General features: G+C 40.0%; 2 protein-coding genes and 1 long non-coding RNA gene across 4 annotated transcripts in view; 1 reads left to right on the forward strand and 2 right to left on the reverse strand.

The window, feature by feature from the left end:
* Positions 1–18,897: 18,897 nt before the first annotated feature.
* PSMC1 (proteasome 26S subunit, ATPase 1) lies at positions 18,898–27,100 on the forward strand. The gene is made up of 10 exons (XM_057413419.1): positions 18,898–19,047; positions 19,879–19,975; positions 20,391–20,515; positions 21,024–21,209; positions 21,394–21,522; positions 22,443–22,539; positions 22,725–22,914; positions 24,234–24,385; positions 25,849–26,003; positions 26,777–27,100. The coding sequence occupies exons 3-10, from the start codon at positions 20,456–20,458 to the stop codon at positions 26,909–26,911; spliced, it is 1,104 nt and encodes a 367-aa protein (XP_057269402.1). The 5' UTR covers positions 18,898–19,047; positions 19,879–19,975; positions 20,391–20,455; the 3' UTR covers positions 26,912–27,100.
* A 3,350-nt stretch (positions 27,101–30,450) lies between these two features.
* NRDE2 (NRDE-2, necessary for RNA interference, domain containing) lies at positions 30,451–58,746 on the reverse strand. Of its 2 annotated transcripts, none has more exons than XM_057413406.1 (14): positions 58,613–58,746; positions 51,700–51,811; positions 49,483–49,710; positions 48,448–48,597; positions 46,519–46,981; positions 45,911–46,313; positions 42,144–42,277; positions 40,001–40,121; positions 39,583–39,761; positions 38,504–38,890; positions 35,848–36,776; positions 33,486–33,624; positions 31,633–31,704; positions 30,451–30,693 (listed from the first exon to the last, which is right to left on the reverse strand). In XM_057413406.1, exons 1-14 carry the CDS (start codon positions 58,689–58,691, stop codon positions 30,568–30,570), a joined length of 3,522 nt encoding a protein of 1,173 aa, XP_057269389.1. In that variant the 5' UTR covers positions 58,692–58,746; the 3' UTR covers positions 30,451–30,567. The 2 variants fall into 2 exon arrangements, with proteins under 2 accessions (XP_057269389.1, XP_057269388.1); XM_057413405.1 differs by having other exon boundaries at positions 51,700–51,817.
* Positions 58,747–68,237: 9,491 nt separating this feature from the next.
* The window catches only part of LOC130601382 (uncharacterized), a 10,909-nt gene continuing 7,057 nt past the window's right edge, over positions 68,238–72,089 (reverse strand). The window contains exon 3 of the long non-coding RNA XR_008972655.1: positions 68,238–68,473. This is a non-coding gene — a long non-coding RNA (uncharacterized LOC130601382). The remainder of the gene's footprint in view (positions 68,474–72,089) is intronic.

Here is a 72,089-nt window from a genome sequence, read left to right on the forward strand (position 1 = left end):
TTTGTGAGGCAGTTCAGTCCTTCCTAGATGTTTTAAATCCAAATGCTGTCTTCAGCTGGCATCACAAGCAGTAGCACATAAACCTGCTTGGATGTACTTGTGCTAACTTCTCAGAGTGATTTCTGGAGGTATGAAAAGGAAATAAGGTGGTTCACTGCACTTAACCCCAAAGCACTCTCACATCTCCCACAGACAGGCAGATGCATCAACATGTTGTGCCACAAAATTCTGGGGGCTGCTCCCCTGGGTCAGCTCCTTCCTTTGTGCCTCACTCCACACTGAAGGCTTGGAGGTTGCTGCCACAGGAACGAGTTATTCTTTCAGCTTTCATCTCTGGCTCTCAGTTTGTACCTTGGTACTAGGAGAGTAGCAGCAGCTGCTGCAAAGGCAGGGGTCAACAGAATATAAAAGCCCTTTTATTACTACAGTTGCACTCTCCATCCTAATGAGAAGACAATCAGCTGCTTCAGGTGGCTGCACTAATGCCAGCTGTGGAGAAAAGTGTGTTCCCTGGGAAGCTCTGGTTGGTCTCTGTAGGGCTAACATACAAAGCAGAAAGGCAACTGAAAGGTTGGGTGTGTTGGCAGTGCCCTTGTACTTCATCACTGTCATACAGTTTCCTCTGGGTGGGCACTTGTGCTTGTGGCAGGGTCTCTGCCCTCCGCAGATGTGCCTCCTAGCACAGCCTCTGTTAAAACACCAGTGTTAGCTGCCTGGGTGATAGGTATCCCTGCTGTTGGCTTGCAGTGCTCGGGAACATAGGAGCTGATGCCCATCTGCCCATCATTTTGTCTTTCCACAGAGGAGCTGCCTCCTGACATACTTCAGATTCAGTCTGTGCTGTGGCTTAGACATGCTTCATGCACTCTAAATGAATCAATAGTAATAATGTGAAGTGCTACAAAGGGCCTCTGAGCATCTTTGACATTCACTTTAATTTTCCTTTTTTTGAAAAAGAAGCACTATAGCTTTCATTTGGTCTTTTGGGCAAATTTAGAGCAGTGTATACCATGTGACCACTTGTGCCAGGAGCTTAGGCTTGGTAAAACATGATAAACTGGCAGGGTGCTAATTAGCAACACAGCCCTGTTCTCACATTTGTGGACATGATTTCTTGCTGGAGCTTTGTGTGAGCAACCAAATCAAGCGCAAGTAAGCAGTCCGGAATCCCCAGAAATGCTTGGGTAAGAAGCTGTTTGACAGCTTCTAACCAGAGGCATGAAGGTGGCAACAGGCACAGTAACAAAACCATCCATGCAATCTACAGGGAGAAAACAGAAACTAAATTTCCTTGTCCCCAAGTGACAAAAGGAAGAAGCTATAGATTAAAAGCCAAACTGAAGGGTAGATGAGCTGCCATCGGTTTCTAGATCAGACTGGCATGTTCACCCAATAAAGCCCCACTGTTGCAGGGACCTCAGGCTGTGGTGACTCCTTATCTTCAGTGCCTTTTTGCCATGACAAAGAATTTTTAGTAGTGTGTACAGAAAATGTTATACTTATCACATAATATGGGGAAATATTTCCAGGCCACAGTTACGGCATACGGAGGAGCTCTGGAGAACGCAGTGGATTCAGCGCCTATTGTGTGGATGCCTGCAGCCGTAGGGACTAGGTTTCATGACCCAAACAGCCCCTTCCAGCTTTTTGAACTTGTTGGAGTATGTTACATGCTCAGTAGCTCTTTGATTCTGATGCACAAGGTGAAGTTTTGCTTGACTCTAGAATTAAAATTCCCAAGGACAGAGGCAGCTGAGCCCTGGCTGTGCCTTACTCAGGTCAGATGGGTGCTGTGGCTGCCAGCTTAGGAGACAGGAATGCTGCTCTGGTCTGAGCAGGCTCTGTCGAGTTAAGGGAGCATGTGCTTCCTTTGCCAGTGCCAGTGTGGGAAAGGAGTAGATTACTTTAGCCTGTTCTCCTCCCCTCACAAGCCTGAATGATATGGGTAGGTGTTGTTTTCCCTCAATTCTCCTTTGTTGGTAAAAGTTTTTTTTGTAGAAAACCAAGCCATCAAGCACATTATGTGAATGCACTTCTTTGTCTCCTATCCCACAAGTTGCATTCTATACCTCAGAAACAGCATGGAAAACAGAGACCTCTTGATGTCATCCTTTCACTTAAGAGGTGGTACCCAAACATGGATCCCTCGTAGCCTTCCTAAAAACACTTGTTAATGGAACAAAAAGTCTCCTTTATTTCATAGTGCTATGATTCCTCTGGCTAGGAATTAGCTTTTATTTCTCATGAAACACAAAAGAATAGATGAGAGTGTCTTTGTGACAGCCGTATACACTCATTGCAACATTTTCCTGAATGCAAACCAGCCTGTGTATTGCAATTGTGTATTACTAAAAGCTAAGAAAAACCATTGCAAGGAAGATGCCCTACTGAAGCTATGCTGGGTCAAGTCAAAGGTATAGTCCTGCTTCCAAGAGCAGTCAGTAAGGGAAGTCCAGGGGACTTCACGCATCAATATCTCCATACAGCCTTTTAGCCTCCAGGGATTTTTCTACTTGATGGTGAGGGAACAGTAACCACAAAGAGACACCCTATGTCCCTATAATTTGGAAAAGGAGCAAAACAAAGGAGTCCAGTGGTGTAAGAAGAGTATCAAATGTTATTGGCTGGCTTGCAGATAGACATCAGTCCTGCAAGTCCTGCAAATCTTCCCTTAGCTCCCAAACACTGTGTCATCCTGCAGTCAGGTGAAACATCAGTATTGATGATAAATGAATCCAGTTTCAAAGCTAACTTGGTATTTTTCTTCTCTGAAGAGGCTGGTAATGAAGGTACTTATTGTGCTGCTGCTTGCCAGGAGGCACCAGGTCGGTTGTAGTAAAAGCAGGGCTGTGTGCCAGAAAGGAGTATCCAGCACCTTATAAGATGGGGTCACCACTGTTTGCGTGCACCTGTACTCCCAGCTGGTGTGTAGTGTGTACCCCCAGAACAGTGTGTAGGCAATCCAGGCAAGTAAATTAATGAGCTTTGCTTCACAAACTGCCCCCAGTGAATTTGTGAAGTAATTTACACGTTTGGTATACAACAGTAAGGATGTAAAAGTTCAGACGAGCTCTTTAAAAGGGAGAACATAGCAGGGGATTTGTAACAAAGAAGAAATATGACTTGGTAATTAGATAGGAAATGAATAACTGAGCTAAAGGCAGAGTTCAGACAATGAACTGAAGTATGCTTTCAGGAGGATTTTTCTATTAAGGCTAATTGCAACAACAGCTGTTCAATAACATAATCCTCGAGCAGCATGAAATACTTCTGGTCCCATGCACCTAAGTTTAACTAAAAGCATTTACAGGTCTGTAACAGACTTCTACTTTTTAGTGATAAAACTTCCAGTATTTGTATTAGTGCTGCTTCTGGACTTTCAACTGAGCTCTTAGCCCTGGCTACTGCTTACTGCAGTCAGACTTTTACAGTCAGCCCTGGTGTAAACGTACTTTCAGCAAGCTGAATTAGCCTAATGACCAAAACCAGTTATGATCCTGTATGTTGCATTCATGCTCACAGTGGTGGTTTATTTTCAATCAGCTGTAGCTGTAAAGAGAAAGGACTTGAGAGCTTCTCTGCAATGCCGGAGATAACACAAAGGTGGCCAAAAAGGCAACAAACAGCTCACATGTTCCAAATGGGTATTGTGTTTAAATTCAAAAAATATGTAAATCTGACACTTCCTATGATTCTACAGCGAGTTACTACAATCATCAATTGCAATAAGACACGTGGATTGGAAGTGCCAACTCTTCTTTTTGTCAACAGTGAAAAAGTAGCTCAATGAGCTAGTGCCTTGGTGTGGCAAATGGCCCAACTGTCTATCATTGAACGGCATGCACAGGGAGTTTCCTGGCGCACCGCAGGTGATACTGTGTACGTTTCCATTCTTCCTTATTGCTTGTCTGTTCTGGAGCACTGGGAGCACAAGGGTGGTGGTCATTTTCCCTCTGAGCTGGTGACTACAAGTTTCCAGGTAGCTGCTGGGTTTGGATGCTTTCAGTAGCTGGTTGTTCCTCAGCAGCCATTCTCAGAAGTGAGATATCTATGCCCAGTTTCTCTGGGGCTAAGGCTCCTACCTCAGGGTATTTTGCAGCTGGGATGCCTGGCCACTACATAAACTGAGGGGAAAGGATGAAGAGATAATGGGTTCATGAAAACTCAACACTTGTGCAGGTTTAGAAGTATATCTCCCCCCAGGTCACACAAGTAGGGATGAAATCTAGGCTGTCATTGGCATATATAGAAATGCTCAGTCACCAGGTTGTCAGTATATTTAGCCATGATGCCTGAAGAATGGAAAGGAAAAGGAAAACAGAAGCCCCCCCTGGTCCTTCTGTTGGCCCCACTGGTCTGTCTGACCACTTGAGCACTTCTGTTTCTATATGAAACTGTTTTTCAGCTGCCAGAAGTGAGTGTAAGAGCTCCCCAGTAGCCCTGAGTCTCTGGGAAGCAGGGCTAGGCTGGCTCCAGAGGACACTGAGTATTGTCAGGATATCTCACCCCAGAACTGACACGCTCTCGGTATTATTTTCCTCCCTTGCATCTCTTTTACTGTGGGAGAAATAGCATTTTTTATAAACTCAGAACACTAATGCAATAAAAGGTTAAGGGTTCTCCCAACAATTTTTGCCTCCTCCAAGAAGCCTAACAGCACAGACACATCATATCCTGCTGGGTTTGCTTTAATTGAGGGCATGTCAGACCTCTGCCTCCCCAGCACTCCCTTTTTATTTGGGTTGTATGTAAACAGTTGCTTTCCAATGTTCCTACCTCAGCTTAATGATGAAAAAGAAACTATGATCCTTTTTTTTTTTTTTTTTTATTATTATTCACTGTTATACATCTCCTCCAGACTTTCACTTTTCTCTTCTGGAAATACTTCCTCCGGCTATAGATGACAGGGATCAGCTGAAATCTTCATACTTCAGCCAGCAGCCAGACAGCATGCCCTTATAAAGTGCTGCTCCCCTGTCTCTTCTTTCATTGCTTCAGCTATTGTTGTGTTCTGTCTAGCCATCCAGTTTTTACTGTTTTATCATTGCCCTGCAAGGTCTCCACTTTACTCATGAAGCAATCATCAGTAATTACGGTTTTCATCAGCACTGTTGATTTCATTGGTGTATTGAGGATACCAAATATTTTCCTTGGAGCTCCCAACCCCTGCATTACTGTGATCCAGGAACACCTCATGGTCACAAAGAAAAGCTTGAACACAAGTTTCTGGTGCCCTCTGTAAGGTCATAAAGCTGAGGGCAGAGAGACCATAAAAACGTGTTTCTAAAAGTCATGGAAAATCATTCTCATTTTGGTGTTCACAGTGAGGATTTGGGATTTGGGGTTGGTAGTGCTGTGTATGTTACACAAAAGCACCACAGCCAGCAGTTGTTACAATGGGGCTGATTGTCAGCAGCCTCCACAGAAAAAAAAAAATCATCAGGAGGAGACAGCAGAAAACTCTAAGAGCCTCTTATTAGGGATTTAGCATCCTTGAGGGGCAGAGTGTTTGGACTCCGCAAACTGGCAGGAGCAGAAGGTACCCAGTGCTATGAAGATGTGAAGTAAATGATGCTGGCTGCCTCTGCAGGGGCTGTGCTGCCTTCAGGCAAAACCTTTGCCTGCGTGGCAAGGACTTTGGTGACTTGTGATACTGCAATTCAAACCTGGCTGCTGCCCTGAATAGCCAGTGCACCACCCTCCCTCTGCGTGTCCAGTACCCACATGAGTTACCCTGCTCCAGATTCAGATGAGATACCTCACCCAGCAGTGATCCAGTTTTGCTATCTTCTCTGCCATGTCTGAATTGCTCATCAAACCTGGCTCCCATTCCACACCGTGTGAGTAGTCTATAGAACAAACTGATGGGAACATCAGGCAGTAAAAGAGGAAGAAAAACAGATGAAATGATAGTTTTCTTGGAATTGCTATTTTAGGATGTCTTGTGGCCTTTTCGTTCAACAAGCTTAATAGGGAATGCCTATGTCGTGCAAGGAAATCTGGTTAGTCTCCATCAGACGACTTCTCAATTGCTAATCTCATTTCTGCCAGAGACTAAAATCTAGCTACCACGATTATTGTCAGCCTGTTGATGTAATATTCGTAATCCTATCTGTAATTACATAGCAAATCACTTCTTAACTGGCAGTAGGATCTCTGAAAAATGCATCTGGTTGGGGTAGTAACTCCACTTGCTCTGGAGATTCCTGCTTCTACTTTATGGTGCTTATGATATCTAACAATTTTCAGACTTTCAATGAAGTCCACACAAGCAGTTTGCACTGCTGCCATTCACTGTACAAAGGCATCAGTTGTGTACTGTTTATTTTGATACCATATATCCTGTTTGTGATATAGCCAATAACTCAGACATGTGAAAGACAGATCAGCTGCTTCAAATACCTTGGAGAGACACAGATCGCAGTTAGTTAATAAAAAGAGAGAGAGTCTCCTTGCAAGGCAGTAAGTCAGATTATTTTAAAATTTTCTTATAAAGATAGCATATTAAGTTTGGGATCTAGCATGAGTGAAAAACACCATGACTATAAACGCTACAGATTAACAGGCACTTAATATTAAGAATTTTACCTAGGTATCGTAATTACAGTAACATGCTTGCTTCTCCTCTGCTTGGTTCATACCAGTAAAGGGCAGTTTGTGGTATAAAGGCCTTACTATAAAGGCCTTACTATAAAGGCCTTACTATAAAGGCCATAAATCTAGATCCTCAAATGAGTAAATGCCAAGCTGGGCTTCAGACACTAACCAAAATCCTCTAGAATCCCATGACAGTGAATTCTTTCTCATCACCTATTGGAAATCATGACCTTGACTTGGGTGTGTGGGTTCTCCTGGGAAAAGTATAGCAAAAGTTGGGACCTCCAGAACAAGATTCACAGGTGGTGTGCTGTGTTTAAGACATGCTGCACACTATCTGCTATAGAAGAAATACGGCAACTTTAAAGAGCAGTCCAAGATAAAAAAGGAGAATTTTTCACTCCCCTTGATCACAGCTGATTCCTGAGACTTGCTGGCTCTCTGGGAACATACCATTGCTGTTTACGTTTCAGAGGAGTACCCCACGTCTCTGTTTTGAAATTAGTTTGTAGATAATATGGTTTGCATAATATGGTTGCACAGGGATTTTTCATTTGTTGGGATGCTCAATTCCAAGGACTCCAGTGTTGCAAATGATGCTTATGTTAAGCAAAAAAGCCAAATAAAGTCTCATTATCAAGAAGATATAATAGAATCATAGAATCATAGAATAGTTTGGGTTGGAAAGGACCTTAGGATTATCTAGTTCCAACCCCCCTGCCATAGGCAGGGACACCTCACACTAAACCGTCTCACCCAAGGCTCTGTACAGCCTGGCCTTGAACATCGCCAGGGATGGAGCGTTCACAACTTCCTTGGGCAACCCATAGGCAATACTGTTGGCCAGAAAACAATGTAGTACCAACAAACGGTTTCCAAGAGCCACTTAAATGCAGAAAAGAGGGGAGAACTCTGGGACTGTGTAACATAAAATGTGCAGCATTCCCATCTGTTGGAGGCTGATCTGAATTATTTTACAGCAACAGTGCTAAATTCAGTCTCAATTAAATGTGCTCAAGAGAGCCATTTTCAAATGTTATTCATACTGTGTAACCAATTCTTCATTTACAAAAGGAGCATCCTGAGCTAAAAAGACCACAAAGTGAGTAATTCCTGTTGACATGGAAGTCCCAAAAAAAGCAGGCTTTAGCAGAAGGAAACCATGTGTCACATACTGCTGCGAAGCAGAAATCCCTACCCCTTACTCAGAGCCACTCATGGCCAGAGTGGGACATTGCCAGCACTGTGTGCTCAAACACTTCGCTCATTGTCTGTTTAAATGTCTGTATCCAAATACTCTGTTTAGAAGAATACTCCACAGACTCATCTCTGGGTAGCTTTTTCTGTGCAGTAACATTATGTTCTTTCTGTCATCCCAGTATTCCTATACATGTACTACCTCTCACTTCTGGGTGATTATATTCTTCTATTACTCTGTTCTTCCTTAGATCTTTTTTTCTTTTCTATTTATTACTGGGTTTGCAATGTTAAATATTTCCTGCTTGGCCATTTGTATTATCACATCCCATTCTGCCATTGTTTAGCCTCTCACTTTATTATGTATCTAGGATTGACCTAAAATGGCATATAAGTATCTCACTTATTTTCCTCTGCATCGGTGACCTTTCTGTGTAGGGAGATAGTTTACTTAGATTGTTTGACCACTGCATAAATGTGCACAGTAAATAAGAGCAACAGCAAACAACGAATGAGTAACAATGGGGAACAACATGGTAACCTAGAGCAAAAAATGCATCTCTTCATGATGACAGAAGCACACATGCATAGGAAGATGTATGCTGGCAAGCTCTATCTAAGAACCACTGAAAAGAGAATGAGAGTCTAAAAATGTTAAACTGTTTAATAGATTTTACTTCTAACTTCATAAAATAGAATCACAGAATCACAGAATGGTTTGGATTGGAAGAGACCTTAAAGACAATCTATTTCCAACTCCTCTGCCACAGGCAGGGACATCTTCCACTAGATCAGGTTGCTCTCGTCCAACCTGACCTTGAATACTTTCACGGATGGGGCATCCACAGCTTCTCTGGGCAACCTGTTCCAGTGTCTCATCACTCTCATAGTAAAGAATTTCTACCTAATGTCTAATTTAAATCTGCCTTCTTTCAGTTTGAAGTCATCCCCCCTTGTCCTACTTGCTCCTGTGAAAAGTACCTCTCCAGATTTCTTGTAAGCCCCCTTTAGTTAGTGGAAGGCTGTTATATCACAAGTGATGTAACAGTAAAATATCGCTTGTGCATTTGTGGAGGAATATTGTCATCTTGTCATGGCACTGTTTGTTACAGCGCATGATTTGTTCTTAATGTGTATTTTCTACCAAGTATACTACTGATGTAGTTTGAAAGATACATAGCCTGAGCACTGCTACCTTTCCTCCCCAGCTTGTCCTGACATAAGGTCAAATTCCACCCCGGACGCAGAGTTGCCCAGTTGCCTTATCCTTTGCACATGCATGCTCCTAGCACACCTAGATGAAATGAGTTATTAATTTTTCTTAAAATTGAGTATTTTGTTTCTCTGGACAAAACTGGTTTTAGTAAGCTAAAGAATGTTAAACAATGTTGCTGTCTTTCTACTTTATCTGGTGAAAGTATAAAACTAATCTTACAGGCAGACCCTGTCTTTGATACTTTGTGCTTTTTTTCTATAGCATAAACATAAAATGTATGCTGGGTCAGCTAAGGCTTGTATGACAGTCTGGGTTTGGGAGAGAAGGAAAGAAATATGCTACTTATTTTGCTTTTAGACCAAAACCGAGTTTGGAGCCAGACCTCCAGGATATTAATCAGAAACAAATCTGACACTCGACACCAGATGGGTTTTGAAATTGTAAATGCTTTTTTAAGAAATTGCTCTGAATCCTGGCAATATATGGTAAACATCATGTTATCACTGAAGATGGTCCCAGGGAAGCACAAGTGAATGGATCACATACAAAGACAGATACCGACAATAAAAGTACAATCAGTCATGAGAAGACATTAATTTCTCTAAATGAAATTATACTCTTAGATCCAGTGATAGATGCAGTCCCCTGTAAAATTAATGCCCGTGGCGCACTGTGTTTAACATACCATTATAGCTGGAATTCTTGTAGTTTTGCAAAGGACCACTGTTTCTCTGAGTGAGCATTTGCCGTTTTCATTCTCAGGCTGCAGAGGGTTTGGTTTCTCAAAGAGTTCTCCTTTTAATAGCTGACAGCAGAATATGTTGACATTGTTGTAACTACTGTTCCTGTTTCATTCTGAATTAACTGGAACACTTCCATGAGGTTCTTGAAGCCACAATTGTGCCATGATGCAATCACATTTCATGTACGAATATGTGTGGGCTGTATCACTATTTGGATGTGAGACCTGCCAGCAGAAAGTTGTCTTTAGGTGTCAAGAGTGAGGAGAGCAGGGTGATGGACTAGTGAATTTTGCAACTTGCCATTGAGTCACACATAGTCTGTGTCAGACAGGTCACTTCAGACTCAGCTTGGGGGTACTCTCATAGCTTACATGAACTTCTTTTCCAATGGAGAAACATGTTCTGCAAAAAGTAATGTCTCTTCTGCCTCTAGCTTGTAGAATTCTATATATCTTTGGTTGAATCCCTCCTTTCTCTTGTGTTAGAGGGGATAGAGACAAATCCTACCAAATCATCACAGCACAGACAGTTGCAGTCCTCACACTGATGCAGTGTACTACTTTTGACATGAAGAACTGTGCACATTAGCCTGTTGCCAAAGCATTACAACCTTTTTGTGTTGCAATTCAAGAAATCAGTCATACAACAGGTGATTTTACATGTTTCAAATGCAGTTAGGAGTAAAGAGCATAGCTTTTAAACCAGAAGATTATGAAAGAAGAGGTGACTCTGAAAATGTCATAGTATGACCCCACTGCAATTTAATATCATTGAAAAACAGTATAATCCTACAAATCAAACTCTCATGGTCTCTAAACACTTCCCACTAGAATATGAAATATATTAACCTGATAGCTGTAATATTTGAGTAATACAGTTTTCTCATGGTTTAAGCCCAGCCAGTAACTCAGAACCATGTAGCCGCTTTTTCACTCGCCCCTTCTCCCCTCCTTTCTCCCTGCTTCCAGAATGAAGGAAACTGCTGCAAATTAAAAAAGACACTGAAGTAGGGAGCTGTTTTTACAGCAGGAAATGTGGACAATTTCACTAACTATAAACCTATATCTGAAAACCTTTGCAAGGCTGACTTTATATGGGATTGGGAGAGAAAAAAGCTGTATGAGGGAGGGACAAAGTTTTTCCAACAGACATCTTTGTAGAAGATGAAATAGAGCTTCAGAGCCACAGCACCTGCACAGACTCTATGCTTTTCCAGAGGAGACTGACACCTCCCAGTACTTCTGAATTCATCACCCTACCCCATATTGGAAAAGCCCATAGGAAACAATACCCAAAGCAAACAGAAATTCATGCACTTTTCATTTGTTACTCTGCATGCCAGTACCACCCTCATTCCACTAAATTCAGGGCCTTCTCCAGCTGTTTTGGGCAGACAAGATTTCTGCACAGCCTCTATGGTAAGAACTGACATTTCCTCAATGGGGCTTTGTTTCTTATTTTTAAACTTATTTTTCAATGAGAGTATCTTGGTGTGAATGAGCAAAGTAAAACTAGAAAAATAGTCTTGGGAGCTTAAGAAATTGTCTGCAGAAACTGCTGCTTGCAAGTGAAGATAACTGATTTGACTAACTCAACAGATTCAATTTGCATTATTAGCAGTAAATATAATTACACAGGTATACCAACCATACCTCTTGATAGCGCTGCAATCACAGCCTGATTGAACAGACTGTGCTTCATGAAACTGAAGCCACAATTATTCAATAGAGGATGTGAACATGGCGAGACACTTGTGCAGGACTGGATTACCATGCTGCAGGAAATGACAGAGAGAAGTGATTACATTATAGCCAACAGATTAATGCAGAACCAGTACTTCAGTGAGGAGCAATTAAAACCAACATCTCAGTTTCAGTGGTGAACCTGGTGACTCCTGGATTACTAGGGACTTTAAGTTTTTCCTGCTTGCTTTTCTGATGTCTCAGACAATGACTTTCCATTCTTTCTCCTACACTGATGATAGCTTTCTCCCTTCTCTCTGCATTCTGCTTCTATTTAATACTCCAGCGCATTCAGTCCACTTATGCTATTGTTGTTAGATTCAGCCTTTCTTCCCATCCATTTCAGTGGGCTTTGGATCGATTCCTAGATGCTTTCCGACTTCAAGTCTCTCCTCGAAACTACTGTCTTTAAGGAACCCTTCTCTGCTGTATCTCCGCTGATGTGCCTTGCCCTCTGGCCTCCTTCCTGTACTGCACTGAGAGGAGAAGCCCCGTGGAGCAGGTGTAGCCTGTCTTGGTTTTGCAAAGCATGAGCACTGGCAGCATTAGATAAGTAATTACAACAACTCTGCCCTTTCATGAGGAAACACATACAAATCATTAGCAGATAATATTTCAATGGAACACACAGACTTGGCAAACATCTACTACTGTCTAAGGATTTCAAAGCCTAAGTAGCATTCAGAATAATATTAAGAAAGCTTTCATACCTGCCTTTAGAAATATGACTTTATCGTGGCTTTCACTGGAAGCAAGAAATAATCTGAAACTTCTTGTATTTCCAAAGCATAAGTAATTTAGGAGATTAAATTGTTAACTGGGTCCTTAGACTTCATGACAACAAATAGATTCCTCTGACTAACAAAAAAAAAAAAAAAAAGGGTTTGCTTTTAAAGTGATTTAAATCTTCTTAATGAAGAGGAATTTTTTATTAACCAGTAATCTCATCATCTAAAGGAATGAGACAGATTAAAGCCCCTATTGGGAAATTTTGGTACCACAAAGAATTTTTTTAATTATAAGTGCAAAGACTGGGGACCCATCTTGGGGCTTTCCACTGAAGTGAGGGATCAGCAGGTTGCCTTCGGTTCCCGATGTCTCTTTTCGCTTGAGTAACAGCTCAAGTACAGCTAATAGTGGTTATGTCAGGGAAAGGAAGGCAAGTCAAGAGCAATTTGTGCCTCGGGGATGCTGCAGAGTCACTGCAGATCAGAGGAGGCTCATCCACACTGGGAGCAAGGCGGTTACAGAATATCAGGAAGGCATAAGGACACCACCCTTCACCGGTTAGAAACACAACACTATGTCAAGAAAGGTCACAAAAGTTGTGACTGATGATTCAAGTAGTGAAACATCAGGTGAATCTTTTCTAAGGGAATGGTGACTTTGTGTATACAAAGTAATTCAAATCAAATGGGTTTTAGCTAAGAGTTGTTGATGTAGTTTGGGCTGATGCTAAGAGGCTTCCATTTGAACTGGTGCAAATGTACAATATGGACTTCAGGAAAAAAGATGGAGGTGAAGGTAACATTCCTGGGTTTAAAATCATCATATCTGAGTCTTGCTGATGGGAGAAGGAGGAAGTAACCATGCTGCTTCACATAAGGTGCTTATTTGAGCAGCTTAGTTAAAAAAAGCCATGTTCTTAGCTCCCTGGATAGCCAATGTAAAGTAAGACTCTTCCAGAAGGTGAAGCGCCTTGTTCTGAATTGGGAAAGAAACTTCTCTCAGTTGATTCTGTAGGGAGCACACAAGGAGTAAATACCCTGCTAATAACTACCCTTCACATAGTTACATGCTGGTTAGTAGGTGGTGGGAGTACCTTCCCCTGCTAAAATGTCTGAACACCTTGCAAGCAGCAGAGAAACTTAACAGCTAATTGGGTACTTGGACACATGCACACTTAAAACAAATGATCTTTTCTAAATGGCCCTTAATAACCTGCAGTTTTACTCATTTATTGAAGTGGTATAAGCTCATAACCCACTTAGAGAGTCCAGATTGCAACTTTTGAGTATGTAACCCACTATATGTAGCTACAATAGCAAGATTAATCTTCTTATTATCTGGATTTATGGAAACATAAAAAGCTCTAGGCATCTAAACATATAATAAGAAAGGCAAATTAACATCAACAACATGAGCAATCCTAGTAATTTCCTCTATGTGTAAAGGGAAAATAAACCTCTCTGCTATGTATTAATCCCAGTCCAAATATTCCCGCAGCCCTCAGCTGCCTTCTTCCTCCTCAAAAACTTGGGAACAGAGAAAGGGGCTTTACAATATGCCTAAAAGATCAGCAGTAAGCTGGCTTCAGAAAAAAGAAGAGCGAGTAGGAAACACTAAGAAAAACAAAGCACAACCCTCCTCATCCCTCCTGAACAATTCTTAGCATTTTTTGATATGAAAAGAAGCTTTCTGACACCCCCCAGGCTATGTTCATCTGTAGCAAACAAGGACTGTGTCTTCCTTCCTGTTACCCCAATTGCTCGCTCTCTTGTTGTGGGTTTCTTTTTTTTCTTTCCCAAGTGAGGGTAACACACAAAATCGGAGACACTTGGATCATCAAACATTTATTTTTTAAGCTTCCTAATTTGACATTATCCACACTCTGCAAACAAACCAAAAATCTGGATGTGGATAGCAAAGAGAAACAGCCAGGTCACAGAACTGTCTTTCCACAGCACTGACAGGCAGCATTACTAACCCCAACAACTGAAAGCCATTAACTAGATACCCCCAAGCTGGGAAGCTGGTTCAAAACCCACAGCATTTCCCTTTTGTGATTTGTGTTTTCTGCCACAGCTGTTTCATGGCATGTATTTAAGAAAATGAGCTAGGAGACAATCTTGACGACATCCTTTTACTGTTGCTTCCACATATAATCTCCAAATATTTGTAAAGGCTACAAAACCAGATATGCTGTCACAGATGTGTCTTGTGAGTTCACAAATGCAAAGCTGAGCTTTTAGCTTCACCTTACACCCCTACCATTCTGGTCAACTTACAAAATAATTCTCCCACTTCAAATGACTGCAGAGCTACAATACACTAAACTTTGTAAGAAACAAGTGTCAAGAAATCTGAACCAATACCAGCACTACCTATTACAAGTATAATTCTAAATAAACTTGGGTATTTCTGTATCTAAAGTGAGGCTGAAGACAGGAAAACTTGCATATATTTGAGGGAGAGGATGTCCTAGCAACTGTACATCGTAGTGGTACAAGAAATATAGATGCAATCCTGCAAGACAGTAAATTCCATTAAATGAATGTTATTAAAGAACATCTATTTAAATTTCATTCCAAGTGTCCTTAAAAGTTGCAGAACAGCTGATGCCATAAAAAGCCCATAGCTAATTCTTAAAAGAATAAAAATAGATAAACCACATTAAATCCACAGTGCAAACCAGTAACCCTTGTGAACAAATGGAACCAAACCAAAGTAAATGCTCAAAACCTCACACCTCTCTGGAGAGCCCAGACAGTCACATTAACATTTTATCAAGTTCCCTACTTCACAGTATCACAGTATGCTACAGATTGGAAGGGACCTCAAAAGATCATCTAGTCCAATCCCCCTGCCGGAGCAGGAACACCTAGATAATGTTACACAGGAATGTGTCCAGGCGGGTTTTGAATGCCTCCAGGGAAGGAGACTCCACAACCTCCCTGGGCAGCCTGTTCCAGTGTTCCGTCACCCTCACTGAGAAGAAGTTTCTTCTCAAGTTTAAGTGGAACCTCTTGTGTTCCAGTTTGTACCCATTACCCCTTGTCCTATCATTGTTTGCCACTGAGTAGAGCCTGGCTCCGTCCTCGTGACACTCCCCCTTTATATATTTATATACACTAATAAGGTCACCCCTCAGTCTCCTCTTCTCCAAACTATAGAGACCCAGCTCCCTCAGTCTTTCCTCATAAGGGAGATGCTCCACTCCCTTAATCATCTTTGTTGCCCTGCGCTGGACTCTCTCCAGCAGGTCCCTGTCCTTCTTGAACTGAGGGGCCCAGAACTGAACACAATATTCCAGATGGGGTCTCACCAGGGCAGAGTAGAGGGGAAGGAGAACCTCTCTCGACCTACTAACCACCCCCCTTCTAATACACCCCAGGATGCCATTGGCCTTCTTGGCCACAAGGGCACAGTGTTGGCTCATGGTCATCCTGTCGTCCACTAGGACCCCCAGGTCCCTCTCCCCTACACTGCTCTCTAACAGGTCTTTTCCCAGCCTATACTGGAACCTGGGGTTGTTCCTGCCCAAATGCAGGACTCTACACTTTCCCTTGTTATATTTCATCAAGTTATTCCCTGCCCAACTCTCCAGCCTGTCCAGGTCTGGCTGGATGGCAGCACAGCCTTCTGGCATGTCAGCCACTCCTCCCAGCTTAGTGTCATCAGCAAACTTGCTGACAGTACACTCAATTCCCTCATCTAAATCATGGATGAATATATTAAATAATACTGGTCCCAGTAGTGACCCTTGAGGCACTCCACTAGTTACAGGCCTCCAACTAGACTCAGCCCCATAGACTACAACTCTCTGGCTTCTCTCCTTCAGCCAGTTCACAGTCCACCTCACTACCTGATCATCCAGACAATACTTGGACATGAATTCTAGAGAAAGTGTGAAAGAAAAAACATAAAAGCAAAAGCAAGACATCCTCCACGTCCTACAGACTGCTCTAAAGTGAAGGCTCATGAATGCTCCTGATCATTACACTGAAAACAGTGACAGATGTGAATATAATCTGTGGTCCTGGTTCACAGTTTGAAAGCAGAGTAGAAGTATTTTTTAGACTACACCCTCATCTTTGTTATAAGTCTTCTGCTGCTAGTGATGCAGAAGAAGAAGACCCTGTCTTTCCACACTGACTCCCCACATAACCCCACACTATCTTGCTGCAGTTTTCAGCCCAAAAAAAGAGAAAGTACCCAAAGATCCCCCAAGTTCATTAGCTGACCACCAGTGCTCCTGCAGAGGAGGCAGGCACTGGTGTTCTGTGGCAGGCAGAAACACAGCCACTGCTGTGGGTCCCACACAACAGGGCCTCTGCTGCAGGGACACAGGGTGAAACAGGCTGGATGCAAAGCAGATGTTTGATTCTGGACTGAGCACATGCTTGTGTTTAGTCTGTGCTCTGCCTTTGGGAGTGCCCAAGGCAGACACCAAAAGTCTGCACTGTGTTTCTGCAGGAATATTACAGATTGGTGGAGCTCACTGTAGGTACAAGTGTAATGTTTATCTGGAGAGAGGGATTTCCTTAAAACTACCAGTATTCTTACAGTGCTAGCCATAAAAAAAGCAATTCTCACACACTAAAAATTATGTTTTCATATTGACTGGCCAATGCAAGAGCCAGAAGGAAGCATCAGGTCTAGGAAAAAAGCCTGTAACCTTAAATACAGGTCTTCCTCCTCTGCTTCTCCACAGCAGTAATAAATCCTAACAGAAAGGTCAGTGTCCCTTCTTTCTTGGCAGTTAAAACTCATGAAGTGTAGATGTTAATCCCTGGACATACAAACCTCCCTCGCTCTCTTTGATTTGTATTTCCATTCTTTCATTACTGAGAAGCTTTTCTGGTTACTACCCCTGCAAATAACCTAAAAACAAGGTTGTATGCTTCCATTTGTTTTGGAAACACAGATGGGGAAATATTACAGGAAAACAAACTTTTGGAAGAGCTACTGGCATTTTGTACACAAATGAATGCCTGTTTATATTGCTGGAACAGCCAAAACACATGGCAGCTCGTTCTACAGGTGGAGACCAACCAGCACCAGCAGCACTCTGAAAACATCTGCTGCAATGAACTCAGCATAGCAGTCCAGACGCGGTCTCTGGAGAAGATCACTGTGGTAAAACACTGGCTCTGGGTTTGCTCTTTTCTGTACTTCAGGCTACCCACCTGGGCTCTAAAGCTGCAGTCCTCTACAGGGCCACACGTTAAAAGCAGAGCTTGCAGCAGGTAAAAGGCTAAGCTGTGACTGCGTAAAGAGCCTCCCATGACACACGGCAGGAGCAGGGACCTCCCAAAGCCGCCGTACAAACCAGGCAAAGGCTTCAAGTGTCTCAACGTTTTCACTCGTGGCACAACACAGCCAGAGAGCGTTGGTCTTGCCAGGAAGAGCCATCTCTCGGTGGTTAAGTAGTAGTGCTTAAGGGAGGTAACCCAAACTACCAGGGTGAAGGCATACTTTGCCGGCGTACTGAGAGGTTTTAAGCATCATTTTCATAGATGTTAACATTGCCGCAGCTTGTTATTATGAGCTTCAGTGTGTATCATGAAGCTCATAATGAACTGCGCTGTAAGAACACCTGTGAAATACCTCATACGGAAGGAACTCTGCTTTTGTGTAGGTCTATCAGACTGTTTGAAACATCTCCTACTTAACCATGGTGAAAAGTGCTGGTAACCTGACGCTGTATTCAAAAGCTACCGCGACTTTTCTCATAGCTGAAATGTGACCACGCGGTGCCTGCCGACGGGACAGAAACCACCACTTCCCCAACAGACGTCTCGCTGCACTCAGGAGGACCGATTCAGAGGCGGTGTGACCAGCCCGCAGGCCGCAGTCACCCCAACGCGGGCGGCCTTCCCCGGCAGCCCAGGAGCCGCGCACCCGTACGCAGCGGAACGGTGACCTTCGGCCGCTCCGCACCAACCGCGGCACCGAGCGCCCCCTACTGACCGCAGCCTCAGGGCCCCGTGCCGTTCAGGTCACGTGACCTCGCCCAGATGGCGGGCGTCCCTCGCCGGCAGCTGCTGGTGCCGCACTTCCGGTGCGGTACTTTAGTTCCTTTGCGGCGGCTGGGCAGGATGGTGAGGCAGCGGTGTGGTGCTCGGGGCTGGCCGGGAGCGCGGCCGTGTGGAGCAGGAGCAGGAGTTGGGCTGGCGGTGCCTGAGCGGGGGGGCAGGCCTCCTCAGGCATCGCCCCGCCATTGCTCGGGGGTTTTGCGGAGTCAGCGCCGGGCCCGTAGGCCGCTCCGGCGGCAGCGGCCTGGGGAGCGCGACCGGCTGCCCTGAGGTCGAGCAGGGCTGTGAGCCGGGCGGGTGCTGTGGGAGGCTCGCCTCACTGCTCTGATAGGAAAGTGGGTTTGTAGCGGTGGGTCTGCAGCGTCCCGACAGCAGGGCCGTCGATCACGCCGCGGGGCCGGCCTTCTGCTAGAGGTGCAGCGGGGCTGGCCGGCTCTGCTCGCGGGAGATGTTGGGAGCTCTGTGGTACGTGGTGCTTCATGTTGCTAGTGAATTTACACTGGCAAGGAATGAGCTAAACCCACGATGCACTACGACAGTGCAGACAACACTGAACATGGCCTTCCTGTCTCATAAGTCCACGCTTCTCGTTATTTATTTTTGGCAATAAATTGAAATATATTGGTGATATGTCTGAATAAGAGGAATCTAATGATGTCATTTCTTTACATGGACCTGCCCATGGGTTTCACAATTCACAGTAGTGTGATAATGTTGTCTGTTGTTTTGGTTTTTCGTAGGGTCAAAGTCAGAGTGGTGGACACGGTCCTGGTGGGGGTAAGAAGGATGACAAGGTAACTAAAACCACAACAAAGGCTTTTACTTGTGGGATGAACTAAGTATGGCTTTACTACTGAGAGTGGCTGCAATAGGCTTTATTTTACAACCTACAACTGTTTTTTGGTTTTGTACTCAGAACCGCACAAAATTCTGCTCTTGCTGGCTTTGATGAAATGCCTTCTCTTTTACGGGTGCACAATGGAGAGAACAGGTTGCTGTTAAAAAATAGAAAAAGAGCGTAACTGTAAAGGAAAAGTGAAGTTATTTGACACTAGTAGTATATTTGTTAAACTATAAATCTGTGAGGGTTAGGAAAGATGACTTGCCTTCAAGCTGTCAAGTCAGTAGTTTTGGTTTGAAAATGACATCATACCTTCATCTGCATAAGGTCTGTACTTGGTGTTGTGGACCATTAGAGATCTTTCCAGTTTTGTTTGGAGATGGAAATACAATGCACATGAGAAGCTATGTCTGAGCTGACTGATTGAATGTGCTTTACCTGTGGATTAAACTGCAGCAGAAACGTTCAGATTCAGCATTTGCTTCATCCTTTAGCTTTAGTTGTGATTTCCTTCAGGCCTTGCCTTCTGTGTGCTGTATTCACTGAAAATTGGCAGAAATTTAAATTTTTTACTAAATGTCAAATAAGCAGGAGAAGACGTTTTTGAACTTTGCTAAAGAATAAGAATATTTCTTTTGGGCTTCTTGTGTATCATAAAGGAGACAGTTTTGTTATGTATCCGTTCACTTGAGCTGAGCACTCTCATTCTATGCACCTAACGTCTGTATTTTTCATTGTTAATAACCCAAATTATTTTTTCATGAATTTTATTTTTATGAATAAGGACAAGAAGAAGAAATATGAACCTCCAGTTCCAACCAGAGTGGGGAAAAAGAAGAAGAAAACAAAGGGACCAGATGCTGCCAGCAAACTCCCCCTGGGTAAGTGTCCTGCCAGCCCCAGCAGTGCTGTGGACAGTGGCCTTTGAGAGGTACAGAGCTGCCCTTTTCCCTTGAGCTGGCTGGGTGTTGTGTACAAATGGTGCAACAGAAGGGCAAATGTTAATCTTATTTTGTTCTTTTACATTAGTTAGAAGTAAATTATTGTTATGCAAGATGTAGCCCAAGAATTCATGAGTGAGACAGAAATTGAAATGAGGAGAAATGCAGGGGAAACATTATCTTTAAAGGTGTTTTTTTTTTATGTAGGATTACAGTGAGACTAGTAAAATAGTGGCTGCTGCTCACAAAGAAGTTACTGGTAAAAAATAAAGCAGAGTTTCTGGGAATGAATTAGTGAATAATTGGTAATATGTCAAACTTGATCTAAAATATTGTGATTTCACTTGAACTGCAGTGACTCCTCACACACAGTGCAGACTCAAATTGTTGAAATTGGAGAGAATTAAAGATTACCTCTTAATGGAGGAAGAATTTATCAGAAATCAAGAACAGATGAAACCTTTGGAAGAAAAACAAGAGGTGAGGCTTGGGTTAACTGTTACGTCTAATATTACAGTAAGTGCTCCAATGTGAAATACAAGCAGTGGGAATAAAGTGCCATGAATATGCAAGTCAGTACAAACATACTGTATTTGTTACAGTTATTTGTTAAATCTCAATTACTGTCCAAAAACCAGAAGACTTTTTTTCTAGTGGTGTAATGGCTTTAGTCCAAGTATTGGTTACTACAGATGAGGCCATGGTGGTTTTTAGCTTGTTAGTGTTCTGTCCAATTGCAGCTCCCAGGTGGCCATCAGCAGAGACAGAAAGAATATTCTAGCTGTGCACATCCATATAGTAGTGTTTTTAGAATAGGATGAAAACAGTAGTGGATTTCATTACTGGCCTCTGCTATTACACCTTCTAGTGCAGACGATCAACCACAGGAAAAAACGGTTCTGTTCAGTGTGAACTGTTGAGCCAGTGTTATACAGGAATGTTTTTGACTGTGTTCTTGAGTTGTTTCTTGGGCTCTTCATGGCAACAGGAAGAAAGATCAAAAGTGGATGATCTGAGAGGAACACCGATGTCCGTGGGTACCTTGGAGGAGATCATTGATGACAACCATGCTATCGTGTCCACATCAGTAGGGTCAGAACACTACGTCAGTATTCTGTCTTTTGTGGACAAGGATCTGCTGGAGCCAGGCTGCTCTGTCTTGCTAAACCATAAGGTGAGCTGGTTTTATAAAAGGAAACACAAGTTCTTGTGCAGTTTTTAACTGGCCCTTTTTTCTGAGAATCACAGGAGAGCTGATGCTGTTTATTTCATGCATCTAAGTAGATGGGCATTGGGATTAGGCTTGAGCCTGTATTAACAGCACTTGCTTGATTTGACAACTCTTATGCTTGAATTAGGTTCATGCTGTGATTGGAGTCCTGATGGATGACACAGACCCTTTAGTTACTGTGATGAAAGTGGAGAAGGCTCCTCAAGAAACATATGCTGACATTGGTGGCCTTGACAACCAGATTCAAGAAATCAAGGTACTTGGTTTTACTGATTTGCACTATTCAGGAAGCTACTGATGGAGCTGCTGTGCTGGGGGCTTGTGTCACCACAGGCAACTGCTGCTCACACAGCGTTCTGAATCTTGCTCTAGAGCTTTTCTTCATTTGGTTTTGCTAGGAAGGCTCATAGGCCTAAATCTCTAAGGTGGGAGCGTACCCATCCACAACAGTACATACAGAAACCTTTCATTGGGGAATCTGTAGAGCCCTGAGCTCGTAAGATCTCTGCAATAACTTTTGCAAATCTATTGTTTTGCAGCATACAAAGTTACTGATTGTTGCATGTTGACAGTTCAGAAGTGCAGAGGTGGTTTTGAGTGTGTGGTGCCATGCAGTCTGAGGATTTAGTGGGTAGGGGCTTGGGGCTTGTTTTGTGTTTGCATTTGTTTGTTGGGGGGGGGGGGGGGGGGGGTTGTGTTAAGTTGGGTTTTGGGGTTGTTTGTTTTTTTTCTTGGGGGGGGGGGGGGGGGGTGTGTTTCCCCTACCAGCAGATCTCTGTCTGATCCCTCGTAAAACTCAACCCTTTTGCTTTGATTTACATGTTTTCAAAATCACTGATGAGATCTGCAGTGTCTGATAACTCATGGTGAAAAACATCTTTTCATAAGGAGCCTTCCATGAGCGTTTGGGAGTCAAGGACTCCAGGGCTCTAGATTCAGTGTTGGAGGAGGGGGAACACTCACTGCTTCTCTTCCCCATGTTAGGTGGGAACAATAGGAAGACTGTTCAGATAGAGTAGTTGTCTGCCTTAGAACTGAGGCAGTAGAGAGACAGGCTTTTCAAGGTCTGTCTTGAAATCAGTTAAGTTCTTTTTGCCTTCATTACTTCTATTAATGCTGTTGAGACCCCCAAGGAACTGTGCAGAGCATTCACTCACTGTTTTTCTTGTGCTGCAGGAGTCTGTGGAGCTTCCTCTCACGCACCCTGAATACTATGAGGAGATGGGTATAAAGCCACCTAAGGGAGTCATTCTGTATGGCCCACCTGGCACAGGTATCTTTTTACAGTATAGTAACAGCTCTGCTGTGCTAACACAAGTGAAATAAATATACTTGGTTAGTACTAAAGCAATGCCAAGTCTGTCACAGATTTCGTGTGACTGTTTTGTTAAAGCACCTCCCTTCGCCCCTCCCCCCCCCCAAGACTAACTGCAGTATTTTTTTCCCATCCAAACCTAGGTAAAACTTTACTAGCCAAAGCAGTGGCCAACCAGACTTCAGCAACCTTCCTGCGAGTGGTTGGTTCAGAACTTATACAGAAATACTTGGGTGATGGTCCGAAGCTCGTGCGCGAGCTGTTCCGTGTGGCTGAAGAACATGCCCCGTCCATTGTCTTCATTGATGAAATTGATGCCATTGGCACAAAGAGGTACAGTATTCCAGCTCTGGCTTCACGCACAAGTGTTACCAGGGACAGTAAACGGTTTACTAGAAACATTTCTTTTGCAACCATACTGGTAACTCTGCTACCATCTCATAATACTCTTTTTGATGTAAGCATTTTTAACAAGTGAGACTTCAAATAACTTCTCCAAAACTAAAATACATCACAACCCTTTCATTTTGAATAGGTATGACCAGAAACTTAGCCCATGTTCTCTAGCTACCTGTTAGCATCTCTATGACACAGTATCTTAGGCAGAAGGAGACCCTGTGTACAAGTTCGTAGGGCATCCCCTAAGGGCAAATCCAAATCCAGTTATCAGCTTCACTGGTTCAACTGTAAAGCAACATCCTTCATGCAGAGTGTATCCATTTCTCATTTGCATTGCAGATAGGTGGCTAAATACTTACATTCTTAAAGTATTACATATTAAGCTACAGAGTGTGATACCATGGAGAAGCATTGCTTGTGCCACACTATCGTTCAGCCTGTATCTGAGTAGTATTACTTTGAAAATTTCATAGGTTGCATGGAACTGTCCAATACAAGTAGTCTTTAAAGTAGTCAGATGTTTTTAAATAAGTAAACATGTGCTCATACATACTGCTAAACAGCTACTATCCTGAAGCTCCAGCCTAAGGCAGCTTCTGCTCCATGTAGCATGTAGAAAGGATTGGACTGATGGTGAAGTGCATAACACATGCAATTATTCATAACCTTTACGTTGCTTTGCACAGTTGCTGAATATGGCTGCGCTGGTTTGGGTGCAGATTGTCTAGTCTGGTACTAGCAAAACGAAATAGCTGAGCTACAAAGTGGAGAGCTGTGGCCACTGGTACCTGTGCTTCAGGAAGATCGGGGTTAAACCAGGATCCACACTAGCAGGGCTGAAGGGTGCTCAGTCACAACTGTGTATGTAAGGAAAAACTCTGAAATGGAAAAAGGTGTGACAAGGTGTTTTTTCTATGAAGTGGATGCATGTGCTTTAAATAATGAGGGGTTTTCCTTTATATGTTAATTTTGTTTGGAAAAATTACAAGATTTCCTTTGCAGGATTGCTATTACTTTCCCCAGCTACAAGAATAGTTCAGTATGTCTTTGTACCTTGATGTTACAGTATGATTCTGAAAAGATGCTTTTTAATTTCTATGGTTTAACATTAAATTAAATGATAATCTATTATGGGTGTTAAAAACCCCCAACAAAGCACCACACACTGTTACACTGGTGTGCTTGTAGCAGTTTTGTGAAATATGTTCTTAAGTTTGCCGAGTGGTTTTTTTTTTGACTCTGTTCTCTTATAGATATGATTCAAATTCGGGTGGTGAGAGAGAGATCCAGCGTACAATGCTGGAGCTGCTGAACCAGCTGGATGGGTTTGACTCTCGGGGGGATGTTAAAGTTATCATGGCTACAAACAGAATAGAAACACTGGACCCAGCTTTAATTAGGCCAGGTAAGAGACTTCCTGCTGTGGGAAGTCATTGTTGGGGCAAGTGTGGTGCAACAGCAGCATTTCATCCCTGCCTTCAGCAGCTGGGGGAGGTGGGGCAGCACCACTCATGCCTCACAGGTCAGAACTTGGTCCAGGATTTTGACACCAGGAAGCCAGTCTGCTTCTCTACTGACTGGGACTGCTGCTGTCATTCAGGGGACAAGTAATGCCTTATTTTGGCACATGTATTACATGTTGAGCCAAGAGCTTGAAGAGGCACAAGGAGTATTTATAAATAGCCACTAAAAATGTACAGGAATGTAACACATCTGGGGTCTGTTCGATTGGATGGTAGAAAGCAACACAAGAGATAAAAGGAATAAGCTAAGCCTCCCCTTGGGGTCCTCAAGTAAAATCCACAGTATTGAAGAGATTGTGAAGATTCTCCTAAAGTAATAGAGGTAAGATAGAAAGAAAAGGTAATTTAAGCTGAAATTGGCAAAAATTGCTCTGAGCACTCACTGGACTGCAGGGTTTATACAAACCTCCACAGTGTGGAGGTGCTGAGGTGTGTTTGTGGTTTTTAAAAGAAGTCTGGTTCTGTCACCACACTCCTCCAAATCACAGCCAGGAGAGCCCAGAGGAGATACTGTTACATCAGTATTGAAAGACAAGCTGAGATGATCTAAAACTTGTTGGAAGGAAGCATCCTACACCTGTCAGCTATTTACATTACAACCATCCTGTGAGCAATCGGGGCATGTCTAGCAACTGACAGAGCTGCTGTTGTGTAAGATCTTCTGGGGTATTGTAAGTGGTGCCATCAACCCCTTAGAGAAGATGCTGTAAAACTGAAGAAAAGCAGGAATGACCCAGAGATGGAAAATGTCTTTAAAAAGATTGCTCATTAAACTGGAACAATGGGTACCAGAACATCCAAAGCCCCTGCTGACACACAGGAAACATCTGGCAGGGGCTCACAGCACAACTCTTCAGGCAAAACCTGCTGCCATCAGTTGAGGGTTTGGGTTTTTTTCTTTGGTTTTTTTTTTTGGTTTTAGGATGTTGGTTACACAGGGAGAGGAAGCTGCCATGGTGGTTTGTGTATGTGAATGTGGCAGAAATACAAATTTGAGAGCTAAGTGTCATCTCGGAGTAGAATGAAATTGATTACAAAACTCTTTTAAGTATTTGATTAATCCTTATACTATGGTGCTTTGGGGGGGGGAGGCTCATGTTTCCCAGGTGAGGAGTCTGTTACTTACTTGCAGTGACACAGGCTTTTCCAGCAGTGTGGCATCTGTCAGCTTCTATGGCTTCCTTTCATGACCAGTGGTCTGATCTTGCTTTCTGCACCAAGATGTGATTGATAGATTGTGACGGGAAAGAACAGTTGCTGTCAGCCTCACCTTGAGATGTTCTTCTTATGCTCTTCCCAGTGGCTGTGTGCAAAAACCCTAAGCCTGAGCTTTCCTTTTGCACAGGACGTATCGACAGGAAAATAGAGTTCCCCCTACCTGATGAGAAGACCAAGAAACGAATCTTTCAGATTCACACAAGCAGGATGACATTGGCAGATGATGTGACTCTGGATGAGCTGATTATGGCAAAAGACGATCTCAGTGGCGCAGATATTAAGGTCAGTATACATGACCATTGTTTATACTTCAAAACACAAAAATTGGACCTCATTTTTACTGCATTCAAAACCTAACAGTTGAAATTGTTCTCTAATGACCTGTGGCTCCATCGCTGGGGGACAGTTGGCTGGCTTTAAAATACCTTTTATGAGTGCCATGCACTTGGCTTTACACAGGGGGAATTTATCAAACCTGTAATGATGTAGCTTCTGTTGAGAATAGCGCGTATCTGTTACCTGTTAAAAGTGGAAATTAGAAGGGGAATGTGGAATCTTGCACAAAGATGCAAGATTTTTAGTTATTACTTAAAATTGCTTCTTATCCTATGCATCTTATGGATTCAGTTGCAAGCAGCTAAAAATGCAGCTGTAGCTTAAGCAGGTTCAGATGTGTAAGCAGTCTGCTTTTCTGAAGTAGCTGGGGCCCTTACCAGAGGTACTACATATGACATTACTCTCAGCTCAGTGCAGAAGCGTAATACAGTCCACATTACCCAAGCTGGAGGTGCATGTCCTCACAAGAGGAAAGTAGAGTGGTTATGAAAGTGCTTTTCTGTTACAGCAGCATTACTCTTGCCTGCAGGAGGATGGCTTTATCCAGTGTTCTGTGTGCTTCAGTGCTCCTGAACAGTATCATACATCAGAATGCAAGTTTTGTTAATGCTCTTCCCTTCTGCTGGAGTCACTCAGAGCAGCGTGGAGGTGCTGCTGCCCTCAGGTGGGGCTTGAAGGGGCTGTGCAGAAAGGTGACTTACTCTTGCTCTCTGTTGCAGGCCATTTGTACAGAAGCTGGACTGATGGCTCTGAGGGAACGGCGAATGAAAGTAACAAATGAAGACTTCAAGAAGTCTAAAGAGAATGTTCTCTATAAGAAGCAGGAGGGAACCCCCGAGGGACTGTATCTTTAAGTCACCTGCCTCTTTGGGGCCTCCCAGGAACTCTTTCTGCGTTAATGACAGTTGATATCTATGATGTAAAACCAGTCTGGCTGATTGTCATTCTTGAAGAGGTTAATTGCTGCTGGGGGTTTTCAGTCAGTGTAACACTTTGCTACCAGAGCAGTCCAACTCAAATAAATGTTTTATTGGGAAACAAAGGCCTGCTCTTTACAGGGCACCGGCTGTTGCTTTTGTAAGACTTACTTGAAGTGCTCATGTCATACAAGTGCTTGCCTTGGTGCTCCACACCACACGGTACAGGCAGGAGCCCCACCTCTCAGTCACTGTGAGGCACCAGTCTTTTGCAAGTGCTAATTGCTGCCGCTGTTCAAGTTTTAATTACCATTCTGTATCTCTTCTTAGGGGCCAAGGAACTAGGCCTACAGTCCCTTCTCTGTCCTATGTCATATACATATAAATTAATGAAAAACATTCAAATATGCTTTAAAAAGACCAGCTTTTTTTACCACTTGTGCTTACAAGAAAGTAAAGTGGGCACTTATTTGTATTCTTAAAGATCTAAACACTTTTGGGTAAGGCAGTATTACAGAGTTGATACATTTGTTTTTCCCAACAGGATTACCGTTACAAGCATGCTTTCTTCACTGAGTTAGATGTCTCCAATAGAAACCAAGACGGTAGGAGGTTCTACAGCCTAGTGCTGTCCACAGCAAGATGTAGGTACTACTAAGGCCAAGGTGCTCTGCAGGGAGAAGTTCAAAAGTCACATACATGGTGTTCTGCAGCATAACCTTAAAATGAATTCTGGCCCTCTGAACAAACTCATGGCTGCAGCTCCGTCCCCGTAGGAGCTGGATTTCTATTTTGCTAGGTGGTGGCAATGCACGTACTGCTTATAAAGTACTTTGTGTAATGCACTTTTGTTAAGTTCCAAGTAATTAATTTCCAGCTGTTGACTCTTAAGGTTTATGTAAAGTCCCATACACAGAAGACAGCCAACCAGTGTGCACTCTTTGTTCTGGAAACTTTCTGTGGAACAAATGCTGGCCAGTAAGACATCAGGAGTTGCACACACATCAATCCTTTTGGTAACTGCCAGTGCTACAGCAACAATGGCAGCGCCAAGGCCAAGAGATTTTGGGTTTCATGTAAAAATTATGTGGTTCGTTGTTAAAAACGAACCCTACAGATGAATGGAGTCTTGAATCCGGATGACAGGAACCCTGAAATAGAGTTGGTTTTCAGCTGGAGATGCACAGAAAAACAACAAGCAGAGTTTTATTACCCATTCTTACAAACCTTAGGAGATTTGTCTCCTTGGAAAGGTCAAAGCCAGCCATGTTTTAGCACTTTCTAATCATGGCTGTTGATCTCATCATCGCTGGAGGGGCTGGAGAGCTCAGATGTGTGGCAAGCAAGGCTTTTTATTTGGGACATGGCTGGTAATGCTGGCTGGAAGCAACAACTACAAAGCAGTTGGTTCAACTGAAGGAGCTGCAATGTATTAAGCTAAACCAAGAACTGGGTCCTGGTATGCTGTCTGCCACACCAGTAACAGAATTTAACTTCTGCCATTTTCTCCAGCATTTTTGAACTTGAGTCACAAAGATCAAGACAAAGGTAATAAAGATCAGGAGCGAGTGAACAGTGAACTCACTTATTCCCATAAGGGCACAAAAAAGCCACTGGAGTTTCAATTACAAGGCAAGACTGGCTCCAGGAAGGGAGCAGCCTCCAAGCACCCCAAGAGAAGGGGCAGCACCAGTGCTGCACAGTCTGAAGCTGTGCAAAAAGAAGGGCTGAGGAGGGGATGTACAGAAAAGTGTCTGAAACCAGAGTCATTCCTGCCTCCGTTACTGCAATTTCCACAGTGCAGTTGGGCTGTGCAGTGCTAGATGACCTCACCTGTCCCCCTAAAGGTTGGACCAGATGATCTTCCAAGGTCTCTTGCAATCTGAGCTGCTCTGATTCCATGCCTTTGAAGAGAAACACAAGCAGGAGCACAACTGAGCTTCCCCCATCTCTGTGTCCCTTTACAGGAAATGGCATTCCACTTTGATGGGAGAGAAAACCACACACAATTTGTGATGTTCAGTGCACAGAGTGACTCCCACCTCCAGTTCAGGGGCTCTCAAATTCCTGAAAGAAGCACAGATTTTAAAAATACGTAGTTTTTTTTTTTTTTTACACAGCCTAATCAGTTACTTCTGTAGCAAAACCAGCATCACTTGCAGCCACAGCAGTGTTACATGGCTCTCAGGAAGTGCTGTAATGCCATTTAGAATTGCACATCTTGCCTGTAATGTTTAAAATCATTTTAGAAATTAAATAAATGAAGTGCAGCCTCAACTAAGATGTACTATATCTTATATTGTGGTGCTACAGGGAAACCTGACCCACAGGTTGGTGTGGCTTTGTCAAGCCACAGTTTTCCATGTAGTCAAATTTCACCAGCTGGATGATCCTAATGGCCTTAGTGCTGTTAGCGACAGATTTCCCCTGAAAAGCCTCTGAAACACTTCTGGCTATTCAGTGGCTGCAGGTGCCCTCTTTTCAGATGAGATCCAGTTTCTGAGTATTTGGGTCTCAAGAGCATGGATGTTAAACAGCCTGGTACATTATTTCAGCACAGTCAGTCTTACAAAACAAATCTGTAAGTATCACAGTTTAACCATATCTTTAAATTTACTATATTTCATATTACTTCTCTAGGAGCTTGCCTCAAGACTCTTGGAATAGAAACTATTAATTTAATATTCATGTTTTGACTGCTTTGCCACCTTTGTTGAGGATTAAATACAGACTAGACGTCTACTTCCCTTATGATGATTGCCTGTATTTAGGTCAAAAGCGAGTAATTAGTTACAAAAACTTGTTTAAAAGTGAGCTGCTTAGAGATGCATTATGGATACAATTTCAGTTTTAATACAATCACAGTTTATTAAATTAAGAAATAAAAATAATTCAAGTTCCTTTTGATTTTTCAACTAGGTATATTTTTCATAAATATTCATATTAAAAGGGTCATCTGTCAAAACATACGAGCCCAAACTAGGTGCCTGCTCAAGCAGAGATTCAGCCTGTACTAACAGTTTATATACAGATAAAATGGCTGTTTGACTAGTTATGTATACACGCACACGCATACCAAGCTGAACAAAACTACTGAAGCCTGCCAACTGGAGGACAGTGAAGCATCTATTTGGCAGATGTTTATTTCCTGCGCTGCTCACCAAACCATAGTTGGCATGTACTGACTCTGTTGAACTCTAGGGAATGTAATTTCAAACAACAGAATAAGAAGTGTGGGCAACATTCAGCAGGAGGCTATTTATATGAGGGTATCCTTCTGTAGGAGCCAGCAATACTTCAGAGAAATGGATATATTTTTGTGGGCAAAATGCAGTATTTGACTCCAGAGTACTTGCAGCTAACAGAACTCCATTTGCTTGGCAATGTATATCAAAGCTTAAAAAAAAATACAGAGAAAACCAACCAAAAAAATCCCCAGAAAAATCTTAAGAAAAAACAACAAAAAACAACAACAACAAAAAAAAAAACATAGAATCCAGTCCCAACAGAGTTCCTGTTTGGAAAGAGATAGGTCCAACTGTTCATTTTGGAACTAGCTTTTGTACTTTCCCTGCTCATCTCCAGTCCTTTTTTTAAACCTCTAATAGCAGATCCAGCTCTTCCATAGGCAGCCGCACTCTCAGTTCTTTTTCAGTCATTAGGTCAAGTGTCTCCTGCAGGTCATCAGGGAAGTACTCCACTGCATCCATATAGAGCACCTAGAAAGACAATGAGAACATTTTCTATGCCATCTTTCTATCACAGTAAGAAACATAGTATATAGAAGCATAGCAATACACAAACAACTCCATAGAAACAATGTCAGAAATCTCATATCTCAAGCTCAAAGGGAGCCATAAGGATCCACGCTCCTTGCAGGACTACCTAACATGAAGCCATATGACTTAAGAACATCATCCAGATGCTCCTTGAATTCTGACAGGCTCGGTGCCATGACCATCTCTCTGGGAAGCTGTTCCAGTGATCGACTACCTTCTCAGTGAGAACCTTTCCCTAATTCCCTATCTAAACTTCCCCTGTCACAGCTTCATGCCATTTCCTCATGTCTTATCACTGGTCACCAGAGAGAGATTGGCATCACCCCGTCTGCTGCATATGCTACTTTAAAATAACACAAACAGAATTACTACATCTGCAGTGACACCAATGTCTAATCAAGTCTTTTCCAAGTTTTACTAAATAATTTCACTCCAAAAGATACAACGTAGGTCAAGAGGCGCTGGAGCATTTACAGCACACACAGATATTACTGAGGAGCTGCATGTGCTCCTGAATAGTTTCTGATACTAACCTCTAGATTCAAGTTTATTTGCCTATATATTTGTTACTACTATGCTCACAATGTAACAGCGTCTGAAAGACATGATCACTTCATCCAGAGGGGAATTATCTCCCTGCCTCATGCAATACAACACCCTTCTGTTCTGAAATGCAAACAGCACTGACCACTGTTTCCATTTTGGATGAGTCTCTTCTTTGCAGAAAATCTTACAGTACCTCTGCAGAAACCTCTCCTTTTATTTGAACGTAACTCATTACAACAACTACTGGTGTCTTTTCTTCCTTTTTTTTTTTTTTTCAAATACAGAACTTCAAAAATTAAAGTATGATGCCAGGTTTATATTTTTTGTGCTTACCTTTGCCCAAGGACAGTTTTGAAGGGCTTTATAAAATAATCCTTTACTCTCTTCTTTTTTTCCTACTGAAACCTGTGTGAGAAAAGAAAAAAAGATGTTCATGTTTCAATGCAGTAATAGCTAGAATAATGAAACAATTATCTCTGAGACAAAGAAACTACTGCTGGAAAGCTCAGCGTTCTGCAGAGGAATCCTTATCACTATATATTGTGGTTGTTATGCAACTTGACAGGTTACACTCGTGATACTGCTTACACTCTCCAAAGTCATCGAAGAGATGATTTTAAGGAGTTGCAGGGCTTTACTTGTACGACAAGTAACACAACAAGGATAAGCAGAAAGAGCCTCTGCCAAGTATTTCAGTTAAAGTCAGTACCTTTGCCTATTATTTGACAACAATACTGCAGGAGTGCAAATCATTTAGCAAAATTTACACCTATTATACTACACAGGAGTATCTTTAGTACACTGAAGGCAATAATACATTACTTTTGTGCACTGGAGAGATCATGCCACACACATCCCCTTACTCAGCAGAAGCTTGTTAAGACCCTTACATATGGATATGTCAAATTAGCATCTATCTGGAAGGAGTTAAAACCTCCTCCTCCAAGTACTCATTCCACTATGTGATACAAGTATAGAGCATACAGCTACCATGAAGAGAAGAGTAGCAGAGGTCAGTGCTGAACAACCTCCCCAGCTTCAGTCACACCAGTTACAGGAAGAAATAATTCCGATTTCTTGTGAAGAAATCTTTTTAATTGGCTACTTTAAAAACCACTGGCTGTAGAAGACACTTGTGCTGTTCTGGTGTGCCATGATCTTCCTTTACTGAACTGCAATGCACTTTACTCGCTGCAAACCCTGCTGCCAGAGCTGTGCGCTCAGATGCACACACATCTTTTGCAGCTCTGCAAAGAGCTGTCAGTAGCATTCTGCCTCTACATTTTCACAGAATCACTGAATTTGGAAGGAACCTCTGGAGGCCATCTGCTTCAACCCCTCTGCTCACTCAAAGCAGGGTCAGCAAAAGCAGGCTGCTCAAAACCATGTCTATTTGGGTTTTGAGTATCTCCATGATGAAGACTCCATAACCTTTGCACAACCAGTTTCAGTGTTTCATCACCCACACAGTAAAAAGCGTTTTCTTATGCTTAAATGGAAATTTCTGTATTTAAATTAGTGGCTATTGCCTCCTGTCCTGTCACTCAGCAGCACTGAGAAGTCTGGCTCTGTCTTCACACCTTCACATGGGGTATTTATACACAGGGACAGCATCTTCCAGGAGCCTTCATTTCCCCAGGCTGAACGATCACAAGTCTCCCAGCTGCTCTCTGTACAATACATGTTCCAGCCCCTTACTCATCTTCATGGCTCTTGGCTATTCAAAGGGACCTGGATAAGCCAACAGCAGAAGAACCAAGTTTCTCCTTCCCCTACCTTCTGCATATTTCACAGCGTGTTGACTGCTGTTCCCTGCCCACTTACTTTTATATTCTTACTAAGAGTGGGTGCAATCCATCTATTGACATCTTATGATGTATTTTTTGTCTATGTAAGATGGCAGACACAATAACTTGCCTGCATCTATGTTAACGCTTCAGTGCCAGAAGCTATTATTCTTTTTAATCCATAGCATTACATTTCATTAATATTCCCAGCAATAAAAGCATGAAAATTCAAATATTATCACCTTGCAAATCATGAGGTATGTCAGCATTTAGTATTCCTTTTCAATCTACAGTACTGTAAATGTGTTCATAAGAAATTTCAAATATGATTAAAAAAACAAACCAAAAGCAGTAAAACACCAAACAAACCAAACCCAAACCCACTACTACTTTTCTTACCAGAAAGTTCAAATACATTCTCCACAGCAGTGGACAATGGGTACCATTTTCACTCTGCACCGCGTGTTCAAACAGAGCTACAATCCGATTTGTTAGTCCAGTTTCAGGAATAGTAGAATGTACTACACCAACATCTGCCCTGAAACACAGAGGAAAAAAGAAACCAGAATCCCTTAAATCCAAGCTAAAGGACCACACCCAGGTAAAAGATCACAAAGATTAATGTACTCTCTGTTCACACAGCACTGTGTACTGCCATTTTTTTGCATTTCATGCTACAAATTGTGAATGCCATAAAGCAGACTTTTAGCACTTGCTAATCTAGTCAACACAGCTCTAAATAGGAAAATCACTAAAATCACTCTTGTGAAAATTCTTTTAGCATGTTGAAAAATTAACCCTGCCCAACTGGAGGAGATAATTTATCTTTGAGTACAATAATCCCTACCATATGAACTTAAAACACTTACCTTAGTCTTCACTCAAGATCCTTTATCATTCCAAGCTTGGCATAGCACCTCAAACCCAATTCAAGTCTATGTCAGTACACCACCTTCTGGTGCCCAGGCAAGCCTGTTCAAATTTACCCGTCACCTTTGTAAGACCATACACTGGTCTTGGATCAAAGCCTAGATTACAGCTCTGGATCTTAACCATGATTACAATAACAATTTGCTTTTTCACCCAGAGTTTCAAATCCATGAAGTCCCAGGTATAATACAAAAGCAGACATGTATCTTTCATTGAAGCACTGATTTCTATCTACAGCCAATACAGACAGGCTTATTTTTGATGCTTAAGCTTGAAGAGACAGCCTGGAGCACTCATGGCAACATCACTTTTGCCTGTGTGCACTCTCTCAGCCTGCCAGTTTGTTCCTCTACCCACCCTTAACACTTGCTCCTAACTTGCCTCTTTTTTCAAGGGACTCTGAGGTTGTATTTCTTCTCAAACTTTCCGTGAGGGAAAACGATGAAATTTACTCTGCAGGGAGTCAGACATTTAAAGCACTGTACCTCACACTGGCTTACACAGACTACTGCTTTACTCTTTGTGTTCATGTCTTTGAATGAACACCAAGCACTTAAACAAGCAGAAATACAAAATAGAATAGGAAATAAGTCCCACATAGTACAGACATTTTCTTGGTTTGTCACAACATTATAAACCAGTAGTTTTATGCATGACTGACAGGACATTTCTCTCTCTGTTGCAGTAGTTCAGCTCTCCTCTTGCAACATCCAACTTATCCCTACAAAAATATAACCTATAGGAAAGGATACACTAGCAGAGAACAATCTGGAAAGAAACTAAATGTCACAGAGAAAATAACTGTTCTGGAATTTTAACATCAGTTTCCAGTACCAATAATGAAAAGCTATCACAGTGTCAGTCTGTAATTAACAATAAATTAAATTACAATTCTTCTTTACATTTTGTGTCTGTAGAATTCTTACTACAATTTAGGATGACATACACTGACAGCTCAGGAATGTCACTATCATGCATGCATGCCTCTTGCCAGACTGTGGCAATCAAAGCAGTGGGCGCACTGTCATTTGAAAGTATACTGATAATTCTGTAATTTCATCAAGTGTGAATATTGTAAGCTTACAGCTATGCAAAGCTTCCAGATAACACTTTCCTAGAAATCACTGTTGCTATGTGCAGACACAAAGAACCAAACTGCCAACGCTATTAGAGATACAAATGTAGCAGCATATAGGTAACTCCAAGCAATGGCTAGACAACTGTTACAGACTGAGCTTTAAGAATGAATGCATACCTCTGTTCCCCACATCTCCTGCACTGTGAGCAAAAAATCTGGGCCCAGACCAGACTGTGAATTAAGGAAATTTCTCGCCTCTTTTACCTAGCAACAACCCCACATGAAAACTACTCACTATGGAAACAGATCTGCCACAACTGTATCCTGTGATCCAGAAGTAAAGCAGGGCAGCGAGCTCAGTCAGAAACTGCAGCGTAGCCCTGTATTACACTCCTTGTCGCTGTAATATTAAAATGCAGCAATTTATAAGCTCACAGGGTCTATCTTGGCCATCTAAGCAGGCTCTTAGTTATTTAAAAAATACTTCAAGAAGTGTGTACCATCTCGATATCAGTCACAAGTAATCAAACACAAAGCCACACACAGTGTGATCCAGCAGAAAGAACACGAGACTATCACCTAGGTCTTTTAATGCTATGTAGGATTCTGCCACTTGACTCTCAAACAAATAACCTTACCCACCTACAGCTTCATCTGCAAAACGAGAACTATGATGGCATTCCTTCTCCTCTGTTAAATGATTAGACAGATTAAAAAAAAAAAGCATAAACATAAAGAGCTGCAAGATACTACCTCTGGACATTGTCAGTGAGTTTTTTTCTCATCTGCTCTGCTTGGATTGCAAACAGCCATGGCTCTAAAGACTTAGTAGACCTTGTGACACCATCAAAAAATCTTCGTGCTTTGCTAGCACTGTGAGACTTCCTTTCAATGTGGATATATGACCTCCAAAGAGACTGGTTGCTAGGATACCATTTCAGAGCCTCCGTTAGTGCCTCCCGCAGAGGATTCAAAGGATAAATACTGATTTTCATGTGGAATCTCAGTAAATTCGTATGCAGCAGTTTGACACCTTCGAGAGCAGTGGGAAGATTCTGAATGCCAGAATTCTCTTCATTATTTTCACCTTTCTGTGGACCAGAAACTTCAAGTTTTTCTGAAGTCTGTGCATATATCAATACTGCAGCATCAATCCCAACAGTCAAATACTGGAACAGTGCATAACAACCAACCAAGTTAACCAGCTGATCAGCATCACTTCCCTGACCCTGATCAGAAACTGGCGTTTTACTTAAATGATCTTGCAGTGCTCTCTCGTATGTTTTACGAGCTTTCAACATATTCACTGATAACACTTGTCCACTATACGGCACATATGGTCCACCCTCAGCCAATGTGGTCAATATATGAGCAGCACGTGACATAACAGCTACTTCTACACTTTCTAGTATTTCAACTTCCAGCTGAGCATAAAGCAGACTGAGGCTGCAGAGCTGGGGACTCTTCAATCCTTCTGCTCCAGCTGCACAAAGAGCTGTGTCAAATACTTTTCTGGCATCATCAATGTTACCAAGCAGCCACTCCAGGTAGGCATACAGCTTCCAGAGCGAAAGGTGGTTTCGGTTGTCAGGTGCTTTAAGGAGACTCTTGGCCAACTTTTTACTCTTTCTCCCTTGCGCTTTCAGCTTCTTTTTGTTTTTTCCTTGGAGACACTGAACTACCTGCAGGCGAGAATAAACAGAACAAATTGAGAGGGGTGGAGAACAAAGGAAAAACAAAAACCAACCCAAAACACAACCTCACAGCATTTTTTAGATTTCATTACTATGTTTGTTCTCATATTGTTCCATATTTCACCACCAGCCAGATCTGCTGCTCCTGAGTACCTGCATGTACTGCTCGATGAGAAAATGAACACGAGCCGGCAGTGTGCCCTTGCAGCCCAGAAAGCCAACCGTATCCTGGGCTGCATTAAAAGGAGCATGACCAGCAGGTCGAAGGAGGTGATCCTGCCCCTCTACTCTGCTCTCGTGAGACCTCACTTGGAGTATTGTGTGCAGTTCTGGTGTTCTCAACATACAAAGGACATGGAACTGTTGGAACAAGTCCAGAGAAGGGCCACGAGGATGATCAGGGGACTGGAGCACCTCCCGTATGAAGACAGGCTGAGGAAGTTGGAGCTGTTTCAGCCTGGAGAAGAGAAGGCTGTGTGGAGACTTCATAGCAGCCTTCCAGTATCTGAAGGGGGCCTATAGGGATGCTGGAGAGGGACTCTCCATTAGGCTCTGTAGTAACAGGACAAGGAGTAATGGGTTAAAACTTAAAGAGAGGAAGTTTAGATTGGATATAAGAAGGAAATTCTTTCCTGTTAGGGTGGTGAGGCACTGGAATAGGCTGCCCAGGAGGTTGTGAATGCTCCATCCCTGGCAGTGTTCAAGGCCAGGTTGGACGAGGCCTTGGGTGATATGATTTAGCGTAAGGTGTCCCTGCCCACAGCAGGGGGTTGGAACTAGATGATCTTAAGGCCCTTTCCAACCCTAACTATTCTATGATTCTAAGTTGTCACAACTGCCTGTTGTCAGTTCACTCCAACACAGCCAAATTACACAGGTTTATCATTCTTACTCCTGCCACTGCCATTAAGTAATATCAAATCTCACATTTCTAAAAGGCCAACTGCTCAAATAAAGAGCTGCTAACCTGTAATGGTTGAGAAACGGGAAATAAATGATCCTGTCTGGCCAGATGCAGCTTATGACTAACACAATTAAACCTCTAAGTAACTTTTCCCACCGGGGAATGTGCTAACAGACCAATGTGGAGACTGGATGGGAAAATTACATGAGATCTGGTCAGGTAATGTTTGGGTAAGAGGCAGAGAACTTCTCCACAAGCAAACACAATACTAGACTTTTGAAGTGTTAGGAAGACAGCCTGGTCTCTCATCCTTCTGTGGGTATCTATTAAAGCAGTTTTACATAAATAAATCCATATTTAAGTGATAAGGTGTTATTTCCTTCAATAACATTACAAATTTAACTTGTATAGGAAGTAGTAAGTTACTTGATAAGCTCTCACATGGTATTGGGGATTATGTGCTTAGTAGTATAGTTTGGTAAGAGTACTTGGCTGACTCACTTTGCCTTTGTGGGGAAAAAAAAACACTTGCATCCATTCCTGGCTAGCATAGGATGCATCATACAGTAACCTTTATCCAAAATTACAAAACAATATTTTGTTAATTTTATGCCATGCGTAACACATACTGAAGGGTTGGGCTGTTTTTTTTTTCTTTACACCCACCGCAATCTTAAGCGTCATTTCCTGATGTGAATACTTAGTTCTACAAGACTTAATTTTCAGCAATATTTATTCTAATTCAATATAGCCGTTAATATACAAGAAAGCCATACATCACATAAGTGATTACATGCAGATTCCTCGTTACCTTAGATATTTCATACTGTAGCCAACAAATAGACAGGTCACATTTTTCCTTTCCTGAAAACAGCGGAAACAGAACATGAAAAACATTCTGTATGAACTCCTCTCCTTCTTTGTAGTGGCCTATGTGATGTCTCCCTCGTAGCATTGTGTTCATATGACCAATACTGCTGAATCCAGAAAGTGGAAAATCAACAGAAGTGAGTGGCTTTTCATCAGAAAGCACACTGTCAAAGATGTTATTTTCATCCATGGCAATATAGAGGTTGGAAGGAAAGAGCTTCCTTGTACATGGAACTCCCAGGAATTGCAAAAATGAGTACAGTATTTGACGTTGAAGGTCTGGATTAGAAATCTGGATTAAAGATGGTCCAAGATCGTCAAATAAGACCTAAAAAAATCCAAATTGAAACAAACCATTAATTTATGCAATCAAATAGAGTTAGAAATTTTGTAATTTATGTAATTAAATAACCATTTCAAGTCAATAAAGATTTAGAATTAGTATGAAATGGTAACAGCATGTCATTCAAATTCAAAACAGACAGCTTAAGCAATGTGCTCTTCCAGTCAGACTGTGAATTTGCTATCAAGACACTTCTTTGCCCTTGAGTATCAAAAGACCTCCATAAAAAAACCTGCAAAATGAAGGTCTGAAAATATTACTGCTTTTGCCATTTAACACATTTTTATTTGAAAATCAATGCCTGACTTGACCTTTCTCCCAATACGGAAAAAAAGAAATTAAAAATCCAACTATCTGACTTGAAGGTAACAAAATCTTTACTGATTTAACACATGCATCTTAGAGACAGACTTCTGTGACATTTCCACATACAGATGAGAGAAATCACAGAAGAGCAAAGACAAGACTATTTGCTTACAAACCTTTCCAAAATTTACTCTGAGCTTCACATGGATTTCACAAGTCTCAGCACAAATCCTCAGCTATATTTTGAGTTCCAAACAAAGACAAGATTTTTTTTCCAAATGAAGAGAAGGATTACTCCACTAAAATACCCACTGGCAGTGAATTCAAATGAAAGGATAATGTATCTTATTATTTTATTATATCACAGTGACCTGTCTTTCTGGATCTTCACAATCTTCTTCAGCTTCTGTTTTGTTTTTGTCTGGCCTCCAAGGTAACCAATGCCTGGCTTCACGAGAATGTTCAATATCCAACCAAATTTGCCACTTGGGAAGAGTTTTATCCTTTATTTCTTGATCCTCATCTATCTCTTCATCATCATCATCATCATCTAAAGCCAAATCAGGACAAGCACACAAAATTACTGAAGAAAATTAATCCACCAAATGCAAATCCAGACTTCACTTACATGCTTTTCCCTGTGAAGCACGATATACTACGTCTTCATCTTGCTAAATATTTTTTAAAAGTTCAATGCAAAAGCATGAGAAGAAACAGCTTGTATCATTCTAATCAAAATGTTCAGAAGAACACATGAATTTGCAACTACACATATTGATACGGGCATACCAGCCTTGAGAGCAATCCAGCCACCCTTTTCTTGTTGGTGCATCCATGCTTTCCAGCCTCTTGCTCCTTTTTCTCCAATTCGTGGTTCTCCACTATCCCAAAAGGGTTCAAAGAATTCCACCTGCTGGTTTGGGCAGGGGCAACCAAAACAAACATAGGAAAATTATTTTTGCTGTTGTACAGACACTACCTGGGTCAACTTAAGTTTTCCAGACCCTAAAATCATTTATCTGGGTGCAACTTCTGTATTTCAAGGCTTTGTTAGATGCTGGTAAAGAATCAGCAGTAACAACTGAGTACTTCAATTATGCCTGTGGTACAGCAGGACTGTCATCAGCTCTTTTCATGAACATGAAACATGAACACGGAAACAAGATTATTTTTTAAAGGTATTAGGCTTTAAAGAAAGCAAAAGACTTCTGTGCCAAAGTCCCCAAGATGTGGCTTTCAGAAACCAAATCTCTCCTTCTCCCTATGTTCCATGGGACCATGAAGAATATGGCTAATGGAATCATAATTCGGACAACCATACACCTATGGTCAAATTGAAATGTTAAAGTTGAACATAAATATGACCAGACTGAGGACAAGAGGAAAAGATCAGTAAGGCCATTCACCTCTCAGGTTTCAGGATAGCCAACAACTTCAGGGCATTTTCCAGTGAATCAGAGGTCCAGAGTTCTAGTCCTGATTTTGTCAATGCCAGTATGCAATCTGTCACCTTCACAATCATCAATTGCCCCTGCTTTGTGTATACTTGGCTCTAATGATTGTCACCTTCCTACTGTATGTTCTGCTGTATACCAAACCTTGGCTTGGACATACATATGTCACTGTTAATACAAATATTAACAATAGATTTTACTCCAAGAAAAATTATCAACATATCAGAAAATGCAGGGCTTACAGCAGTTCCTCATGGATTCATTCTTTGCTCCAAGTGAGAAAGTGAAATGTGAAAACATTACAGAAACAAGTAACTCAAGACTGAGCCATAACACTTCTGTAACAGGGCAGAATGTGCAATCAGCTGTATAACTGGCATTTTCCGTTTTCAAAAACTGCACCTTCCAACCTAAATACTGTCCTTTTAAACTGAGATTCCTTTGCATCCTGCTTTCCTAAGAGTTTTTAAACATTATAGATAATCCTGAAGTTTTTCAAATTATTGGAAGTATAACTATAGCTTTATCTGTTTAACTACACCTAATCTCCTATCCTGCATGGCAATTATGATTGGACTCTTGTTTACAATTTTCTTGTTCCGTTCAAAGTTTTGGCTCTTTAAGAGAACACTGCTATTATTTGAACTACAAGACTGGCCCATTGGTGCATTAATCTAAAGAGCGAAAATGGAGTCTCATTAGTAGCTGCTGGGCAAGAAGTGAGGTAACAGAAGGAAATTGCATTTCTGTCCTCTGTGGTAGCCCAGCTGCCTAACTGGTGGCCCTCCCTACCACTCATTAAAAAGAAAGCACCTCCTGGCAATTCAGTGGGATACTGCTACACTGGCAACTGCCTCCTCTAATATTCATTTACTGATTATTACTGGGGTTCACACCCAATATCCTCCTGAGCAAATGAAGAGAAAACGTGATTTAATACTTTAACAGAATAAACTGAATAGACTCTCATGCGTCAAATAAAAGATATTTTAAAGAATAAAGGTATTCCTAATGTAGCCATCAAAGAATTACTGAAAATATTAAATAATGGAGAACCTAAGAAAAGTTTGCAAGAACTGTGCGGAACAGAGATTATAGGTCCTATTAGCTTTCTCCATCAACAGTAACAAAACACAGCAGTAGTTTTTGGGAAAAGAAGCAGGGGAAGTGCTAACTAGATACAGACACTGGTCACCCAGCTCATTTTTTTTGATGTGTAATTATAAAAAAAAAAAAAAAAAGACATGAAATGACTGGTTATCACACTTCCACTACATACAGCAGAAGCAGCAATTTGGCAGGTAGTTCCAGAGGACTCAGAAGCATTTTTCCAATGCAAGCATCACCTTGAAGAACCGCAAAGTAAATTGTGATTCAAAATATTTCCCCATGCCCTTTAAAATTAATCAACATTTATCTGTCTCAACATTCTCTATAATGCAGAAGGACATAACATCCATTTAAATAGAAATTGTTACCTGTCCCCTTGTTGGCAGATCTTTTACACTGTCAGGTTTAAAGAAGGTGAAGTCAATCAGAGCCTGAAACAAAGACACTGCTTTCTCAGAATGACCAGCCTGTCTCAGAAAGTGGCACTGCTGAACAAATATAGCTGTAAAATAAAGATAAAATTTTAATATTTCAAATAAATCTTGTTGTCAAGTATTGTATATTTGTGGGCTGTAATAAAGAAGACATAAGTGCTGTAGAGTGTAAATGTTATTGAACAGTATCAAAATCCAAAACACAGGGAGCAGAAATCGCATGTCAAAAATTCATGTCAAAACTGTTATAGTTTAATTAACTTGAAGACCTCCCACTTCAAATGCACCAAGAGATGAGTTTTTATTCATGCCAAACAAGCACTGTTCTTGTTGATGAATAAAAGTATATATTCAATGGTCCTAACTTCGGTTTATCCAACATCTGTTAGAGCGGGTCACTGCCACCTCTGAAGATGCTGGGCATTATTATAATTCACAGAGTAAGTGATCAGAACAAAAACCCTTTGTGCCTCTATGCTGTATGAGCTATTTACATCAGTAGTATGTCAGTAACATTCCATTTCATTTCAACTGTCATTCCTGTTTTCTATTCCTTTACATAATAACTCTGTTAAGAGAAGTCTGGTCTTTTGGTCGAAGTATTACTGCTTAAAACTAGCTTAAAACTGCTTAAAACTACCCTTGCTTTTCAATAAATTATTCTGTAATCACTGTCATATCCCTACCACACAGTGAGTCTCAATTCTCAGCTTAGAAAGGGAAGTGAAGCCCCAGCTTCTCTATTCGTATATCTGCAACCAGAGTCTTAAACTAAAGAGCTGGAGAAATAACAGTATTATGAAAACCTCTATGTTGTTCAAGAACATTTCAAAGATACTCCATCACTCCAAATTACACTCAAGTCTTAAAAAACAGTGGCTGTTCAAAAACCAAATTGCTTTAAATTATTATATTAATGGGCTTAAGAAAAAAAACAACTCAAACCCCATAAATCAAGTCTTAAATAATTATAGTTTTGAAAACAGTTCTTCAAAAACTACTGTTTCTTCATTAAATTCATTTGCTTTGGAGGATTTTAAACAATCAAAATATTTAAGTGGCTACATAGACACATCAATTGCTTCTTAATGAACATCTTATTTTTTTAATACAAAGTGGTAAATAATTTCCTCCTTTTACCGCTATTCAGATTTGCATCAGATGCGTACACATAAAAATCTGAATTCAGACAGAATACACAAACTAGGCATTTCATCTGACTTTCCCTCAGAGTCAGTGATTGTTTCTGATAACGAAAACCCTGCAACTTCTGAAGGTATTTAAGCAACAGAAAGTATGCTTAAGTACATAACAGAACCTTCCAAAGTATTTTAACCCATTTAGGCAGTGTATCCAACTGACACGGAGTTGTCCTTTCCTCGCCTCTCAGCTTCAAACAGCTTTGATTAAAATAATCTGAATGTAGAGAATCTCTCATCAGGACTTGCTGCCAAACTGAAGCCAAAAATAAATTCTAGCATAAGATTTTCTGCAGGATAAAAAGAAAGATATTTGAAGAAATGCAAAGATCAGCTTTTTGTCTGGTTGGGGTTTTTTCGGGTTTTTTTTTGTTTGTTTTTGTGGTGAAAGCTGAAAAAATCCTGAATACACACTTAATTCAGGTCATGATGCTATGACAGTTCTGCAGCTGAACTGACCTGAAATACAAGGTTGTTTCTCCCCAGCCAGTAGGTATAATATGAAAACCAAGACTCCTTTCTCACAGCAAAATTTGAGAATGCTTACCTTCATCTGCTTTATATTAACAGGTCTTAGTAAATGTAAAACATTACAACTTATCTCAAAATTTAAGTAAAACTGATCTAAACTTAATTTTGACCTGCTTTCTTAAATTTCATGTTGTAAAAAAAAAAAAAAACATCTATTCAAGCAGGTAGTACAGCGTACTGACTTGAACACTAGATGGCAGGGTCCACCACTATTTAAAATTGCCTCTTACACTTTGTCATCCCAAAGGTCAAAGGTTGAAGACAAGCCTACCAGATTTCCACACTGCTACTTACATCCTAATTAACCTGTGAAATTCTTTGTATGTTTATCTTAATGAAAATTTTGGTAATCTTCCTAATAAGTACATTGATAATGCAAATTCAGCCCAAGAATTAGATAGCTGAGTCACTAGAAAAAAAAAAATCTCAGATCAGTAAGTCTCCCCACTGGAAATTTCTCCACTCCTATCATTTGAAAAGCGAGGGGGGGGGGAACCAAAACAAACCATGAACAAAAAAAAAATAACAACAAAAAAACCACAACAACAAAAAAAAAACAAACCTCAGTGTTCAGAAACAAATTGCTACCGTATGAATACAGAACAAGACATTAAGAGTGGAACAGAAACACAAAGTTCAGCTCATTTTCATTTTAACCTATCTATAGGCATTGCCAGCAAACAAGTATTTTAAAAAACGTAAATCAGTTTGAAGGAACTCAATTTAAAAAAACAGTAACCTTATACCAATGGATAAATAGTATTTAACATGTCAAGTATGTTCTGTGCAGGCAAACCAAATGAAAGGAAAACCTTCCTGACTGGCGGGGGGGGGGGGGGGGGAATGCTGAATAAAAATCTGTCCTGAGAATCGTTCATTGTGATTGCACCCACATGCCCAAAGGACTGAAGCTTTGGAAATCAGAAGCTATCAGGCAATATAATATCCACCTGTCAGCACAGGATTTTTCCTTTCCAGCAGTTTTTCCAGTGCTTGATCCAAGAGGAATCAGCCAAAGACCACAAAAGATCTGAACACCTGTAACCCAGCATCTCGATCTAACAATCTGTAACCCAGCATCTCGATCTGTAAGTCCAGACTAGATATTGCATAACATAGCATCACTGCTCAAACAGCAATTACAGGACTTGAAGAAACGTGGACTGCTTCATAATAGTCTCCTCTATATTTAAGATAAATTCTAAAAGGAAAGAAACCTACCATATTCATAGTAACACTCATATTTTCCCACCCGCAGTGTATTCATAGATTAATAATCACAATGACCCCTGAGGCAGAGAAGCAAAATTGAAAAGGGATAGGTTAAGTCATTTAGCTTCAAATAAATTTAAAGGCCATGCCAGAACTGAGCATGAACTCATTTCTTCCCTGAATCCAGTCCAGCATCCCAACCGACTAATTTTCTTTCCAGGGATAATTACATCATAAATTATAAGTAGTAGATACATGCATACAGTAAATAAAAAGACATGATCACAAAGTTTAGAATTCTTCATCTACTGGGATGCTGAAGAAAATTTCACAAGAGACTTCTCATGTCCCTTCTCTTTTCTGGATTAAAGTAATTACCTATAAAACCTCTGAACAAGAGAGAACTGACTCTTTCACAAGCCAACTTCTTATTTTTCTTAATAAATATTTCTCAAAGATAAAAGCATATCTCTTGGCTGTGGGCTGCAATTCTCCAGCCTTGACATTCGTACTGTAAACCACTCAGCACGTTAGACTTCACTGGATGTTATATCGCAAATTCCCTTTGGGAAAAAAAGCATCTGTTATATCCATATTTGGCTGGAATATCTGCTTTAATTCTCAGCTAAGGAGTCAGGATGACAGGCATTTTGAAGAGAATAAACACTTCCTGTAATACATAGGAAAGTCTATTCTTCTAGAAAATCTAGTTAACTCCTATGAAGTTCTGACCATAACGTGAAACAGAAGGAGACTTACCTAGCATAGCTTCTTCCGTACCAGGCAGAAGAGGATGTGATACCATGCTGCCATCCTGCACAGCTGCCAATGTAGTCAAACATTTTCCGTAGAGGCTATTGATTTTTGAAACGGAAAAGGTAGTAAACTGACTTTGACAGAACAGGAGATATTTCTTCCACAGCTCTGGACTATTGGGATGTAAGAAAATTAGCTTCTGCCATTCCTTGATCAAAGCTGGTGGCTCCCAGAATTCTGCACAAATCTTCAGCCTGGCAAGTTTCAGATCAACATTACTTGGATTGCTTTCAATTGCCCTCTCCAAAATTGCTAGTTTCTTTTCTAAGATAAACTTCAGTGATTTTCGTCTTACTTCCTGCTCTCCCTTACTGGCATAAGGGCCAGGTCCTCCCATCAATTCATCCTTAAAACAAAAAGGAAAATCAATGTTTTTACATTAGAAAGAATCATCACTAGAATCACAAGCAGAATGCTGACAATTGTGAAGATGAATTAACAGCTCTTACTTCACCAATGGAAGATACACAGTCCTAACAAATGAAAATACAATTAAAATGTTCATGTATTTATTATTTACAATAAGCAAGCAGGTCTGTCAGAACACATACCTGAAAAGAAACAAATTCCATCCAAGCATTAATATCTCCTGGGTTTTCTCTGACTTTCTTGTTATGTTCTTCCACTTTTGTCATTAGTTCAGACTTAATGTTTATCCCAGGCTCTTGAATTGTCTGCTGTGTAGTTTCAGGCTCACAGTCTGCACTCTTGCACCCTTTTCCTTGTAGCCACTGTAAAGTTGATGAATCATAAATCCCAAGAGGATTTAACTCCGTTGTGTCTGAAGGATCATCAGTTTCCACTTGGAAAATTGGTATAAAAGTAGTTGGGCCAGATGGAGAAATTTTGCTGCAAACAGGCACACCATCAGTGTTCAGCATCTTCACATTGTCCTTTGTGAAGTAACGCTCAGGTTGCCTCTGTGATTGCTTCTTTTTTGATGCAGAACTGTCCAAAGTTACAGACTGTTTCTTGGCATCTATGCCGCGACAGGACTCTCCTTTCCTTTTATATCTTACAAGCAAAAATACAATTAAACATCTTCTAAAATACACATGAGAAAATGGAATAAGTAATACAAATTAACCCAAATAATGTACGCATACACCTTTAAAAGTGTAGGAACTCGGTAACTTTCTCTTTATTTAAGATTTCAAATTACGTATTTTTTCAGTGCCATCGTAACTTTTATTTTTGTCATACTAAGCTTCCTCAGAATTCAACAGTATCTGCCATACTCAGATTTTTTTTCTCCTATCATTTTAAGCCATATAGACAAACCTGGACAAAGAACATCAGAGAACATTATTTGAGGCTATTTAAATTAGATTATTTTAAACTGAAATTCAGTAATTAATTAAGAAATTAACAGTAGTTCAGTCTGGTAATATCTTTCTGTATCCCTAAGCCTCTATCCATATTATATGCCATGTAAGCAGTGGGCTGGAGAAGAAAGAGAGACCAGGTTCATAAAGGCCGCAATAATTATGAATTAAGAAAGGAAAACAACATCTTAAACCATCAGCAAGAATGCCATTTCAGTGAAGTGTCAGACATAGTGATGTGCAATGCTAAAATAAGTTTTCATCTCAAACAACAGCAGACAATCTGAAGGTAGCAGAAAATTGGAATGGATTGTAACCAGGCAATTTTACTGCAAAGGTATATACACTAAAAAAATAAAATCCATAAATCCTCCCTCCTCTACAGATGATTACTTTTTATATATACAATTTTCTTACAGAACATCAAGAACTGGGTGCACATACATAATGCATGAGCCCAGCATAGGTTCCCTTGGATGGGCTTGTTAACGTGGCGAAATGTTCTGAAGGGTCATCATAGTACCAGTAACCCACCAAGGATGTTGAATATGCAATTTCATCTACACTCATTTGAAATGCAGCAATGCATAAGATACCCTTTGGTATAATGTCTGGGTGATCTAACACAGAATCTGTTTGCTAACAAAGTACTTGTACTCTGTGCAAGGATATCAAGCTACTAAAGAAACCTGAAAAATCAACATGAAATAATCAGTACCTTCTTTTCTCTTTCTGACAGAAACAGAACAATAGAGATCAAAAGGGGCACTTGCCCCTATAGGGCACTTGATTTATAACAGAACCGGGGATTTCTGACAGCAAAATCATGCTTTTCAATCTGCCCCATGCGGGCACCTCCAGCTGGAAGTTCTATAAGGTCACATGCCTGTAGTCTGCAAGGATACAGGGAATATTTTTAGAAAAAAATTAAAATCATGCACTTTATTCCATTACTTCATGCCATCTTTTCCCTTTGAAAATATCTATGCCCAGTGTAAAGCAAAATTTTGAAAAAAACAAAAACCAACCAAACTATTCAGGCATCCTAACTTCTCGTCTCCAACACCAAAATGTCACAGCCAGACTTAAGTTAATGAATCTTGAGATACTGACTTTATGATAGCTTGAATACCAATAGAAACCAACATACTGTACCTTGGTATGTCCCTTCGATGCAGGGATTTGTAGGCCCAGTTGGAAGGGTCTGGCTTCTTGTCTATTATGAAGGTTTCGGTGGTAGAAGCCTGGATATCATCAAGCCAAACAATGCGACTGCTGGTAGGATTTGATGTTTTCTTATCTAAACTGCAGAGAAGGAGAAGTATATTCTAGAGCATTCCCCAAACCCAGGAAACATTACATTTTGCCAGTTATTTAATTTTCTCAAAGTTATGGTATATGACCATTCTTGCAAAATCAGTCACATGCTCGGATAAGCAACAACTAGAAATACATTAACAGGACCATCAAAACAGAACACAAACACTGCTTGCACTTCCAAAAATTAGATTTATGATTATGAAAAGCAATAGTCAGATTAAATCAATCACTTGGCAAACTATCATCTAAAAGCCATATATTACTTTTCTTAGTAAGATGCTACAATTCAGAAAAAAGAGGATCATCTGTATGAAAACTTTACTGATTAGCTGTAATTATACCTATGCATTTGACAAAACAGTGCACATCAAAGTGGTTTATGGATTACAGTTATGCAGAAGAATGTAAGTGGAAATTGCCACCTGCCTCCAAACTGTAGACAACTATGAACTTCCAATCTGAATTCATGCTACAAATATGTAACTAAGTAAATGAGTTTTACTGTCCTGGGAAGCTTTCCAAAACTTCAATAGACCTACTGCATTTAGAGCAATTTTGTGGTTCAGGTTTCAATAACAGTCTCCTGAAAACTCTGTATTCTCTCGGCAACAACAATTTTTGGAAAAAAGTAAAAATAAGCACCCTGAAACGATTTCAACTCTTTCATCTGGGCATATTAAACAAGTGGTTTTAATTCTATTTTCATTGCTCTGAATGCAGGTTTAAGCATATAAAGCTTAGCAAAGAAAAAAAAAAAAAAAAATCAAATCCTCCCAGTGGTAAGAATTTCATCCATAAAGTTGAAGAGATGAGTACCAAGTACAATAATACAATGAATTTACATCTTTCATATTAGTAATAAATACATACTTTGCTGCTGCTCCCTTTTTTTGATTTCTGCCACCTCCTGCACCTTTGTCCTTGATGTCCTTAATGTCCACATCCGATTCACTGTTACTGGAGTCCCCTCTGGTTTTCTTTTTTGCCTTCTTATAGTGGTGATGCTTTTTCTTCTTTTTTTTTTTTCTTTTCTTACTTGACTGTTTCAGACTCTCATCTGTATCGCTTTCCCCTGACAACTCTGATCTTGATGTACTCCTGCTTGGAAACAAGTACATATATAGCTATACATACCTGAACAGTAGAACTGTAAAGAAATACCACCATAAGGAAGTTCAGAATCATTTTACCCTTTATTCTCTCTGTATTTTTTGAGAAAAGAATTAGCAGCAACACATAAAATACAAAGAATATAAATCTGTATTAAATAACAACTTTGTTTTTTCAGCTGCTGGAATTACTGACAACCAATTTAAGTTTTAATGTGTGATCTGTATAAATATCCATCTGTTATCACTGCCAAATTAAAGAATATGACTGAGCTGATAAAATTTCCTGATTTTGCCAGGACAACCTAGGTCAAGCTAAAAAGGATAAGAAATCTTTCAGGATGATCCGCAAAAGTGAAAAAATCTTCATTTCTTTTTTTCCTTGTTTCTTTATGATTTACATAAGACATATCAAAAACATACTTTTAAAATCACTTTCAGATTACAAACACAAATCTCACCAATTAAGGAGCCATTTTTGATAACTACTGAATTAATGTTATTACATAATATAATGTAGCAACAAGCACTACATGCAACAGACAACTGACGAGATCACTCAAAGTACAGATAGTTTTGGCAAAACACATGTATAGCATTGCTCGTACTATTAACACTCCTGTATTTAATAATCAACTGAAATAATGGAGGTCTTCTCTAACCCCTACAAGCACAAGCTCTTTTTAAGCAGTTTTTCTGGAGTCTTTCAATAAAGGAGTGACAAGTCTCAATATCCCTAATATGTCAATAAAAGAAACTCAGCATTTCAATAGCAAGGCATCTCAAAAAAAACCAACCAACTTACACAGTCTAAGGGCACCATGATAAAAAAAAGCCATGAGAGAACCGTTAGCAGACCTTTAAAATAAACACACCCACCAAACCAAAAAACTAGAACAACCTCTCCACAAAAATACCAATCATGTGGAGTAATTGGTTTATATTAAACCAAGAATGCACCCTAGTAATTGGCAAAAAGACATTTACCTGCACACTAGTTTTTGACAAATTATTTTTCAAAGATTAATTAAATATGGTGGGTTTACTATGTTATCCTATCTGAATGATAATTTGCAAATTATCAATCCTTAGGTTTATGACATGAAAGTCCAGAAAAGGTTTGAAGAAATGCAAGCAGAATATATTGACTGATGAACAGAGCAATGCTGCACTTCAATCACACAATGCATATAAATGTAAGAATAAGTATACAAAAAAAATGCATTCAGCAGTGCTTATTAGTATAAAGGTATAATTCTATCATGACCACCAACACATACTGTAAACATAGCAGCTTGTATCAAATTAAAAATTACTCAGATTTTGAACTCAGCAACTGCAATTTGATTCCATTAATTATTAAGTACTAGTTACAGTGTAGATATGTCAAGTATAGCAACTATTCTAGTGAAGGTATTAAAATCAGTTGTTCAGCAAACATGGCTGCTTAAAGCTAATTTTTGTAAAAAAATGCAATCACCCACTTGAGTGATCAGCATGTTTTAACAGCACAACCTGATACATGAGCTATTTAATTAATTCACATCTTCAACTGATTTTTAAAAAGTAAAAAAACTCTACTATGAAATGGCTGACTGAACTGATTTTCACAAAGAAATCACAAAGATCATGCTTAATCTTTACATTATTTCAAGGGTCACTTAGGACATTCAAAAGCTAATGAAGAATTATGATCACTCAGTTCCCCTTCCATTCCAAGATAACAATGATGTAAATGCAGCTGTGAGAAAAAGAACATGGGAATGTAATTGCATAAGTATAACTTCTCATTATTTTCAGTCGAAGGACATGGAAACATTATTCATACTTTTATACATGACTCAGTTCAGGACTTTTAAAATAGAGAACAGTGGAATGAAAAGCAGCCCTAAAATCTCCTGATTTTGGTCTCACATAACAAAAGATAAGCAGGACAAAAGAAAGAGCCTGTTTTAAAGGATACAGAAGTATATTCTACCTTGTCAGTAGTGGTGATTTTTCACGGGTAAGATTCGCACCTTCTGTAGCACGCTGATGCAATAACAGCGCATCTTCTGAGAAAAAGCTTCGGTTACTAAGCCAGTCCAATTCTGCAGGTAAAGAGAAGTGTGAGATCTATATAAATTAGCATGCTGTGCTTTCTGAAGTTCAGGGTTAATCTAGTTGACAGCTAAATTCACAGCAAATGTCACTGAGTCATGCGTAAAAATGGAGCATATTGGAAAACAGTCCATGAAATTCCCATTTAGCAGAACACGAGGTTGTAATGAGGTAAAATACTGAAGGAGCTGGAATCTTCCCTTGACATCAATATAAGCTTTCAAAAACCCACTATACAAGAGTACTTGAAAGTTCATACCAAAAGCAGATAATATGTTTCATACACTGCTATATACTTTAAAAAAAACCCAACCTGTCCAATATTAATTTTTACAAAATGTACTTCACTCACAGCATGGACACAATGTTATTGATAGGGACACCCAGTACTAATAATACTACTCAAATGTTTTATACAAGGTCAAAGTAAGTTACTGGATTCTCAGTTCTCTAACTACAGAATGTATTAGACTTTTAAATAGTGTGAGAAAAGGTTATTTGATGCTAATTTTGATATATTAGCATTAAGCATTCTGCATCTAGACCTCAGCCATTTCAGTCATCAGATCAGATACTAGCAGGATGTGGAGGGGGAATTTTTTGCTAGAATTTTACTTATATTGAAACTTTCATAACAAATTTCATAGCAATTTCATTTCTAGAATTCTTTTAAGTATATGAAATTTTCTAACATATTAACAACATTATTTCTCACAAGCACAAAATTTAACAGCAGCCTCTCTGGCGCCAGACCACAGAAGGTAACAACTAAAAGAATCTGGTCTCCGCCTGTTCTGCACACTCTTTACAACCATTTTTGCCTTGGTGTTCTTCCTGTCACACTTCTGTCTTTGTGCTTTTGACTACACTGACCTGTAATCCTTAAACAGCACAAACTCATTGTCTGCCAAGCCATACATCTCTCCTCCTTCTAAAGTATTTCTTTCAGAAATAGCTCTTCATACCAAATTCTTTCTTCTGTCTCAAGTCCCTGAATTGCTGTCCACAAAAGGATTTAAACTGAAGCAGGCTAGAGAACAGTCTGTTAGCCTAAATTAAACTCAAGTGGTATGCACAACCAAGCAAAGCTCCAGTTCACATTTCCCAAGAGACTGTCCCTGCTACCAAAGGCCTGCAGGGAGGGCCACCTTCCATGGTTCATCTTGAACCTCCACCTCTGGACAGAAGAGAGCCCACCATTCATGGCACTGTCAGAACACAAACCGACGAGCACCCCAATAACAGGCTGCAGAACACTCCCACACTATGCACCAGTTCACCAAAACACAACATAAAGACTGAAAAATAAAAATTCAGCTGTGTAATATACACATATATTATTGTAACCTTCTGCCTGGAAAGCAGAATCTCAAAACCTGCAAATCAACAGGAGATTTTTTATTTTCCCTTCCAGGAAAATAGTTAAGATACATCAGTGCAAAATTAGAATAAAATTTGAAGCCTTAAAACCATGATCCTCACTTGCCTATCCAAAATATCATCAAAATCTACCATTTAAATTAACCCACCCAGGCACAAATGCCTTCCCTTTTAAGCATATGTCTGTGACTTCAAAACTGTAAATCTATCACTTACAACAGTAAATAGCAGATTTACAATCTTCCATAACCTTTGGTGAGCTTAGAGGAGAAAGATTTATGCAGGATAAAATCCAAGCAACACTTCACTAGCCTGTCTAATTATTCCCCCCTGTTGGGGGATAAAGTGTTATGCAACAATGTTACTTTCTTATTTCGATCTTGTAAGAGATGTATTAAGAACCAACCTAAAATCAGAATTACTTCTTAGAAAACTTGCATTTAGTATTTTCTCCATGAAATACTAAAATGTTTCTCATGGATAATTCTGTACCTACTACATATTTAAAACACAAGGAGTCAAATTCATGTACCTGGTAACTACATTATTAACTCAAATTTAATTATTCAATATATGTCACACAGTATACTAAGTGCCATTTTATACCCGAATTTTTTGAGGTACATTTATTAAATGTGATACTGATTTTAAAAATTATTATCTTCCTTATATTCAATTATTTCTGCTCATTTGGTAATGAGGATCAGGTGTAAAGGAATGCAGGAACAAACTGCAACCCTACAATGTTTTTCCACTATTCACACTGGTTTTCATTAAACACAGACAAATTCAGAGAAACTACAATGGTCCAGAGCACTCCAGATTTCAGTAAATGCAACTAATCTGTGAATAAAGCCTTTTATTTATTTAAGAAATAAAGGAGACAGTTCCTTAAAACAAAAATCCATCTTTGTTTTGTTTTGTGTTGTATTACCCACATCTACCTAACAAAACGCAAAACATTACTGGTTGGCAGTCTCTGGTCTAAATGTGTATCACTTAACAGCACAAAACTAACTTATTAGCCAGACAGATCTCCTTATTATACCTGCTTTCTATTTTTTGATAGAAATAAATTTATTGTAAAGTAGTTCTGCAGTGATTTGAATGAAGAATTATGATTCAGAAATCACCTGATACATAGTAATACTGACACCCATGATGCTTAACAAAACATTGGGTTATGTGTTTTTTTAAAAGTAAGCTCGAAGGCAGAATGAAGTTAAATAATTTGCCTTTAGACATACAGAGTTCCAAATTCAAGACTTAACAATATTCAGACCACTAAGAAAAAAGTCTCAATATGTTTGACATTTAAGATCATGACCAAAATCTCTTAAAACACTGTATACATTAGAACAGGCTTTTTGTTAATTTCAAGAGAATAATGTCAGGTCCTCCAAAGATTGATGCAAATAATGTATTCTTAAATATTATTCATCAGTGACAAATAATATTTAGATACAGACCAGCCTGAACCAGGAAAAAGGTGTTTGCAAACAACATCAAGTATGCTGAATGTTATAACCTTCAGCCTTATGGCACTACAGTGCCAAATAACCTCCAAATGGAGATTCAGATCCTAAGGAGCACTAAGAGCTTCAGTCTTAAAAACTGAAAACTATAAAGCAACAGATTTATTTTTAAAATGACATTACCAGTCATACTGACAAAATGGAGAAGGGAAAAAAAAAGAAAAAGGCAGTAAAGGTCCAGCTGTTTAGAAGACACAGTAAGACATGGGGCTGACCAATGATATAAATTTCCCTGAGGCACAAAACACAAATTAAACAAAAGAGGCTAGACCTGAACAGGCAGAACAGTGGAAAGCAGTTATCCTTATATTTATCTTTTTAAAAGCCTGTTCTAAGACCAAACCACATTCTTAAAGAGTGCATTGGTAATGTTTTTAATTCCCCTCTTCCCTTCTGCAAATTAACTCAGAATTAAGGGTTTTAAGGTGTTCAAACAGAAGGATGAAGCCTGGTTTTCTGAACTGTACCCTCCCATCCTTTACACTCCCCACTGCTACCACAGCTTCAGGAATTTATCTAGGTTCTCTAGACCCTTCTATCAGGTCCCTTGATTATCAGCTGGGCAAGAGGGAGCCTCTGCCATGTCAGATTGTGATCTCAAAAATGTTTCCTAGTTGGTTAATGTACAGACGCTCATTGCCAAGCCCATCTATCCTGGTAACAGTTCAATTCATATTATAGCCTCTCTTGGAGCAGTGGCACTTTATCTAGACTTATCTTTCCTGAGCAAATGTAGATTTTCACAGACCTCCTCTGTTTTCGCAATGTCTCTCTCTCACTACAACAAACATGACTGAAACAGTTAAAACGTGACCAGGAAGAGAGAGATATTGAGGAAGTAAGCTAGCAGACAGATGCACACCAAGCATGCACAAGATCAATTTCTACAGAATATTTGCCTTAAATATAGTAAAATAATGTCTATTATCACCATTAACTATTAGAAATAAACTTCCAAGATGTCATCTTGACTTAAAGTTACTCACTAAGTTGGTGCAACACAATTAAAAGAGCACAAGGAGAATAAAGTTTTTTTTAATATTTTAAATTACTGTTTTAGGGCCTCCAAGGAAAACTCACCTTGAGAAATTGAGTCATAAACATTAATCCCCTGACTGTGCCTGTAACTTGGTTCTACCTGAGCAGGTGAGACCAAAATGCATTTTTAAAACACTGAAGGATCACGCTGCAAGAACCAACCCTGTAGCATACTCAGTATGCCTCTGTGGATACACCAGGGAAATGTTCAGAATTCTCCAATTACAGTATTTTCTGAGCAATTTAATCAAACTGACCTAATACTTTGGAAAGAGCTGAACCATTTTTTCCATGACACAACATGCAAGTCCAGACCTCCTTGTAAATAATCTCCAGTGAATCAGTTAGCTGGATACAAGCATTTGAAAAATCAAAATGCATTCCAAACTTTAAAAGTCTACCTTTCAATCTGTTATCTTTTCTTGTCAGGTGTCTAAAAAGTTTATCGTTTTTACAGATGAGACTTACGTGAGCAAAAAGAATAAAAAGGATTATAAACTTCTTTTGTGATAACATGCCTGTACCCGTTATTGTTCTACTCTATCACCCACATTTCTGAGCACAACAGTAGAAGAAATCCAACCGCATTTTTATACCTTCCCAAGCAAAAAAAATCCAAGAAAATTAAGCGTACAGTGCATGCCTACAGAGGCAATTGTAAAGAGTTATGCAAAGCCTTTTGCTGCCTCTCAGAATCCTGAAAATCTGTTTTCAGCAAAAAAAAAAAAAAATCACTGCATCATCCTACCCATAGAATAGTTCAGATTCTAAATAATGCTGTGCAGAATGCTTACTACTGTCAGTAGAGTTAATTATTACCCCCGCTTTGTTCATGGCTACTGATAAACTTGCAATTTATCTTCTACCTAAAGCTAATTAAGCTTGACAACATAATTGTAAGAAACCATATACAAAATTACTTTGTGCTCTAGAGGTTGCTGCTGCAACCTAGCAGGGCTGGAAGAGTGTACAGCAACACTTCTGTTCCAGGTAGCACTTACAAATGGTTTAGGAAGGTTTGTAAGAGTATGATACAGAGGAATGAAACATGGCCAGCATTATTTACACTATTACCTCAAATTCTACAATAAAACTATGAAGCAGTCCTAAATGACTGCAAAAGATACCTCAGTGTTGAATAAATACAACATACTCTGACTGTTGTATTACGATAGACTTTGGCTTCCTATCAGCTCCGAGGAAAGAGAGCCATCTATCAGAGAGATACCAAAGTTGTTCATCAAGTTCTCAAGTTCTCACAAGCTGAAAGTGTGAAATTTGATATATGCCACCATAAATGTGGTTCTGAGTTGATACTTAATTTTTATAATTTGTACTGAAGGGCAGCTGTTAAAAACAGAGTACAATATTAACTAAAAAATGCTCCATAAATAATGTTCCTTAAAGTTTTTTCAGTAATTCTTATACAAAAAACTTCCAGTAGATCAAAATACAGCTCACAAACAGTGCTAATAACTGAAATATAGATCAAAAAAATAGTTTTAACATCTTTTCAGTGTAATCTCATCTTCCAGACATGTGGTCTGCAGTGACACAGACTAAACCTAATACATCTGTCCTAAAGGATAAATTCCCAGAGTTTTACAATATAAACAAGGTCTTACTTCTAGAGAATGCTACTGTACTCCTGCCTAGCAGAGCAGCTCCTCCCTTCCTAGAAGCTGTAATTTGGGATCTTATGTCCACTAGTCCCTCCACCAAGTGTTATTACCAGAAAGGCTCCTTATCTCTGTACTAGCAGACTAAGCATCAACAGGTGAACAAGAACTAACCCCTATCTGCACTGCTAAAAGCTTCAAAAAGTCACCATACTGACTGAACCAAATATATAATAAATTCAGCCTAGGTAAACAATTATCTTAGTGTTTCCCCTTGCTGTAGTGCCTAGAGGATGGGCAGACTCGAAGCTGGTGAGCAGAAAGCCTAGCTCAAAACCTCACCCAGTAGAATTAGGGAATGTGTATATTGCAGTTTGTCAATAGACCACATAGGGTTCTTTACTCACTTAATAAAACCTCAACTTGCTAGACAGCAACCATGCCAGCCAAAGTGATAAACTGAATCATGATCTCATGACCTTCCACAAAAAAAAAAAAAAAAAAACACCAAACATTAAAATTTGGCTTAATAAACACGGAAATGAAAAGACACTTTTCAAGTTACCCAAGGCTAGTGGTTAAAAATAAAACCAAAATCACCTAATTTTCTGCATAAAGCAAGTCTGCTCCACCACACATGAAGTTAACATACATTGATTTTTCCAAAGGTATCTCAACAACCATGCCTCCAACACCCACCAACCGACAGCTGGAAGGAAATCTGAACACCCTTGAGAACCCGCCAATGACCAAACAACACAGTTTTCATAAAAAAAATACCCTATTTCAGGCTCTCCCCAAAGTTATCTCACGGAATGTAACTTTATTCAGCGCGAGAGCGACACGCCTTGCGCAGGGCACACCGCACATGTGAGCGGAACTTGGCTGAGGGGCACACGGCACTGGGGAAGCGGGGTCCGGCCGGGCAAACAAACCCCGCGCCGCGCCCACGAGCCTCCAGAAGCGCTGGGTACGGCCCACCCCTATAGGGGGCTCGGGCCCTAGCGGTAGCACCGCCCATGCCACAAGCCGGGCCGGTGGGCGGAGCGGCACGGCCTGCAAGGCGGGTTCCCGCGGCCGGAGCAGGCCCGGCGGGGAATGCAGAAGGGCCGGCACGGTGCATACTACTCCGTGTAAAGGCGAAGGGAAGCGGATGAGCTTCCCGAAGACCGGGCCGCGAAGGGCTGTTGGGGGAAAGAGGATTCTCCTAGGACTTTACCTTTCCTGGAGCCCTCGCCGCTGCTGGTTGAGGGCTCCCCGGGTTCGGCGGCACAAGCAAAAGCCGGGAACAATGCCATGTCTCAGCTTACTGTCAGTACTGTCTGCCCGAACTGACCCGCGGGCCGGCGGGGCAAGATGGCGCCGCGGCGCCGGGCACTCTGGGAGGTGTAGTTCGCCCTACCGACCTCTTAAAATGGCTGCGGCTCCCGGTGGTTGGTGAGGGAAATAAGGTTTAGTGTTGGGGTTGTTTTTTTCATGGAATTTGCGTATCCTGCGCCTTCCGCTGCCGTCACTAAGGGGACTAGAGAAGGGAACTGCGGGGGGAATAGGAGGGGATGGGGTTTCCAGAGCTAGCCTTTCCTTTACCACCCTGTGTTCTCGGGAACACAGGAGCAACAAGTCTCCTTGGGACTGGAACGTTCAGTTGTATAAAGGAGAATGTTGTAAGAAGCCATGCATCCTTTCGGTTAGTATCCACTGAATGTTTGAAGGCTCATCTTGCCAGGCAGCCTGCCTCAACGCCAGCAGCAAGGGCTTAGGGAACAAACAACTTCCTGCACTTAGTCCTTTGTGAGCTCCTGACCAGGGAGTTGCCCATCATGTTTAATAGTATTCATGAGCCTACCCTCCATAAAGGAACTGGAAAAATAATTTTTTATGCTGTTACCTTTCCGCCTTCTTGGGCAGAAAGGAAAATTAATTATGCATTGTCTGAAACAGTATTTCCTTTTTCTCTCAAGCCCAGTGCCTGATTGTTGCATTGTGAGGGAAAATAAGCGTCCATACTCACTTTCTTTGCAAAATTTTATACACTGTGAAAATATTTCACTTCAGTATTCTCCTGTCTGGGCTGGAAAGTCTGCCTTTTTTCTTTATGTATTAATGCTAATCCATAATGTTCTCCTTGTTGAATTTCTTTTGTTTTTCTAACTCCTACACTAATACTACTGCATGACCAGAATTTCATGTAGTGATTAAGATATATGTGTACCATGGGTTTAGGGATTATATGGAATTACAATGGCTGGTTCGCTTTCTGCTCCTTTCCCAATACCTACCTTCTGATCATTCTGTTTGGCTTTTGGCTTCTCCTGAGCTACAGTGTCTCCTAAGAGCCTATTCCTGAGTGGCAAAAGATAATAAGTAACTATTGTGTATAGATGTCAGGATTAGCTTCCCTATACACACCAGTTCGCACTTGCCAAACTGGTCTATTTGATCATTCTTTATTTCTGAAATACTTCAGCAATGTTTCTCACTCAGCTTTCCAGCTGATTAGCCTGAATACTTTTGCACCATCTGCAGACTTTTACAACTTTATGTTCACTACTGTTTGCAGCCATTTTGTAGATGTTGAACTGTCAGATTCCGAAGGATCCCGTTGGTGACTTCTTCTTTTAGAAAACTATAAAACTGTTTCTTAATCCTTGTTTCCCACCTTTATTAATAATCCATAAAATGCTATTAATTTTTATCAACAGGAGAGAATAATATTAAGTACAGAGAGAAAAGGATTCAGAACAAAATGGTGGTCCTGGGAGCTGATAGTCTGGAAGTCATCAAATGAATAAGGCTTGATTGCTAGCTTGGAAAGAACGGGCTTTAAAAGATATGCTTACATACTGATGTGGAGCAATGTTTTTGTTCAAGTCTGTAAGTAAAACATTAGAATGTGGAAAATGCAGTACATAAAACACAGAAATATTTATCAGCCTAGAACTGATACAGAAGGAAAAAATCTAAAAGAAGCACATTACCAATTTGTGACCAAATTCTGAAGAGTCAATTTAAAAACCCAAATAAAACCTGTCTCGTCACATGTACTTTTTAGCCTTTTTCCTGAGAAGAGAAAGCCTGTGTAACTATGCCACCTGAACATGTGTCTTTCTGTCTCCCAGGCATAATTTCTCCAAGTACTTTTAGAACTTGTGACCAATTTCAACCAAGTTTAACAGGAGGTTACAGGTTATTACATTACTTCAAATTACATGAAAACAGATGGCAATGCAGAGCAGGATTTTCAGTGGGAGGAAAACTCCAGTGTGCATGTAGTTCATGTTGGGAGTCTAACCTACTGGGAGAGTTGAGTCAGAACTCTCCTGCTCATGGTAACACTTGTTATAATCTTATTTGGGTACTTACGGAAGTTTGTGATTGCATTTATTCTGCATGTTTGCGTACTGGGAAAACTACCACCTATATAAAAAATGAATTATTTTCCTATTCTGTTATGAACCAAACTCAAAGCCCTTTCAAAATGCTCTAGGTGCAGGATAAACAAAATGGATTTCATAACAAAATCTTTGATTTTATTTACTGGATATCATTACATTGTCTCTCAGCTGCTCATAGTGATGGTAGCTAACAGCTTCTTAACAAAGAGAATACAGAAAATGTGCTTTTCAAGGGTAAAGTAAATGAAGAAAGACAGAGTTTATAAGAATCCTAACTACAGATTTATGCCCTGCATCCCTAGAAATCAGTCCATAATCTGGATAGATGGATAAATTAATAAAGGTGTTATTATTGTTGCCATACATATATTACTGTGACATTTAAAAAAACAAACAAAAACCACAAAGCAAACAAACAAACAAACAAAAACAAGAAAAAAAATTCAACACCCCACCACCACCATATTTAACACTACCATATAAATGCAGGCAGTATTTTCCATTACCACAAGTGGAAGTTAAACTGGCATGAATGTTGCTTTTAGATTATTGCATTTATTTGTACAAGTAATTTCTATTTATCATTAGTAGAAATTGGCTATGCAATAAAATCTTCTACATTGACATTTCCTTGATTTACTGACTGAGCAATGCCCATTCTGATGAAATGTAGTTTTCTGTAGTCTATTTAGCCTCATGTCTACCAAGTTTTATTTCATACCTGTTGTCTTAAAACTCTGCAAAATACATTTTAATAATTTTATATAGATATTTTATAAGCCTTTACTGGCAAAAAGTAATATTATAAAAAACTGTTTTCCTCAACAGTTGTTGAGCCAAGATGTTTCTTAGGATTTAATGAAGGACATGACCAAAACATCTCTTTATGTCTACAGTTAAGTTACCCGAAGCACTCAGCATTGTTTTTTCAGCTCTAGCCTAATAACAGCAAACCATTAAGCCTTTTACAAGATGGACAAAACTACAGGAGCAGTATACAACAAGGATTCCTTGCTAATAAGAAGGAACAACTAACTAACTAGAGGAACTAATAAGTTCCTTACTTAAAAACACTCTGGTCCACTTTTTTACATTGTATCTACCTATTTAACATATTAAAATTATTTTTTTTTAATTAGTAATCCATTTTAAGAATTTTTCTTCTTTGAAAAGCCTTACAAGCCTTACAGTGAGTCATGTACTGCACTGCCTAAGCAGATGTGAGAGCAACAGTTTTCAGTAGATTTGGGACTTGAATTTTTCTGTATATCTTGATGAAAATTATAACATTCTATTTATAGGGACCAAAAAAAAAAAAAACCACCACAAACCTCTCATCAGGTCCATAATATTTTCCTTATTACAATAAAACTGTAGCAGACATTTGTGAATCTGACTGTTGTTGAATGGGTGCCATATGAGGCAGTAATTCAGGCCCCTCATCAGGGCCTGAAGGGCCACAAAGGGATGGTTTAATTCTTGGCCTCACACATTCACATTTTTCTCTGTCATTCTCTCCACACCCTAACTTTACAGCCTATGATATCATGCCTTTCATATCTTTCATATTTTCTCTTGCTTCTCCAGACTTTCTACTTCCTCTGTAGTAAATCCTGTAGTTAATTTTTCCTTCCAGTCTGATGATGGAGGAGGTGCTGCTAGGTTCATCTCTCTTTGGTATCTCTCTTTGATATCTCTCTATAAGATATCAAAATATTGTCCTCTTTACAAACAAGGGTTTGTTCTTGTATGCAGAAAATTACAGAACAAGTGTTAATAGTATAGAGCTATTAAATGGTGTAATTTAAAACATACACAGTGGGTACCGTGAATAAAAGCATCAGAAGTAAAGGCAGCTATTCTGAGTAAGGGCTACATTGCACTCATTTAAAGGAATAAGCATCCCTAAAATAGCATAAAATTTTGTAAGACTGTAGGAGCAGTGATCACATTAGGGAGGACAAAAAAAGGAATTCTGTGTTCACACAGAGCTAGAGGGACAATTTGATGTATTTATGTGTGCCGCCTTTGGCCTGCCTGAACAGCCCTCATGGGATGGATTACCAGGCTTTCACCTCAGTGTTCCACCAGCCTTTTCAAGCCTTGTTGACATACCGAGTGTTGCCAGCATCATGTGACAATGTACTTGTCTCATGATAATAACGCTTATGCAGGTTACTCTTAATAAGAAAATACGTGGGTTTAATATGACATGTTTGGCATGTTCCAACAGTGAGAGGAACTGGGCAAATGTAAAACGGGGTGCTATAGCTGTATCTCCCTGCAGTGAGACCTATAGAGCACAACAGGGTTTCCAATAACACATGTTCCTGTTCTGATGGTGTGCCAAGTTTCCAGCCTTCCTCTGCATTTTCCCAGCCCCTTCTCAGGTTTCTCTCACTAAGAAATCCTTTTGTCTATGCCAACACTCCTCAGATGTATTGAGATCTACTGAGTAATTTTATCAAGGGCTAATTTTTTACTGAGACCCACTCAGCAGACAGAAACGTGAGAGCTCCAGTTTCAGCTCTGCCACGTGCAGCTCACTGCCACAGGGCTTTAACCTCAGCACTGTCCCATGGCCAGCTGCACCAGAAGAACAGCACAGAAGAGATGATATCCTGCAGGAGCATTGTGTGTTTGGGACTTTAATGATGCCATTCCCCTTTGAAGGTGCTGTTGCACTTCCCACCCCTTCACCCTTCCCATCTCTGCCCTTCACTTGAAGAGGGAGAGGACTGGCCTCACCTGAATCTGGATGTGGCCTTGTAGCACCACTGCCATGCTCCCAAGCTCTCCTCCCCGCCTGCTTTCTTTCCCAGGCAACCAGATTCAACTCTGTAAACATTAGATGCGGCATCGCTGGATCATTTTGCATAGGGAACTGTAGAGCTCTTAATTTTCTCATGCATTGCCTTTGTTTGAGAGTAGCAGCTCAAGAAGACGTCTTCTAAGAAAATATTCTTAAATGTCTAGATATTATTCTCCCAATCCTCAAAACTAACAGATCAAAACTGAACACAGTTTGATATAAAGGTGTAATAATTTTGCATCTGTCTTTCAAAAACATGTCAATTGTATCTTTAAAGGGAAATGAGCTGACTCATATTTAGCCACAAATTCCAATTACTAACTTTCTCTTCAGGTTTTAATTATATATTATATTACACTTACAGTAAATATGCTAGATGAGGCTATTATACCGCTATTAAATTTTATGCATTATATTTTACCTGTGAAGTACCTATTTTGCAGGTCATTGTGTATATACTTTGTAGAGTCTTACACAAAGATTTTGAAAATTACGTTATTGCTCATTGAAAATATGCAATTCTACTCCCACCTTCTTCTTACAATTTAATAAATAACACTTGAATAAAATCTTAGCAGTTTAAATTATTAATAAAAAAGGAATATAAAATTGCAGGGAAGTGGTGCAAATATTTTTCTTTCAACATATAAAATTAAATAGAAAATAAACATATATAAGTTGATCTTATTCAGAGATGCATTACTGCTAATACTTTTACAAAGGCTGTCAGGCCATCTTTCTGATGTTTTAATAAATCTGAAGATTTATTTACTGATCCAAGTTCTATCTGTAAAATCTTCAGTTATGAGAAACTTGGTGGGTTATCAAACGCTTGCTGGGTAGACCAGCTATTACAGCTATGTTTGATGGATATGTAATAATGATTACTGGATCAGTTCAGATATACCTTCTGGTTCTACACTTCAAAAACCTAAAGCAGATTTTTGCACTTGATTATTGAAGCCACATGATAGTGCTTTCCTTGAATTTTGAACTAAAGCCATGGTCAGATTGACCCTGTGTGCATGTATGAAATACGTGTATGCTGTTCCATAATACAAAACAGAAAAAGCAACCAAATTAATATGAAAAACCTTTGTTTCAAAGCCAATACTGTAGATAAGCCTATTAGTTTAGACATAAACCTGTGACTTGTATTTTAACTTTTGATGTACATGCATGCACGCATATGTGAATATAAACCTGTATTTCTATATAGGTTACAAAAACTGAAGGTCTTGATATTGCTCCCAGTGTATTTACTGAGAATTTTGCTGTGAACAAAACTACACAGAGAAGAGGAAGGAGGTATTTTACAGAAAAAAAGCAGAGCATTCTGTTTGCTAGAAATACCCCCTAGCATTTTACACAAGCTTTCCCAGGATGAACACTAGAGAATTATAAGAAATTCTGAATTATCAGAACTTTCTATATACCCCAAACCATGCCATTTTACACACTTTTCGTAGAGAAACAAGGCAAGGAGTTTGACTCCTGAAAAAAACCCAACCCACCCAACCAAAAAATCTACCCCACCTCAACCCTTATTTTTGGCCTATTTTTATCTTTCACCCTGGAGACCCACCATCCTTCCTTTTAAAACAATACAAGAATAGAAAATTGCATTTGACATACTTCTTTTATTCTCAAATCAAAACAAGGAAGCATTAGATACCATTCCAACAGAAAACATTAAACTTCTTGCAGCATTTTGATGTGGCTTTGTGACTTCATCATGCAGCCACAGGTGAAGCTTCCAGTTCCTGTAATGGGGTGGGCTTTTTGTGTCTTGGGATCATAGGTTGAGATATTTTCATTTGGGGGAGAGGTAGTATTCCTGATGAAACTCTTAAAATGCAGCCTATGAAACACAGTTAGCATACTTAAATAGTTAGCATTTTAAAACATAGTATATACCAGCTGATGAGATTTTCCATTTTCTATTGCAGTTAGCAATTCTGCTGCATTTTCCTTGGGTTTCATGATTTCTTACGTAAAATCCATGCTAATTTCTCATTAGACTTTTCCCCAAGTTTCTCTAGCCATTTATCCCTAGTCTGTAAGCTTTTATGAATGTAAGTCTGGAAGGGATGGTCTGAGTTCAGCTTTCTCTGCAGAAAACCTACCACATAAGTCTGTTCATATACGCAATTTTTAAATTTATTGGGCTTTTTACAAATAACCCCCATTGCAAAACAGGTCCAGAACCTCCATTTTCTGATGCTTAGAAACATCCTGATTTCCTCCTTAATTTAATTCATGCTCTGTTTATATCCATCTGTTTCAGGGCCAGCATTTTCCTGTGGCTTAAAATAGCTCTTCGCTTCACCAGGGTGCTAACCTGGATGTAATCTATGCACAGACAGTAATCATATGCCACTCAGCCTTTCTTCCATAAAGCAATTTTAAAATTTTGTAAAATCAGTTGCTCAGTCCCCTGAATTCTTTTCACTTTTCTCAGATCATATTCTGAACTAGAATTGTACACAGACAAAGTGGTTGTCTGCAGGATGGCCTGCATCTCATTTTCTACTGAAAATATTCCACAGCCCTGCATTTATTGTTTAGTTTGGTGAATCATACTAGTGGCTCATAAGGTTCAATAATTACACTTGAGCATTTCCAGTCTATCACTTCCTCTGATAAATCCCTCATTATATCAGAACATCTTGTTATTAATCCCTAAGGATATGACCTTGTATTTTGTAGTAAGTTTAACTTTACTTCTGTTACTACAGGTTGCTAGGTCACCTGTTTTCTAGGAATTAAATTCTTGATATGGATTGTTGTGAGCAAGGTGTATTAGTTTTTTCCATCAGCAAGTTTAGTTAGCATGCTGTTATTTTTATGCCAGTGCCTTTAGAAAATAAGACTGGGCCCAATGCTGGTATAAGAAGCCCCACTTGAAATCCCTCTCTGGTCTCATAGTGCCCTTTCCAGCACAGACCTATTTTCATCCTTCTTTTAGCCACTTCTTTATCTAACTTATATTTTGTTGTGTTATTTCCTGTTTCAGCTAATAATCTCACAGGTACTATGTTGTCAAGTGCTTTGCTGAGATAAAAATCATAGAATCATAGAATGGTTAGGGTTGGAAAGGACCTCAAGATCATCTAGTTCCAACCCCCCTGCCATGGGCAGGGACACCTCACACTAAACCATGTCACCCAAGGCTCTGTACAACCTGGCCTTGAACACTGCCAGGGATGGAGCATTCACAACTTCCCTGTGCAACCAATTCCAGTGCCTCACCACCCCTACAGTAAAGAACCTCTTCCTTATATCCAAATCAATTGGATCAATCACATTTCCAGCCATAAAACTTCTGCTGCCATTAAAGTTTACCTTTAATAAACTTGGGCTGCATTTTATCCCATCTTCCATTTGTATCCATAGTGCTCATTATTTTCAAAATTTGTTTTAAAGCTTTGAGTGTTATTGTAAACTAACAGAATAATTGCAAGTATATTGAACATTTATAAAAAGTGAAACTTGCTATGTAGCACCACAATACAACAGATGGATTAAAATCTGTACCACAAGCCATAAAATGTTATGCCCTAGTTCTTACATTAGTCATTAATGCTTCCCCATTTAAGCAAGTTGAGCTCACCTATTTTAGCTTCCCTGCCATGGTTCACGTTGTGTATATTCTCTTCTAACAGCAAACTTAGCTTTGTCTTTCCTTTCTACATTTTTGTTCTGAAAGCTGCAAAAATTACACTCCCCAGTAGGCTGGGGAGTGTAGCTAGATTATACATAACATCAGTGCTTTAGGGCTTCCCCTTCCTTTTGTGCTAGTTGCAATGTGCTACCTAAACCACTAGTCTTTTGCTTTTTGGTTTAATCTTTGCAAGATCTAGCAAAGTCTAGGTTTGGCTAATCATCGTTGAGTCCTTTGCCTCCAAATCTCCAATTAACAGCTTGCTTCAATAATTTCCGTTCTCCATTCCATATAGACCTTTTCCTTGTTTTTTACTCTGTTGAGATGGTTACTCATCCTGCTTCCATACTTGGAATGTAAATTCCAGACCGTTTTTGCATCTCTGAGTTAGATAAATTCCAGATCTCTGTCATGCTTAAGCTTCTGATTTATTCAGTCCATTTGTATACCTCAATTACTATGTCTAATCTACCAACATTTGTTGTTATGGTATTAAAAAAGCCCTCCAAAACTTTCGTTGTTAAAACAGCATTGTTTATTCTTCCATTTAATTTGTATTTTTCCACCCTCAGAAATACAAGCTTTGAAATATCACTGGGATGGAACCAAGGCATTACTAGGACAAAGGAACAACAACCAGCTCATGAGTCCAGGCTAGACTTCAACAGCTTGCAAAATAAGTGTTATGGGCGGTCCAGATGTGTGAGGGAACATGATACATGTACGGAGTGAGAAAGATTGCATTCTTCTTTTTCACTCATATCTGTGAGTCTATCTGTAATTATACTCTGCTTCAAAAATACTGTGCACATCTCTCCAAAACAGCAAGGTAGGAGGTAACCACAGTGGCCTTGGTGGATATGATACCTCTAATTATCTAGTCATTCTTGAAAGGTCAAGCATTGGAAACCAAAGCTTACAGCCAACAACAACAACAAAAAAAAAGGTATTCCAGGCTAGTGATGAGTGACTCTATGAATGAAGAAGCCAAAAGATTGATTTCTATAACCAGTGTTTTCTTAAAATATGTTTTATGTTATGATTGAAATCATCTGGAATACTCCAAATTCTTCTAAGTCAATGTGTCTACATAAGTTAATATAATTAAGCATTCTAATGATGAAATCACCTGGTGGATATTGTTTTTGTAGGTTATCTTGCTTCTAACTGTAGATTTGTAGAAAAGTAGTTCATACTTTTATTTGAGATCTGGGGGGTACGGGTGGGTGTAAGTTAAAATACAAAAGGAAGGAAACATTAACCTTTATCCTGCTAAAGGTTAAACACCTCATGAAACCTACGAGGCTTGATCCCAAAACTTTATAGGACCAAGGTTACTCATTATTTAACATACTAGACAGAAAAAAAAAAACAATCAAACACACAAAAAGTTCTATTTAGTATTGTCTCCCTTCCTCTTCAAACAAGTGAGAAGTTTCTTTATTGAGGGAAAAGTATTGGGAAAATTACCCAATAAAATCTCAGTACCTGAAGTGTATTATTCATTTTGATCAACAGCCACCAGAGAAAGAATTGTGAGAAGCATGTCGAAAAAGGAATAAAGTCTTTCCCTAGAGCAATGTGGGATCATTTGGAAAATAATTACAACATAAAAAAGGGCAAAAGAATCAGTAAAACTACTGAATTTCTGTAATTTAGTGTTATTTGTCAAGAATTTCTTCTACAAGTGGAAGAGTATTATTTAAATATGGAAAACCTCTAAAACGCTTCAGTGACAGTTTATTATTCCATACACTTTACTTTGATAAACAGCCTTATTCCATTCATTTCTGTGTACTCTTTCCATTATTTTCCATATTAGATATGAACTGTTCGATGTATAATTTAGCCTAGCAATTACATGAGGTTGTTATGCCAAACTAGAAACCATATATATATATATAAAATAGAGAAAAATCATATAGAAGTACATAGAAATGCAGAAATATGTTCCTGAACATATTTTGCAATTTTTTAATGACTAAGAAGTTACTATTAGTGTTCATCAGTATATCCAGAGCAACTTAATTAATCTTTAAAGTGTAGCCAACCATAGTAGACAATCTTGTACTGAAAGCAATAAAACATGGCAGCTATATTTCCCAGGAATTGTAACCACTGATTCCTGATATTTAGGACTGTTCAAGGTCCTAAAATCCAAGTAACAGTGAAATGGTGCTCTACCACCTTTGTTACCAAAAGGGTGCCGGCAAGTTTTAGAATAAAGTGCTCCTTGTCAGATAAGCATATTGCCATTTAAATGAAGAAAACACACCATATGCTTAAATCAAAAACTTCTGGCACCTACGCACTGAAAGGGGAAGCCGCACTCCACCCCAAACTATGTTACAGCCTTTGGCAGAAGTACACAGTAGCCTCATATGAACTGTGGAATCTCTAAACACTGTCAAAGCAACCTTCATTAAGGAAGAGCTACATGAAACAGGCTCTGCTAGGTTTGTCCAAGCTCATTTATAGAACACTATACCTTGGGTTTGTGAGTTGGTGTCCCAGATTTGTTAGCAAACAAATGGGTAACAATATACTGGAAAGGAAAAAGAACTCAAATGTTGACATTATAGAACTGCTTGAAGAGCCATAAGCATTAATGGAGGCCCTGTACTAGAGTACCACTACTGAAATATGAAGCCTTAAGATTTTAAGACTTAGTCTAGAAAGCACTCTCTTTTAAAATGCTAAGATCAGGGTTTTTCTTTGGCTGATAGAAGTAATTACCCTTTATTGCTATTCAGTAAATATTTGAGAAAGGTAAACTAATAGGACTACCTGTTGCAGACAAGCCCAGAGATCAGCATATTCAGATAATCAGCACAATATGTTCAGTGAGTTGTCAGGAACATAGAGAAGTTGGGGATGGGTACAAGGAGAGACTAAAGAGTTTAGCGAGGAAGGAAAGCAATAAGAGAGGCTAGAGTTAGAAAATAAGAGATGCTAAATGCTAGTTAATAGCGTAGCCAAACAGAGTTTTCTGGTAATAGAATCTGTTCTTCTCAACTCAAAAGAAATACAGTGTTTGCAGGTGATCTCTGTTGTTGAGGGATCTCTTTCCCTGGGGTTGCCAGCTGTGTTTTGATAGTCAGATTGGGTGGGAGATTTCTCCAACTCTTGACAGTTTTCTTCCCTGTTGAGGAAACAGCTCAACAGCCATCATTTCCTTTGCTTGTCAAGGGAATTTTTTTTTTTTTCTTTTGCTCCTTGGAAAAGTGCTTGCTCTATATTTATTCCCTTTGTTTAGTTTTTTTTTCCTTTTCCATGATCTTTCCTGTACACAAGGATTCTCAACCTTCTCAAGGAAAACCTATCATATGCCATTCCTAGAAGTGACTCCTGAAGCCTGGTGATCGTTTGTGTCTATCCACCCCATACATTTTCCTTTCCCACAAGTGGAGCAAGAGGAGGCAGCAGCAATGACAAGCCCCCTGACACCATGCCTGAGGGGTAGAGAACTCCCTGCAGCCACTTTGTTTGTAGCCTTTTCTTCATTGAAGTTGCTGACAAAACTGACTGGGAAACCCGAGGCTTTATTGTTTTTCATTCCCAGCAAGCCATGAAGTGCACAGTGGTACACAGCTCTGTGAAGCCATCTAGTTTTATAGAATACTGTGTGTGGTTTGTAATTTTGCAACCCTGCAGTTTTCTAAATGGTGGTTCAGTATTGAAACAAAGAGAATGCCGTTTTCATGTGCTAAAATGAAACAGTTCTATTTATTAATACCATTCCTAAATTATTTTATTTACAGGGAAGAAAGAACCTTCCCTCAAATCTCCAGCTGCCTAACAGCATTTTTAATTTTTTAGTATTTCACCTTCTCAGGGCAAACATGTTTAGTGATTTTGGAAGCATTGTTTTATTTGAGATTATTCCTAATTTACAATGGTAATTTACAGCTATTAAAATTAGTGGAATTACAGGAGTATAGCTGCCCTGTAGCTACTGTTTCACAATAAAAAATGGCAAGAGTAGTCTGAAGCCTTCTTAATACCCCCTCTACCCCTCAGCTGTGCCAACACAACTGCTTGTAGGACTTCTTAAATAGTCCTTAAATGGAATAAAAAAAAAAATCTTGGAAAGATGTGTTAATACAACTGAATGGATGGCATGACATGGGCAGAAGAGGGAACAAAACAAGGGAAGCAGAAATACCTCCAGCTGATACTGCTGCTTGGACTGCAGTAAAATAACAGCCTGTGCAACGTCAAAAGTGAGAGCAGGCTTGTAACACCCGCTGAGCCAATTCTCAATTAGCTATGATTTGATTACCTATGTTGCAGATTATCTGTGCCACAAATGTTAAACTGACCACTGTGCATCTGGCAGAGATATTAGGTGAGGTCCGCCACTGTACCAATGCAAGACTGTGCCTGGCCTGGAAACAGCACACACACCTTCATGCAGAGATTTGAGATCATAAATTCTGTCACACCAAAGTTCCCTCTCTGAAACAGCTGAGCCTTCTCCTCACCGTGTTCCCAGAACCAGGAGTGACAGCGTGCTGCAGTCACACCTCACTGCTTCCCTCAGGAACAGCTCAGACCCAGCTGGGCTGCAGGCCAATTGCAGCCGGCTGCATGTGAAGACAGCTGAAATGATCCCCAGCACACAGGATTATGGGAGGCCTTCTAGGTCAGGTGAATACGATACACATGCACGGATCCAGTTTGGATATCTGACCCAACAAGCTCTCCCACAGGGAACTAAGGAGATAGCATTGAAACGTCAGCAGCAAGAAGCTTGGCCAGTTTCTGGAGGAAAGTATGGGAGCAGAATGAAAAGGCCAAAATGTCACAGGTGACACTACCAGTG

The sequence above is a fragment of the Pezoporus wallicus genome, unplaced genomic scaffold (assembly GCF_028554395.1).
Source record: "Pezoporus wallicus isolate ANWC-B61680 ecotype Strahan unplaced genomic scaffold, APGP_CSIRO_Pwel_v1 contig_3017, whole genome shotgun sequence".
Taxonomy (NCBI): Eukaryota; Metazoa; Chordata; class Aves; order Psittaciformes; family Psittacidae; genus Pezoporus; species Pezoporus wallicus.

What these genes read in the sequence shown, in the direction of transcription:
- PSMC1 (XM_057413419.1), top strand. Translation starts at nt 20,456, where the DNA reads ATGGAGGAAGAATTTATCAGAAATCAAGAACAGATGAAACCTTTGGAA. An exon ending in CTGTCTTGCTAAACCATAAG is followed by an intron (nt 21,210 to 21,393) that starts GTGAGCTGGTTT and finishes TGCTTGAATTAG; the next exon opens with GTTCATGCTGTGATTGGAGT. An exon ending in GTATGGCCCACCTGGCACAG is followed by an intron (nt 22,540 to 22,724) that starts GTATCTTTTTAC and finishes ATCCAAACCTAG; the next exon opens with GTAAAACTTTACTAGCCAAA.
- NRDE2 (XM_057413405.1), bottom strand. Translation starts at nt 58,691, where the DNA reads ATGGCATTGTTCCCGGCTTTTGCTTGTGCCGCCGAACCCGGGGAGCCC. An exon ending in CATCGAAGGGACATACCAAG is followed by an intron (nt 46,982 to 48,447) that starts GTACAGTATGTT and finishes TTTGCTTGTAAG; the next exon opens with ATATAAAAGGAAAGGAGAGT. An exon ending in ATCTGCCAACAAGGGGACAG is followed by an intron (nt 40,122 to 42,143) that starts GTAACAATTTCT and finishes CCAAACCAGCAG; the next exon opens with GTGGAATTCTTTGAACCCTT.